This window comes from Muscardinus avellanarius, assembly GCF_963383645.1.
Source record: "Muscardinus avellanarius genome assembly, chromosome: 4".
Classification (NCBI taxonomy): Eukaryota; Metazoa; Chordata; class Mammalia; order Rodentia; family Gliridae; genus Muscardinus; species Muscardinus avellanarius.
The window spans coordinates 130,137,180-130,198,127 of NC_137789.1; the positions used below are offsets into that span (position 1 = coordinate 130,137,180).

At 48.4% G+C, this 60,948-nt stretch overlaps 1 protein-coding gene across 1 annotated transcript; it reads right to left on the reverse strand.

Annotated features, from left to right (window-relative positions):
- Nucleotides 1-12,519: 12,519 nt before the first annotated feature.
- Nucleotides 12,520-59,621, reverse strand: RRP12 (ribosomal RNA processing 12 homolog; the record flags this gene model as incomplete). Its single annotated transcript, XM_080694281.1, has 34 exons — nucleotides 12,520-12,622; nucleotides 15,066-15,148; nucleotides 15,427-15,494; nucleotides 17,738-17,804; nucleotides 20,878-20,927; nucleotides 23,462-23,587; nucleotides 23,766-23,941; nucleotides 24,020-24,175; nucleotides 24,308-24,399; nucleotides 25,990-26,147; nucleotides 26,641-26,748; nucleotides 27,509-27,614; nucleotides 28,025-28,105; nucleotides 28,213-28,371; nucleotides 29,191-29,284; nucleotides 29,777-29,844; nucleotides 30,046-30,200; nucleotides 30,604-30,766; nucleotides 30,853-30,917; nucleotides 38,066-38,187; nucleotides 38,337-38,479; nucleotides 42,477-42,591; nucleotides 44,368-44,465; nucleotides 44,653-44,764; nucleotides 46,046-46,137; nucleotides 46,661-46,759; nucleotides 49,485-49,612; nucleotides 49,695-49,833; nucleotides 50,523-50,639; nucleotides 50,827-50,932; nucleotides 52,881-52,957; nucleotides 55,657-55,740; nucleotides 57,828-58,057; nucleotides 59,483-59,621. 34 exons carry the CDS (start codon nucleotides 59,619-59,621, stop codon nucleotides 12,520-12,522), a joined length of 3,879 nt encoding a protein of 1,292 aa, XP_080550407.1.
- Nucleotides 59,622-60,948: the final 1,327 nt, after the last annotated feature.

A 60,948-nucleotide genomic window follows, 5' to 3' on the forward strand; every position in this document is an offset into this window, starting at 1 on the left:
AGCAGCTCCCCCTGGGCCACAGGCTTCCTTGTGTGCTCACACAAACTGAAAACCCACGGCTAGTCGGGCTCTGGGGTGCTGGCTCAGCAAGAGCGCTGTGGAGTCCAGGCCCAGCACTTCTAGCCTCTCCCCAGGGTCCTCCCACAGCTGACCCGGACAAAGCTGACAGGAGGACTGGGGCACTTCCCTTACTTCTTCCTGTTTCCTCCTCTACAAAATGGATATATTAAAAACACCTGACAACGCCCAAGCTGTTCTGATGGGGGAGGAAGAGTCTGCTGGCCCTAGCCCCAAGGAAGCTATGCCCCTGTCTTGCCTTCTGAAGGCACACTTCTCAAACTTGTCAGCCTTGATTTACGTCCATTCTTCTCTAGTGTGTGTGTGTGTGTGTGTGTGTGTGTGTGTGTGTGTGTGTGTGTGTGTGTATGCGCACGCACACTCATGCATACACTGGGGCATCCTACCTCCAAACTACACCCCCAGCCTTTTTTTGTGTGTGTGTGTGGTACTGGGGTTCCTGGAAGCCCTTCTACCTCCAGGCTACACTCCCAGACCTATTTTATATTTTTATTTGGAAACAGGGTCTCTTAAGCCAGCGCGGCTGGCTTCGAACCTGCGAGATCCTCCTGTTTCCGCCTCCCGAGCGCGGGGATTACAAGCGTGCGCCACCACGCCCGGCCACCTCCAGCCTTTTATTTATTTTGAAACACAGTCTCTCTGAGTTGCTAAGATCTCACTTAAGTTGCTGGTCTTGAACCTGCAGTCCTCCAACTATGGGAATTGCAGGCATGCAACGGGACACTCAAGTTTTGTTTTTATATTTCCCAGTGCTAGGGATTGAGTCCAGGTCTTTGGGCATGCCAGGCAAATGCTCTGCCATTGAGCTACATCCCTAGCCTGTATTTTTTGTTGTTGTTGTTTGGTTTTTTTACGGTACTAGAGATGGAACCCAGGGGCTTTCTACCTCTGAGATATAGCCCCAGCCCTATTTTTTTAAATTCTTTTATTTTTTTTTTTAATTTTTGGGTCTGGGGATGAAACCCAGGGGCATTTGACCTCCAAGTTACACCCCCTGCACTGCTTTTTATTCTTTTATTTTAAAACAGGGTCTAAGTTACAGAGGGTCTCACTGTCCGTGAACCGCGATCCTCTGGTCTCAGCCTCCCAAATGTTGGGATTACAAGCGTGTGCCACCATGCCTGGCTTATTTTTTTACTCTTTATTTTGAAACAGGGTCTCACTGAGTTGCAAAGGGCCTCACTAAGTAGCTGAGGCTGCTCAGGAACCGTGATCCTCCTGTGTTAGCCTTCTGAATGCTGTGATTACAAGCGTGCACCACCACGCCCAGCTTGTATGATTTTAATAATTTGTTTCTAGCAATTTTGCTGCATACTATATTTATTATATAAATCTGTGGATAAAATGGAGTATATGTTTAAATAGAAATAACTACTGTCTTCTGAAGGGAACATCCCTCACAAGGCTGAACTAGATAAGAATTTAGACAATAATACCTAATGCTTATTTGTCTTTATTATGTACCACACACTGAGCTTAGTGCCTTGTGCATATGTTCCATTTTAATCTCAAAACCAATGTATGAGCTGGGCATGGTGGCGCACACTTGTAATCCCCGCGCTTGGGAGGCTGAGACCGGAGGATCGCACGGGTTCGAAGCCAGCCTCAGCTACTTAGTGAGGCTCTCAGCAACTTAGTGAGACCCTATTTCCAAATAAAATATAAAATGGGTCTGGGAGTATAGCCCGGAAGTAGAAAGCCTCTGGGTTCCACCCCCAGTACCACCATAAAAAACAAAAAACAAAAAACAAAAAACAACAACAAAAAAAACCAATGTATGAGCTGGGCCCAGTGGTGCCGGCCTATAATCCCAGGAGGCTAAGGCAGGAGGATCACAAGTCCAGTCCAGCCTGGGCAATTTAGCAAGACCCTGCTTCAAATAAAATCGGGCTGAGATGTACATCAGTATTTGCCTAGCATGTGTGAGACTGGGTTCAATGCAAGTAGTACTGAAAAACAAAACAAATGAAATGTGTTAGATCTCATGATCTCTGGAGAGATTCTCCATAAGGAGGCATGGGGGAGTACGGTGACCAGCCCACGCTCACACAGCCAGCAGGTAGGAGCCTAGTCCGGGTGACCACCCATCCCCACTTGCCCGCACTCTTCTAGTGTTAGCACTGAGCGCCCCAGGGCATCTGATCACCCTAACTCAGTGGTTCTGAACTGGAGCAATTCTGGAAAAGGTAGTTATTATAATAATGACAGTTACTATTATTTATGTTACTACCATGTAATTTTCTTTTACTTTTCTTCTTCTCTCATTACCACCACAGTGTCCTTCAGTAGCCTTAGTCCATTTTCTGGTGTTATGACCAGATGATTTATGAACAACAGAGGTTCATTAGCTCCTGGTCTGGAGGCCGAGAAGTGCCCCAGCGTTGGTGAGCCATTTGCAGGGCCTCTGGTGAGGGCCGGCCTGCTGGCTTGCTGCATCCTGATATGGTGGAGGCCAGCCCATAATATGGCAAGACAGAGCGGCTTGCCAGAGAGAACTTCTCTGTGACAAGGCCACGCCCTCAGCCATTCTCCTGACCCAGCCACCTCCCTGAGGCCGGACCTTTCAACACTGCTGCATTGGGGACCACATTTCTAGCACATGAAACTGTGGTCATTAAACCAGGCGTGGTGGTGCACGCTTGCAATCCCAGCATTCGGGAGGCTGAGACAGGAGGATGGCGGTTTGCGGCCAGCCTCAGTTTAGCGAGGCCCCTTGCAACTCAGTGAGGCCCTGTTTCAAAATAAAGAATAAAAAAAAAATAGGGCCGGGAGTGTTGCTTGGAGGTAGAATGCCCCTGGGTTCCATCCCCAGTTCTGTAAATAAATAAATAAATAAATAAATAAATAAATAAATAAATAAAAGTAAAATAGGGAGCTGAGCATGGTGGCACATGCCTGTAATCTCAGTACTTGGGAGACTGAAACAGAAGGATTGTAGTAGGTTCAAAGTCAGTTGAGGCCCTCAGCAACTTAGCAAGACATGGTTTCCAAATAAAAAATAAAATCAGTCTGCAGTTATAGCTTGGAGGTACAATGTTCCTGGATTCAATTCCCACCATCACCACCAAAAAAAAAAAAAAAAAAAAAAAAAATGACTGGGGTTATGTATGGCTCAGAGGTAGAATGCCCCTAGGTTCAATCCTCAGTTCCCCTTCCTCCCAAAAAAGAGATAGGAAAGCTGTTGGCACACACCTGTAATCCTAGTATTTGGGAGAAAGAAACAGGAGGATCGTGGGTTCAAGACCATTCCCAGCAATTTAAGAAAATTCTCAACAACCTAATGAGAACCTGTTTCAAAACAAAAACCAGAAAGGGTTGGAGATGTAGCTCAGAGGTATGGTACTTGGGATTTTTTTTTTTTTTTTTTTTTTGTACTGAGGATGGAACCTAGGGGCATTGTACCTCTGAGCTACACTCCCATCCCTATTTTTTAGTCTCTTTTTCTTTTGTTTTTCTGTGGATCTGGGGATGGAACCCAGGGGCATCTGACCTCTGAGCTACACCCCCTACCCTGTTTTTTATTCTTTATTTTGAAACAGGGTCTCACTGAGTTGCGGTGAGCCTCACTGGGTAGCTACGAACTGCAATCTTCCGGTCTCAGCCTCCCAAATGCTGGGATTACAAGTGTGCGCCACCACGCCCGGCTATCTCTTTATTTTTGAAACAGGGTCTCACTGATTTGCGAAGGGCCTTGCCAAGTAGCTGAGGCTGTCTGTAAACTGCAACTGCGATCCTCTGGTCTCTGCCTCCTGAATGCTGGGATTACAAACGTGTGCCACCACGACTGGCCAGTACTTGGGATTTTGAAACAGGGTGTAAGTTAGGCCTCACTAAATTACTGAGGCTGTCCATCAACCTGCAATCCTCCTGTCTCAGTCTCCCAGTAATGGGATTACAAGTGTGTACCACTACACCTGGCTATTTTTTTATATTTTGCTGTACTGGCGATTGAACCTAGGGACATTCTACCTTTGAGCTACACCTATTTTATTCTTTATTTTGAAACAGAGTCTCAGTTGTGGAGGGCCTCACAATTGCTGAGGTTGACCACGAACTTGTGATCCTCCTGTCTCAAGCCTCCCAAATACCGAGATTACAAGTGTGTGCCACCACCCAAGTGATATGGGGCACAGTAGCCCATGCTGGTAATCCCAGTTACTCTGGAGACTGAGGTGGGTTGAGGACAAGTTTAAGGTCAGCATGGGCAATTCAGCAAGACCCTGTCTCAAAAACTAAACCAGGCACAGTGGTGTACACCAGTAATCCCAGCTATTTGGGAGATTCAGGCAGGATGATCAAAGCCAGCCTGGGCAACTTAACAAGATCCTGTCTCAAAATAAAAAATAAAAAGGATTGGGAATATAACTCAGTGGTTGAGAACCACTGAGTTCAGTCTCCAGTACAGGAGCGGGGATTCATACTAGAGCAGGTCAGTTTCCGATGCATCTCCCTCTAGTTCAACCTGGGATAATCCTGGCACTGTGAGAACCAGCATCAGTGGCCTCTCCAGCCCCGGCCGCCCTCTCTCCTCCTTGGTCCCTGGTTGGGCAGCCCTGGCCTCTCATCACTTATTGGAAGAGGCTAAACTCTTTCCTGCTCTGGGCCTCTGCACATTGTTATTCTTTAGTCTGGAACACTTTTTCCCTACTTGCCTATAGCAGTGTGACTGCAAAGGGGCATACTCCACCCCCAGCCACACACTAAGGACAACAGAGAGCCTGACGTCAAGGGAGCTTCCAGACAGGTCCAGCAACCACTTTGCTTCCCTTAGGCTCTGGTGTCTGCAAAGTTTGGACCCTTGGCTATTTGGCTTCCTAATGCCTACCCATCCTTCAGGTCTTTACCAGTAAGCTCCTCTTCGATGTCCCCTTCATCCAAATGAAGTCTTCTGGGCCGGGCGTGGTGGCGCACGCTTGTAATCCCCGCGCTTGGGAGGCTGAGATAGGAGGATCGCACGGGATCGAAGCCAGCCTCAGCTACTCAGTGAGGCTTCCAGCAACTTAGTGAGACTCTGTTTCCAAAAAAAAAAAAAAAAAAAAAAAAAAAAAAATATATATATATATATATATATATATATATATATATATATATATATATATATAGGTCTGGGAGTATAGCCCGGAGGTAGAAAGCCTCTGGGTTCCACCCCCAGTAGCACCAAATGAAGTCTTCTCAGCCAGCCCTTCACAGCACTGTTCCGATGTGTTATAGTATTGAGTTGGTTTCTGTCTTCCTCATGGACTTTGTGAAGAGCCATCTCGTCTACATTGCTTACGGCTCTACCTCACACCCACACATAAATTTCTTTGTAGTACTGGGGAGTGAGCCCTGGGGCATTCTACCTCTGAGCTATACCCCCAGCACTATTTCCTTTTATTTTGAAACAGGTCTCACTAGGTTGAAGAGTCTCACTACTTGCTGAGGCTGTTCTCAAACCTGTGATCCTCCTGTCTTGGCCTCCCAAGTACTGTGATCACAGGTGTGGGCCACCATACTCAGCTACAAAATCATTTTTTATGGGAGGAAATCCTTTGCTCTAAATAATAAATTAGTATGAACAATAAAGTTGTATGTGTATGTGTATGAAAGAGAAAGAGCAGGGACATGTATGTGTATGAAAGAGAAAGGGAGAGCTGGGCATGGTGGCGCATGCTTGTAACCCCAGCAATTCAGGAGGCTGAGACAGGAGGATTGCGGTTCACAAACAGCCTCAGCTACTTAGTGAGGCCCTTTGCAACTCAGTGAGACCCTGTTTCAAAATAAAGAATAAATAATATTGCTCCGAGGTAGAATACCCCTGGGATCCATCACTAGTACCGCAAGAAAAAAAAAAGATAAAAGGTACAGCAAGGAATATGGAAGAGGAAAATGATGGAAAGAATGGAAGGACTTGCAGGCCAACTCTGTCTCCCTCTCTGAAGGCAGAAGAGGAAGGAACATCCAGCCCAGCCCTGCCTGTTAAAAGTTAGCCCTGGCACGACTCCACCCTCCTCTCCTCTAGTACAGAGCCCTGTTCTGTAACTGGTTTTCACCCTAGCGATGCAGGGCTTCGGGGGCACACCCTGCAAGGTAGTAAGTGGGAAAAATAGACACTGGTGTCCTGACCGCATAGCATTTGGGGAAAATCCTTTTTTCAGCAACACTGTGTTCTCCCCAGGGGTCAGTTCAGCAGGTATGAGAGTGTAGGCTTGAACTTCCCAGGTCTGGGTTCCACCTTAGGGCACCCATGTAACTTCCCAAACCCCACATGCCTTTGGTTTCCTGGCTGAAAGGTGGGAATCGTAAGGATAACCAGGATCAGATGTGACTATTGCTGGTGAACAGAGATGGCGGTGGGAATGCCTTTGGAAAACTGATGAGCTCCGCAGCAGCTCAGGCTGAAGTTGCCACTGTACCTGAGCAGGGATTTGGATCTGGTGTGACAGACTATGCGCGTAGCAGAAACCAGGCCTGTGTGAAGTCCCAAGGTAGGGGATGCATGTGACCCATGAGATAGTCCTCACGAGGGTGGGGAGAAACTGATTATGAGTGTTTGCTTTGGAGGTGCACCCCACCTGCTTGCAAGGAGTTGAACTTGCTGCTGGAATGATTAAGAAAACATTTTTAGATAAGAATTATGGGACAATGATCCAATCAATATATATGACCACGTAAAGACTTCTTGGGACAATACTGAGCCTTGCCATCTTTATGAACATATTCATAACTAAGGGTTGGTCTCAAGTTATCTACTGTGTATATAGTACAGGCTCCGTGGCCTCAAGTCCAAAATCTATTGTAGCAACAGTTCTGGGTAAAGGCAAAGCTTCCCAGAGCTTGCAGAACTTGCCAAGGAGCCATGAGGCTGCACAGCCTATTCCCCACACCATTCCCAGCCCCATCTGCCTGCCAGGTGAGCTGCAGCTCCTCTCGGATTGTGACTAAGTGATCAGCTCTGTAATCGGTACCTAAGGTCCTCAGGGTGACATCCCTGGAATTTGGAAACCATACTGCCCTCTGTAAGTTAAACCCTTCAAATGCACACGATGGATGGGATTAGTTCTCTGTAGGAGGCTCCAGAGGGAACAGGATGTCTCCCTGATGAGAGCTGGAAGAGCTGTGCTTGGAAATTCAATCCAGGAATGCCTGCATGTGTAGGAAGCTGGGGCCTAATTAAACATCAGGAAAGCGCCTCAGCAGCAGGAAAGTGGCTGCAGAGGAGACATCAGAGATCTGTCCCACTCTATACCACTGACCACAGCAGAGGAAGACAGCCCCACCAGGCTGCTGGAACGGGTGTGATGTGCAGGCATTTTCCCATGGAGACGAACCTGTCCCTCTTCAATGACAATACTAATATATTACCCACAGGATTTCCTTCACCTTGCTTTTCACTCACTAAAACTGACTTCTAATGCAAGGTAGAATGTTTCTTTTCTTTCTTTTTTATGCTACTGGGGATTGAACCCAGGGGCATTCTACCTCTGAGCAACACCCCAGCCCTATTTTTTATTCTTTATTTTGAAACAGAGTCTCACTGAGTTCCAAAGGTCCTAAGTGGCTGAGGCTGTCTGCAAACCATGATCCTCCTATCTCAACCTTCCGAATGCTGGGATTACAAGCATGCGCCACCATGCCTGGCCCATTTCTCATTATTTTGAAACAGGGTCTAAGTAGCTGAGGTTGGCAATGGTAGCAGTCATTAGCAATCCTGTCTCAGCCTCCCCAAGTACTGGGATGACAAGTGTGTACCACCATTTCCAGCAAGAATGTTTCTTGAAGTCACCCTATTTTGTAGTTATTACAATTTAAGAAATTACAATTTTGACTGGACCTCATGAGTCTGTTTTCCTCTGAATTTGACCAATCCTGACTTTTTTTTTGTAGTACAGGGGATGGAACCCAGGGGCACTCTACCTCTGAGATACACCCTCAGCCCCACTTTTTGTTATTTTGAAACAGGGTCTTACTGAGTTGCAAAGGGCCTCCTCATTAAGCATCAGAGGTTGTCCACAAACTGTGATCCTCCCATCTCAGCCTCCTGAATACTGGGATTACAAGCGTGCAAAACCATGCCTGGCTCCAATCCTGACTTCAGACTTGCAGAGCTATCTCCAAACCCCAACTCTGGACTGAGTAAGCCATGGCAGGGCACCGCGCGTTCACCCATGTTCTTAGTTTGCTGATGACTGACCACAGCCTCAAAATCCTGTCTTGCTCATTTCTATTACCCATTGGTCACGATGGGAAGAGGATATCTGCCTCTGCGGATCTGGCGTTGGATGACTGTTCTCTAACAGCTTACTAACCGTTTCTATGGCAGGAGCTACATTACTCATTTCAGGAAATGGCAAGCCAGCTTACATTGTCCCAAATCAGGGTTATTTTCTGGAGTAGTCATCTGTCCATAATAATGTATATCAAAATTAGAGCATTCACGTCATCTTCTAAATATTGCTTTGCACACTAACTGGCTTTAAATTCCTGCGTAAGCAAGGAACAACATACTCATGAACTCAAGAGATCCTTTATAAATAAGCAGCTGTGTCCACTGGGCATATTTTTTTTTATTTATTTTATTTTATTTTTGGTGGTACTGGGGTTCCTGGAAGCCCTTCTACCTCCAGGCTACACTCCCAGACCTATTTTATATTTTTGAAACAGGGTCTCTTACGCCAGCGGCTGGCTTCGAACCTGCGTGATCCTGATCCTCCTGTCTCCGCCTCCCAACCGTGGGGATTACAAGCGTGCGCCACCACGCCCGGCCCTGAGCATATGTTTTAAACTGGGCCACTGAAAATGGTATTTACGAAGTGTTTACATGGTAGGGTAAAAACTGTCATAGTCAAATGCAAATTTGGAATATAAGCCTCTACTTAAAAGACTATATTTTTGCTGGGTGTAGTGGCATTTACCTGTTACTCTAGGACTTGGGAGGTTGAGACAGAAGGATCCCAGGCTTGGGGCTTGCCTCAGCAATTTAATGAAGCCCTCAGCAACATAATAGTGAGACCTGTCTCAAAATCAAAAATTAAAAATAGGGCTGGGAGCCGAGCATGGTGGTACATGCTTGTAATCCCAGTACTTGGGAGGCTGATATAGGAGGATCACAGGTTTGTGGTCAGCCTCAGCTACTTAACAAGGTCCTCCAAAACTTAGTAAGACCTTGTTTCAAAATAAAGAATAAAAAATAGGGCTGCAGGTATGTGGGGGGGAATAGCTCAAAGGTAGAATGACTCTGGGTTCAATCCCTGGTACCACAAAAAGAAAAAAATAGTAAAAAAGGGCTGGGAATGAAGCCCTGAGAGAACGTCCTTAAATTCAATCCCCAGTACAAGCCAAAATGCCACTGGGGGAGGGGGGCTGGGCGTGGTGGTGCATGCCTGAAATCTCAGTAATTGGGAGGCCGAGACAGGATTGCCAGTTCAAAGCCAGCCTCAGCAACATAGCAAGGCTGTTTCCAAATAAAAAATAGTTAGAAGGTAGAATACCTCTGTGTTCAACTCTCAGCACCACAAAATATAACAATAAATAAAAAAATAATAGGCTGGGGTGTAGCTCGGGGTTGGAATGTTTCTGGATTCAACCCCCTGCACCACCAAAAACAAAAAGGAAAAAAGGTACTGTGTAGCAAAACAAATAGAAATGAGATACACCAGGGCTGAGTGATAATTTGGCAGGATTCTAAACCCTGCTTTTCCTTTGTTTTTTTTTCTCCTTTTTAGTGTGTGTGTGTGTGTCTGTGTGTTTGAGAGAGAGAGAAGAGAGGCACGTAGTTATAGATATTGGGATTGAAACCAAGGGCATTCTGCCTCTGAGCTGCATCTCAGCTCTATTTTATTATTTAGGTAATGAGGGTTTAACCCAGGGGCATTCTACCTCTGATCTAATCCTCCAGTCCTATTTTTATTCTTTATTTTTGAAACAGGGTCTCACTAAGTTGCAGAGGGCCTCACTAAATAGCTGAGGCTGGCCATGAACTTGGGATCCTGTCTCAGCCTCCCAAATGCTGGGATTACAAACGTGTGCCACCATTTCCAGCTCCTATTTTATTTTTTAGGTACTAGGGATGGAACCCAGAGGCATTCTACCTCTGAGCAATACCCCCAGCTCTATTTTTTTTTTGGCGGGTCCAGGGATGGAACCCAGAGTCATTTGATCTCTGAGCTACAGCCCCTGCCCTATTTTTTATTCTTTATTTAGAAACAGGGTCTCACAAGTGGGGCATGATGGCGCATACTTGTAATCCCAGCATTTGGGAGGCTGAGGCAGGAGGATGATGGTTCATGGACAGCCTCAGCAACTTAGTGAGGCCCTTTGCTACTCAGTGACCCTGTTTCAAAATAAAGAATAAAAAACAGGAGCCAGGCATGGTGATGCACGTTTGTAATCCCAGCACTGAGGAGGCTGAGATAGGAAGATCCTGGTTCATGGCCAGCCTCAGCTACTAGTGAGGCCCTCCACAACTCAGTGAGACCCTGTTTCAAAATAAAGAATAAAAAATAGGGATGGGGGTATAGCTTGGAGGTAGAATGCCCTTGGGTTCCATCCCCAGTACTGAAAAAATAAAAATAAAAACAACAAAACAAAACAAAACAATAGCTGGGCTTTGGTGGTACACACTTGAAATCCCACATTTACTTGGGCAGCTGAGACAGGAAGACCACAGGTTCATGGTCAGCCTCAGCAGCTTAGTGAGGCCTCTAAAACTTAGAGACCTGTTTACAAATTAAAATAAAATAGGGCTCAAGGTATAGCTCAGAGGTAGAATGCCTGTTTCAATTCCCAATCTCTCTCTCTCTCTCTCCAGGGCACCTTACATGAAACTGCCTCATGTATCTGGGTACAACATGAAAGGGCCGGGACTGTCTTAAATTGACACAACTCATGTCCACAATGTAATAATGGGGGTCATAGACCACCTTAACAAATCACTTCTGACCAGTAGGAATTGAACCAGGAGCATTCTATCTTTGAGCTATATCCTTAGCCCTATTTTTTTTTTTTTAATCCTTTATTTGGAAACAGGGTCTCACTAAGTTGCAGAGGGCCTCACTAAGTAGCTGAGGCTGGCCACAAACCTGTGATCCTCCTGTCTCAGCCTCTAGTTACTGGGATTGCAAGCATGAGCCACACCTGGCTTCTGATCACCTGCTTAGCTGACTCCAATCCCAGATTACTGTGAACAAGACATGTGAACAGTGCCACCTCTAGGCCAAGTGTGGCTCCTCTCAGAATCTTAGCCCAAGACCATTCAGAGGAAATGCCCTAATTTGAGGGGCACTGGACCCGGTTAAGATTTGGGTTCCCTTGGACAATGAGTGGAAAAGTATCAAGGAATAGGCTGCCAAGAGATGTACAAAGCCTTTTGGGAGCATTATTAGAGCCAAGAAGAGTAAACCAGAAGGAAAACTATTGAATACACGGGTGTGGTTTCACCTCAAAGGAGATAATATGAACTGGAAAAACAGATCAAGTGCCAGGGGATAAAGCATATTCCTCAGACTAGGTATGGGGACAGCCCTGTGGTTCTTTGCTTTTGGATGCTTGTTGGGAAAGCATACCCAAGAGGGGCCCTGGACTGCAGGGACGAGTGGCCTCAGGCAGGAGCACAGGAGGTCTGCATCAGACCAACAAAGGCTGACCAGTGGGAATCACATTGTATCACAACTAGATCTAGAAAAAAGCAAGTATGGTAAGGAAGATGGCTGCATCGGGCTGTGCTGGGCACATGCAGGGCTCAGTAAACATACTGAATCAATGGACAAGATACTAGGACAGCCTTGTGCCCAAAGATAGCCAAAGCTGTAGCTGTAACAGCTCTCAGCCTCTTCCTCTGATCCAAGTCCCTGGTGCTCACCCACAGCTTCAGGAAGCAGCCATGAGCCCCTCCTGCCTCTTATGTCACCACATAAGTGGTGGCTTCTCCTGAGCAGGTTGCAAGGCCTGAGCTCTGAGCAAAGCATCATGCCATGCCCTGGACTGGATGCTGGGATTGGGCAGGGAGAGGTCAAGTCACTGTGGCCAACAACCAGATCCGCTCTTATCTGGAGCAGAGAAGGTTCTGAAACAGCTCCTAGGGCTAATGTGCAGTGATGCACATTTATTCCACACCTGGTCACAGCAGATCTCACACTGATCAGGGCCAGGCCGAGAGTGCCAGTAACTACAAGCAACTAGAGAAGATCTGCTGCTCATGACACTCTGGCGGGAATCACAGCCTCATGGCCAACTTAGAGGTAGCAAGGCCACAGTCCTATCCCCAGGCACCGAGGATGTCTCTGAAGGGCAGTTTCCATTGGAGCGTCCAGAGTCCTGGGCATCTCTGGAGCCAAGCCCTGCTTCCAAGTCATTCGGAATCCAGGTTCTGCCAGCCTCGGGCACCTGGAGCTCGTGTCTAGCAGCTTAAGGGCTGAAAGGGTCCTCGGGTGACACCCCAGGGCAGCCTGGGGGCCTGGGGCTTCAGAGCCGTCGATCCTTTCTGCGGAGTTTGTGTCCCACTTGGGACCCCCGCTGGGCAGCTTTCACCAGACCTTTGAACTGTCCCTGCAGCTTCACCTTCTTCCTGCAGGGACAAGAACAGAAGGGTCACACCTCACTGAGAATAGGTGGCCTCTCCTCATCCTGTTGAGTAATGGGCACCCCCAGCACTAGCAGGGACAGAGAGGAGGGGGCTGCCAGAGTGAGTGGCCGACTACGTGCAGCCGGCCTTCCTCACTGCCCCTCTGGGCACGCACAAAGAAAAAGCTCATGCTATCCACACATCCTTCAGCAGACTGAAATTTAGAACCCCATTTCTTTTTCTTTCTTTTTTTGCGGGTCTTGAGGATGGAACCCAGGGGCATTCAACTTCTGAGCTACACCCCCTGCCCTATTTCTTATTCTTTAATTTGAAACAGGGTCTCACTAAGTTGCAGAGGGCCTCAGTAGTTGAGGATGTCCACAAACCACAATCCTCCCGTCTCAGGCTCCTGAATGCTGGGATTACAAGCGTGCGCCACCGCGTCCGGCTTAGAACCCTATTTCTTTAGTAACATGAATTTTCAAAGCGCCCTACACAGCATCTCACATGGCCTTCACGCCTACCTTAAAGAACCCTGCTAAAGGCCAAAATGGAAACAACTCTAATTTTCCACCAACAAGAGGATTAAAAAAATCAAATTACACAAAGTTGTTACAAGTGATGATTGTGTAGAACACATACACACCAGAAAATCTTCATTTGACATAAAGCAATTCAGAGCCAGGCATGGTGGTACATGCCTATAATCCCATTACTTGGGAGGCTGAGACAGGAGGATCTAAGTGTGGAGAACAGCCTCAGCAACACAGCAGGAACCTTACCAACTTAGCGAGACCCTCTTCCAAAACAAAAATTAAAAAGGGATGTATGTGTAGCTCAAAAGTAGAACACCCCTGGATTTAATCACCAGTACCACACTCCAAAAAAAGAGAAGAAAAAAAAAAAAAAAGCAGCTCAGCAGGGTGTGATAGTATACACTTATAATTCTATTATTTGAGAGGCTGAGGATATAGGAGGATCACAGATTTAAGGCCAGCCTCAGCAACACTCTCAGCAACCGAGACCCTGTTTCCAAATAAAAACTAGCATAGGGCTGGGGTGTGGCTTGGAGGTAGAATGCCTTTGTGTTCAGTCCCCAGAAACACACACACGTACAAACACACACACGAAAAAAAGCAAAAGCAAAAGAAGGTCAGCCAGGAACAGTGGTGCACATCTGTAATTCCAGTACTTAGAAGGCTCAGATAATAGGACCACAGGTTTGAGGCCAGCCTCAGCAATAGTAAAACTCTATTTCGAAATTTAAAAAATGAGAAGGGCTGGGGGTATAGTTCAGAGGAAGAATGCTCCTGAGTTCAATCTCCAGTACCACAGAAAAAAGAAAAGGCAACTCAGATCAACAAAGGTGACCAAGTACCTGCGGGTGCATGCTGAGATAAAAAACAAAAAGCCGGAAGCCTGCCGGGCGTGGTGGCGCACTCTTGTCATTCCAGCGCTCAGGAGGCAGACAGGAGGACTGCGCAGGTTCAAAGCCAGCCTTGCTGGCTTAAGAGACCCATTTTTTTTTTTTTTGCGGGTCTGGGGATGGAACCCAGGGGCATTCGACCTCCAAGTTATAGCCCCTGCCCTATTTTTTATTCTTTATTTTGAAATCGGGTCTCACTGAGTTGCCAAGGACCTCACTAAGTAGCTGAGGCTGACTGCAAACCGCGACCCCCACGGACCGCGATCCTCCGGTCTCAGTCTCCCAAATGCTGGGATTACAAGCGTGCACCACCATACCTGTCTAAGAGACCCTGTTTCTAAATAAGAATATAAAATAGGTCTGGGAGTGTAGCCCAGAGGTAGAAGGGTTTCCAGGAACCCCAGTACCACCAAAAAACAAACAAACAAACAAACAAACAAAACTGGAAGCCGGGTGTGGTGGCGAATGCTTATAATCCCAGCATTCGGGAGGCTGAAAGCAGAGGATTGTGGTTCACGGTCAGCCTCAGCTACTTAGTGAGGCCCTCTGCACCTTAGTGAGACCCTGTTTTAAAATAAAGAATAAAAAATAGGGAAGGGGGTGTGGCTTGGAGGTCAAATGCCCCTGGGTTCCACCCCCAGACCTGCAAAAATAAACAAACAAACAAACAAACAAACAGCTGGAGCTAGGCATGGTGGTGGTTCACGCTTGTAATCTCAGTACTTGAGTGGCAGAGATAGGAGGATTCCAAGTTTGCGGCCAGTCTCAAGTACTTAGTTGAGACCCTCCACAATTTAGTGAGACCCTGTTTCAAAATAAAGAATAAAAACAGGGCTGGGGATATAGCTCAGTGGTAGAATGCCCTTGGGTTCAACCCCCAATTACACACATTACACACACACACACACACACACACACACACACACACACACACACATGGAAGGAAGACCTGAGCAGCTGAGTTGAGAGCTTAATGAGGCCCAGCCACTAGAGCACAAAGCCCCACGCCCCACAGCATACCTGCGGTTGAGCTTGGTTCTGTTGAGGGGGATGTAGGCATAGGGATCGTGCCGACCCTTCTTCTTCACATCACCCTTTGCTTTCTGTTCAGTCAGAAAAACAAGAGTCAGCTAGGACTGTGGAGTTCCTGGGCCTCCCAACCCCTGACCTGACAGGCCCCGTGCCCTCCTTTCCCTTCAATCTCTCTTTGGATGGTCCCAAAGAGCTCCTGTGGCCCTGGAAGGCCATTCATCAAGGCCCCAAGTTCAGACAGCAACAAGACCTAGTGAGCCTCTTCTTCGCTGGTCTCCACAAAGGGGCCTCTCAACCACCCTGGCACCCAAGTACCATGAGACCCCAAGACCCCACCTACAGCTCTTACCTTGGCCTTATATTCAGCCCCCGGTGTGGCCTTCTTGGCCATGGGGCGATGGATGCCTGAGCCTCCAGCTGTGGAGAGAACAGAGCTGTGAGTCAGGCTGAGCTGGAAGGACAAGGGCCCCTTCTCTCAGAGGACTGCTGAAGAATGAGGAACACAGGCCAGGAACTTGGCTCTGTCTCCTCCCTCCTGGAGGAGGGACTGACCAAAGACTTGTCAGAAGCCGGGCGTAGTGGCGCACTCTTGTAATCCCAGCGTTTGGGAGGCTGAGACCTGGAGGATTGCGGTTTGCGGACAGCCTCAGCTACTTAGTGAGGCCCTCTGCAACTCAGTGAGACCAGGTTTCAAAATAAAGAATAAAAAATAGGGCAGGGGGTGTAGCTCGGAGGTAGAATGCCCCTGGGTTCCACCAGACCCGAAAAAAACAAAAAAACAAAAACAAAAAAAAACAAAAAAAAAAAAACAAAACAACAAAGACTTGACAGATGACTGCACTCCCCAGACCGACTCATAATCCTCAGTGGGCTATTATATTGTGACCTCTAGGAATATACATATTCTCTACTACTACACTATGACCCACCTTCTCCAAAGTTATACATGCTCCATTTATTCTAAAAGAAAGAACATAGCCGGGCGTGGTGGTGCACGCTTGTAATCCCCGTGCTTGGGAGGCTGAGACAGGAGGATCGCACGGGTTCGAAGCCAGCCTCAGCTACTTAGTAAGGCTCTCAGCAACTTAGTGAGACCCTGTTTCCAAATAAAATACAAAATGGGTCTGGGAGTATAGCCCGGAGGTAGAAAGCCTCTGGGTTCCACCCCCAGTACCACCAAAAAAAACAAAACAAAACAACAACAACAACAACAACAACAAAAACATGGTATTTTTTTTTTAGCAATACTGGGGATTAAATCCAGGGTTTTAGGAGGCACACTAGCCAAGCGTTCTACCACTGAGCTACCTTCACAGCCTGAACTGGGGTTTACAGTCAGGTAGAAGCCAGGCATGGAGGTGCATGCCTGTAAGCTCAGTACTTGTGAGGTTGAGATAGGAAGGTCAGGGGTACAAGACCAGTCTTAACAACTTAATAAGAATCTTGGCAACCTAGCGAGACCCTGTTTCAAAAAATAAAAAATAATGAAATGGCTGTAGCATCAGAGGTAGAATTCCCCTGGATTCAATCCATAGTATATTAAAAAAAAAAAAAAAAAAGAAAGAAAAATCAAAAGAGACACACACAGATCCAAGTAGACCCAGGTTCTACCCCCCACCCCTGCCACTTACAACTGTAACCTCAGACAAGTTTCCTAATATTCTTGAGTCCTTAACCTCATCTGTAAGATAGAGTGTTTTAGGCTTTCCCACCCTGTTCTCATTTGGGCTTCACAGAGATACTGTGAGACCCAAATCAGCTATTCCCCACTATACAGAGATGAGAATTGCGGCTAAGTGAGATCAGGGTCCGTGCCCAAGATCAGATGTCCATCACCCTGGACTTGCAACACAATTATGGAATTCTGCAATGCCCACTCACAAGGACTTTCTGAGGTGACCAACATGAACCCCTTTCTTACAGATGAGAATGTGGAAGGTCAGAGAGAGAGAATAAGCGGACCAAGGTCACACAGCTAGGCAGCCACTGGGCAAGCTGTCCTGAACCTGAGCTTCCCGTTCCACTGACGTACACTGCTGCCTCTGCCTAGCACCAGGACACCTCAAGCAGAACAGGTGAGCTGGCCCCCAGCTTGTGGGGCCTGTGTGGGAGTTACAGGGCTACTCAGTAGGATTAGATGCTGTGGGGCTTGGAGGAAACACTTGTTCCTGGAATCAGAGACCTCCCACAGAGGTCTGAAGTCCAGATACATAGCAAAGGGTCTCCTTGCAAGGACTCTGGGGAGAGACACCTACAGGGGCACTCTGGAGGAAAAAGCTCAGAATCCACTTTGGTACTTTAGCAGCTGCGCTGGGAGTGACAGCCTGGGGACTCAGAGACAGTCAGGAACCCCTCTGGCCAGACCCGATACTAATCCTCCTGAGTCCCATCAGCACAGGCCAGGTGTTTCTCCAAACCCCACTTGACTGAGAATGAGGCAGGGGAGACAAATAGCTCCCAGGGCTCCCTGGAGGAAAGGGGATTCAGGAACAGACCTCTGACCCTCGGGCTCTGCACCTGCACATGCTCTTGGCCCCAGCTCAGCCTATCTGTGTTGGTGCAACTGAGTGCAGCCAGCGCTCTGCCGCCCTCCCTGAAACACCACAGCCCGAGGCAGGCGACAGAGCTCGGCACGTCCCGGAGGAGAGTGGACGCCTCACCTTGGTACTGCGGGGGCGTCTCCAGCTCTTCCTCCTCAGCCTCTCTCTGCTGCTTAAGCTTCTTCTTCTATAGAAAAGCGAGGTAATAAGCAGGGAGTCAGTGGAAAGGGACATGATCGTGCTCACTCACGACGTCAGTAAGAGCAGCAGCAACCAGCACTGAGCACGAAAACCCATCAATTCTCACTTACAGAAGAGGAGCCGAGGGCTGGAGACTGCAGGTAGCTACCTTGGTCCCAGTGAGGCAGCGGAAATAGAGCTCAGTCCCCATCCTGACCGCAGGGCCACCTCGCCACACCAAGCTCCATCCCAGGGTCTGATGCTCCGTCACCAACCCAGCCCCACCTTCCTCTCTCTACCCTCCCATTAGCATTAGGGTTCCCGGGGCTGCTAGGCTGGTGGGAGACCCCTGCACCACAGGCCCTCAACATTAGAGCCTTAGCAGTTAGGAGCCAACAACATGGACATGTGGAATCATTCAATTACACTCTATAGCAAGTGGTGAGCGCCTACTGCATGCCCAGCACTGCATTAGGGTTACATGGGAAGGCCAGCCTGCTGCAGACCTGGCCATTAAAACTTTATAGGGTGGTGTGTGTGTGTATGTATGTGTGTATGTGTTTTACTGGAGATTGAACCCATGGGCATTCTATCTCTGAGCTATAACCCAACCCTATTTTATTTATTTTCAAACACAGTCTTACTCTTGCTAAGTTGCTGAGGCTGGCCTCAAACCTGGAATCCTCCTGTCTCAGCCTCCTAAGTACTGGGATAATAGGCATGGGGCACTGCGCACTGTGGTCCACTGGAAAATTTTGACCTAGGTATGATTACTCGTACCAGACAGAGGCATGCTGTAGAGGCAGCAGAGTAATAAAGGGACAAGCCAGCTTGCAGGGCTGGCTCCTGTGCTGCGGTCTGGGCCACCAAGCCCTGAAAGCCTGGTGAAACTGCAGACTCCTGGGGCTCCAGAAGCAGGTGAGCTGAGTCAGGGTGCCAGGCAGAGGGAGGAGGAAGTGAACACAGGTGTATCTAGGAACAGGGGCGCCAGTCCCACTGGCTGCGGCCCAGCAGAGCACCTAGTGGAGAACAGAAACTGAAGGAAGCAGCCCAGGCAGCGTCTCTGCCTATAAGCCCAGCACCTGGGAGGCATAGATAGGAGAATTGAAGGTTGGAGGCTAGCCTCAGTAACTTAGTAAGACCCTATTTTAAAGTAAAAAACACGTTGGGAATGGGAGGCACACTTGTAATCCCAGTACTTGGCAAGCTGAGACAGGAGGATCGTAGGTTTGATACCAGCCTCAGCAACTGAGTGAGACCCTGTTTCAAAATAAAAAATAAAAAGCCAGTGTGGTGGTGCACGCTTGTAATCCCCGCACTTGGGAGGCTGAGACAAGAGGATCGCACAGGTTCGAAGCCAGCCTCAGCTACTGAGGCTTTTAGCAACTTAGTGAGACCCTGTTTCAAAAAAAAAAAAAAAAAAAGGTCTGGGAGTATAGCCCGGAGGTAGAAAGCCTCTGGGTTCCACCCCCAGTACCACCAAAATAAAAAATAAAAAAAGGCTATGAGTGTAGCTGGTAGAAGGTCCCTGGATTCACCCCCCAATACCACACTTACACAAAACATAAAACAGAATGAATGGGGGTATAGCTCAGAGGCAGAATATCCCTGGGTTCACCCCCAATCCCAAAAATAGAGGAAGCGTGACTTGGGCTGGGTTACAAGGATGATGACACGTGTTTCTGTGGTCCAGACAGCACGAGGCCAAAGGCCACCTAGCCCACGGGACTTCCACGGGGGCTGCCACTCGTGCCCGGCACTTCACACCCCACAGCTGTAGCAGAAAAGGAGGACTCAGCACCTGCACACAAGAAAGCCTCTGGGGTGCAGACCGCCCTGAGGTGGGCATGGGTGCAGCACCCTGGACGTCCCAGTCCTGCGGTGCTCTGAGGTGGGGGCCGTGGTCAGCTCCCTGGCCAGGAAGGAGTAGGCTGCTGAGGGTTCACAGAGCTGCATGGACATGCTCAATGAACTGGGGAGGTTCTGACTAGAAAAGTATTCCCAGGGATCTTGGTATCATCAAGGGCTAAGCACTTTACACAGAAGCCAGGACTGAGCACAAGCAGCCCACTACTCCCACCTGGACAGCGAGAGCAAACAGTGGCCAAAGGTGGCCCTATGGGGGCAGCTCTCACACCAGTGAGCAGCGCTCCAGTGGGAGGAGCGTGCCTCAGGAACAGGTCGCTGAGGAGCAGGGAGGCCTGTGGGTTTTCAGGCAGAAGCAACAAACTATTGCTCCGGCATCCCAGGGTGGGCCCTGCATCAAGGCCACCCTCTGACCCATTCCGCTTGTTTTTCACCCTGTTCTCCCAACATTCTGCACTATTCTACATTCTCACAAAGTAGCTCCTCAGGCTGAGCAGGCAGAGGGCACCTGGCAAGGAAAATGGGAACTTGGGGGACGTTCACTACACGGCAGGCCCAGTGTCAACGCACTTCACACGTCCAGTAATTCTTGGAGACAGTCTACTTACAACCCCAGTTTACAGATCAGGAACTGAGGCCAGGCTGGGACCTGAAACCGCATCTTTGCTACTAGTACTACTGCTTCACCCGTCTAGATGCCCAAGGATGGTGCCCAGGAAGGCTGGGTACCATCTGGAAGGAGAGGAAGGCAGATTTAGCTCTAGGCGCCCCCAGAGGTGTTGTCCCTGGGCTGTGGACACCAGCTCTCAGCTGGCACACTGCGCCTACTTCACCCTTGCTGGTTCAGGTGGCGGCAGCTGATGCTTGCCCTCCTGGGAGGTCAAGAGGGGACGAACTGCTGGGCTCAGAGACTGTGGTCTCAGGCAGAGGACTTACCTCTGTGCCCCTCCGGAAATGGATGACAAAGAGTCCCTATCTTGGATCAGGTGAGGATCAGGCAGAGCAGTGTGCACTCCTTAACAGGGGACCCCACGCCCAGGAGCCCTCACGCTGAGGCCGGCACAGCACATGCTCTCCCTGGAGACACAGGGGCATTTTTCTTCACCTGGACGACCATTCAGGACCCACTGGACACTCAGGGAGCGGGAGGGTGCGATGCCCTGGGGGGTGACAAGCTGTGGGGCCCTCAGCCCTCCAGCGCAGGAGCTACTCACACTCCGGACGCCTGCACCTTCCGTCAGATCAGCCATCTCCTCATCCTCGTCTGGGGACAAGACAGGCCTGTAAGCACGCAGAAGCCCCCACACCCACCCTCCCCTGCCTCCTGGCTTACCAAGATGATGGGCACCAATTCCAACCCCAGAAGGCTGCCTCCCTTAGATCTGACCCCTCCTTCCCATCCCAGGCCATGTGGATAAGGACCAGAGGCTTCCTGGGGAGCCAGCCAAGACTTACACACGCGCCACTCAGCTGGGACTGCTTCAGTCTCCTGCTGAAAATACTTATGTATTTATTTATTTTTGGCAGTACTGGGGAATGAATCCAGGAGTACTCTACCACTGAGCTACACCCCCCCAGCCTTTTATATGTGTATACTAAGGATTGAACCCAGAGACATCTGTCTGAGCAACACCCCCAGCCCTATTTTATTTTTTATTTTTTTATTTTTTTGGTAGTACTGGGGACAGAAGCCAGGGGCTTTTCTACCTCTGGGCTATACTCCCAGACCTATTATATACTTTATTTGGAAACAGGGTCTCACTAAGTTGCTGAGAGCCTAAATAGCAGAGGCTGGCTTTGAACCTGTGTGATCCTCCTGTCTCAGTCTCCCAAGCGCTGGGATTACAAATGTGTGCCATCACGCCTGGCTATTTTTTTATTTTTTAAACAGGACGTTACTAAGTTGTGGAGGGTCTCACTAAACTTCTTAGGCTGGCTATGAACCTGTGATCCTCCAGTCTAAGCCTCCCAAGTAGCCTTAGCCCTTTTTTTCCCGGTGATATTGGGGGTGGAACCCAGAGGCTTTCTACCTCTGGGCTATACTCCCAGACCTATTTTATACTTTATTTGGAAACAGAGTCTCACTAAGTTGCTGAGAGCCTCACTAAGTAGCTGAGGCTGGCTCAAACCTATATGATCCTACTGTCTCAGCCTTCCAAGCGCAGGGATTACAAGCGTGAGCCACCACACCTGGTAGTCTTAGTCCTTTTTACACTAAAGTTTTTTATTTTGAAACAAGGTCTTTCTAATTTCCTCAGGCTGACTCTGAACTTGTGATCTTCCTGCCTCAGTCTCTCATATAGCTGAAATTATTGGCATGTACCACCATGCCCAGCTTCCCCCCCAATATTGAGGATTGAACCAAGGGGCACTCTACCTCTGAGCTACACCCTCAGCCCTATTTTTTATTCTTTATTTTGAAACAAGGTCTCGCTAAATTGCAGAAGGTTTCACTAAATAGCTGAGGCTGGCTGCAAATCTGTGATCCTGTCTCAGCCTCCCAAGTACTGGGATTATAAACGTGCGCCACCACTCCCAGCTCATTAACCTTTTTGTCCCCTCTGGGTTAGGCACCATGTGAATATATCCTAGAAAGTTAGGAAGGTCTCAAAGTCTGATTCTTCCTGTCTATAAGTGAACTACAGGGGCTCAGCCATTCTACACTTAAAAATAAAAAATAGCCAGGTATGGGGGTGCATACCTGCAAGCCTCTGAGAGCCTGAGACAGGAGGATCGCAGGTTCAAGGCCAGGCTCAACAACTTAGTGAGACCTTGTTTCAAAACAAAAAATAAAAAGGGCTAGGAGTGTAGCTTGGAGGTAGGATACCTTGGTTCAATAGGCAGTACCAAAAAAAACAAAACAAAACAAAAACCCCAACAGGAATAAAGGAGAAGAAAAGTCTCACTACACCACACACAGTGAATAAAGGTACTACTTTTGAAAGTTTTGTTTGAATTCTATGTCTAATATACAAATAAGTAAATAGATATAAATATATAATATATGCCAAGTGTGGTGGCACACACCTCTTATCCTAGTACCTGGGTGATTGAGACAGTAAGATTGCAGGTTTACAGCAAGCCTTAGCTTTAGCGAGACCTGTTTAAGATAAGAAAAATAGAACTAGACATGGTGGCACATGCTTATAATCCCAGTACTAGGGAGGCCGAGAGACAGGAGGATTGTAGGTTGAAAGCCAGCTCTCAGCAAACTACTGAGACCCTATTTCCAAAAAGAAATAAAACCTGGCTGGAGGTATAGTTTGGAGTAGAATGCCTCTGGACTCAAATCTCAGGACAAAAAAAAAAAAAAAAAAAAGAGTATGGACGTAGCTCAGTGGTAGAATGCACCCCTGAGTTCAATCCCAAGTACCACACACACACCCCACACACAGATATAAGAAACATAATGTAAAAATATTTTTAAGGCAGGCATGGTGGCACATACTTGTAATCCCAGATTACTTGGGATGCTGAGACAGGAGAATCACAGGTTCATGGCCAGCCTTAGCAACTTTGTGAGAACCTGTTTAAAATAGGGCTGGGATATAGGTCAGAGGTAGAATGTCCCTGGGTTCAACCCTCAGTACTTTAAAAATAAATTAATGGAGTTAATCAAGTTTGAGAAGCACATAGTTCAAGCTGCCTTAGGTAGAAGCATCTCCTATCTACCTATGCTTCCTTAACAAATGACCACTGCACAGAAGGGCGAATGAACACACACGTGGCTGACTGAGCAAGAGCAGCCCGGACCCAGGAGGGAAGCAGCTGAGTCCCCAGAATGGCCTCGTGCCCCACCTTTAGTGGCGTCCTCTTCCTCCACCTTGTCGTCATATTCTTCCTCTCGTATGATCAGCCGGCCATCGGCGCTCACCTTGAAGCCATGGTCCTTCTTCTTGTTCCGGCCTGGCCCAGGCTGTGTGGCTGGTGTGACAAGGTTTGGTATGAGCACGTGGAAGGCTGGTCCTAACCCACTCACCCTCCTGGGAACCAGCAGGCCAGGGGTCCAAACGGGGACCTCTTAGCTCCTGCAACAGAAGGCACCCCACACCCAGGACCAAGTCTGCTTTCTGAGCTCACAGACCAGGTACTTCTTTCTTACCAAGGACTCGCTGGGCCACCTTGGGGTCCAGGAAGTTGAGGGGCTCATCCCCACCACCCTCCTTCAGCCACGCCCGGCTCTTCTGTCGCGCCAGCTTCCGCTGCTCCTTGCCCCAGCCTCTTTCCTCCTCCTCATAGTCCTCCTCGTCCTCTGAGTCAGCCAAAATCTCCTCGATGCTAAGGACACAGAAGCCCCAAGTCACAGTGCTCTCAGCTGGGGGAGACCACGTTCTCTGGACCTGCCCATGGCCTTACCTGTCACCTTTGCCCTGGGCAGGTTCTTCCTCCTCTTCCTCCTCCACAGCAGCCTGGCTCAGGGCTCGGTGCCTCTTGGCACGGGTCTCAGCTTTCCGAATGTTTACCAGGACTTTGTGGTACTCCTCAGGCAGCAGCCCCTTCACCAGCTCAAATCTGAGGGTGGCAAAGAAAGGAGTGGCAGTGAGAGGCACTGGCCGGAGACACTCCCAGGGACCAGGGATCCTTTCCTGCAGCCCCTGGGAAAATCCTCAACTCCAACCCACATCCATATTCAAGTGTACAGACCCAAACTTGCGGATGAACTTGGTGAAGAGGTTCCGGAGCTTCATTCGGAAGTGCCGCCGCATGTCATCTGAGAGTTTTCCAATGGCTTCCAACTGCCAACAGAGCACCATGGCGTCAGGAGGAGGGGTGCCTGCCCTCCTCTTGCTGCTGTCCAGACCCCAGGCACCGGGCAATCAGGTCCAGCTAAGAGTGTCTGAGCAGCCCCGTTCCCAGCCTACTCACTGGTTCAATCATGCTTCCAGAATCTGGTCAGCCCCTTCATTCCCCTAAGTCCCCCTTCACAACATAATCACTGACCACCCTTCCCAGATGACAGAGTTAGTCTTTTGAGACAGTCACACTAAATTGACAGGCTGGCCTTTAACTCGCAATCCTCCTGCCTTAGCCTCTCAAGCAGCTGGGATTACAGGCTAGCCTTAGCCTTCTGAGTAGTGCTCACGCTCTACATGCTCTCACTGAATGCTTGGAACGACTCAATGGGCCAGACAACATCATCCCCAATTTACAGATGGAGAGACGGAGGCATGGGGTTACATGGTTCCTGAGTGGCAGGAGTCTCTCCCATGGGCCCCATGGATCCTACCTACCTTGCCCCTAACACCACCAGGCTTCTCTTGGTTCCCAGTATCCCTGTCACACTGCACTGTTATCCAGCCTGGTTTAGGTAAAATGTGTGGGTAGCAGATCTTATTGTCTGCAGTGTCTCCCCAAAGGGACTGGGGAGTAGGACCCCCACCCATCCTTTGGAGGACATTTATATATTTATTTATTGGCACTGGGGATTGAACCCAAGGGCACTGTACCTCTGAGCTGCAGCCCCAGCCTTATTTTATTTTTTTACTTTGAAACAGGGTCTCACTAAGTTGTGGAAGGCCTCAGTTGCTAAGGCTGGCCACGAACCTGAGATCTTCCTGTCTCAGCCTCCCAAGTACTGGAATTACAAAGTGTGTGTCACCACACCTGGCTTGAAGGATTTTTATAACCCCCAAAGCCCCATGACAGATCCCTGCTTTGTCCCTTTCTCCACCCATGGTTCCCAGTTAGGCTGCAGGCTTTAGGAGACAAGATGCATCACTGCTTATCTGTCCCTTCCTGCCTTGACCGAGAAGTCTGATGTGACTCACTCCAGCTGGAAGTGGAACCTGAGGAGTGGGTACAACGCACAGAGAGTTATAGCACTGTCTCAGCTTACTGTAAGCCTGGGTTAAGCTCCCCCTGGGCAGGACAGGCAAAGGACCCAATACCAAAGAGTCCTTCAGACCCTTCTGCAGTCTAGCAGGGGCCCCAGGAGTGGTGTGCAGAGGAACTTTCCCTAACTGGGAAGGTCGAAATGCAAGATGGGGGGCAGGGAAGCAAAATGAGGGGTTCTGCAGAGGGAGAGCCCAGCGCCTGAGTCCCGAGACGCAGTGTGACCCTGGAGATCTCCTGCCTCTTTTCCCATCTGTATAATGAAGGGTGGATCAGCCTGTCAGTCTTTGCTCTGGGGAGCCCCGGGGAGTGGTAAGAGGTACCCTGGACACTGTGTTCCTTCCTACCTCTACCAGGCTGGCATTCCTATACAAGTACCCTTTTGCTGCACAAAGCAGCTGGGGCTCAAGAAGATGTTCAAAATTGCTTGGCCTTGAAGCCCACAGGGTCCCAAAGGCCACCACCACCCCTGCCCGAGAGAAAGGGGTCCTTACCACCAGCTGCGCATGCTTGGCCAAGTGCGTCACATCCATGACCACCACAGCCACTTTAATGAAGCCCAACGCGGACTTGACCACATCTCGGGTGCGGGAGGCCAGCAGCAGACACACATTCTCCAGCAGCTGCTCCACCGTGCTTGTCCCCATCATCCCTGTGGTGAGGGGGCCACTCTCAGAGATACCAGGACCCCACCCACACCACGACTGCCCTACGGGAAGAGAAGCTCTGCCTACTCTTGCCAGGTCAAATATAGAAGCCGACATCTGGAGACTCTGCGTGCCTAGCACAGTTTGAGTCTGTGATATTTCTCTCCCCAATTTTAGAGATAAGGCTCTAAGAGGTTAGCAAAACTGCTCAGGGTTTCACGTGGCTGGCCAGAGGCAGGAGCAAGACCTGGATGTGAGCACTGGCCTCCTTGCCCTCCTCCCTGCTGTAAGCAAGGCTGTGTGCTGGAGCAGGTGTGACCAAGTGGCCTGGGCATAGCCAGCAGGGGCAGGAGGCAGACTGCAGAAAGACAGAGGAGACAGGAAGGCAGGTGGGCTGCCACCTTCCTGCTTCTGGTAGGCACCTTTCCTGTTCTGGTAGCCATCCCGTCCTGATCTTAATTAAGGGCTTCCCAACTCTTCACGGAAGAAAACACTTACCTTTAAACTCGAAAAGGAGGTGGGTCAGAGCCAGGATGCTGCAGCTGACTGTGGTCACGGCGCCCACAAGACCAGGGTAGATCAGGACGAGGTATCGCTGCAGGGCCTCTGGGGGTAGAGACCAGGATGGGTCACATAAGGACAGAGTCCCAGGATATGGGGACTGCAGGCTAGAAAGAAGCAGCCTGCCCAGGGCCAGTACAGGGCACTGTCTCTGCCTTTTTTCTTTCCTTCCTTCCCTTTTTTCTTTCTTCTTGCAGTAGGTATCAAAACCAAGGGTGTTCTACATCTGAGCTATAACTCTAGCCTTTTTGCAGTGCTGAGGATTGAACCCAGGGACATTCTACCACCGTGCTACTATTTTATTCTTTTTTTGTGTGGGTCTGGGGATGGAACCCAGGGGCATTCGACCTCCAAGCTATAACCTCTGCCCTACATTTTATACTTTATTTTGAAACAGGGTCTCACTAAATTGCAGAGGGCCTCACTAAATATCTGAGGCTGTCCGCGAACCGTGATCCTCTGGTCTCAGCCTCCCAAATGCTGGGATTACAAGCATGTGTCACCATATCTGCTTATTTTATTCTTTATTTTGAAACAGGGTCTCATTAAGTTGCAAAGGGTCTCACTAAGAGGCTGAGGCTGGCCTTGAACCTGCAATCCTCCTGTCTCAGTCTCCCATGTACTGGGATTACAAGCGTGCACCACCATGCCCGGCTCACTCCCAGCCTTTTTATCTGTTTTGAAACAGGACCTTGCTAAGTTGCTGAGGCTAGCTTCAAACCTTCGATTCTCCTGTTTTAGCCTTGCAAGTGTGGAGATGACAGGGGTGTGCCACCACACCCAACCTGTATCACCTGGGCCTCACCTTCCTTGTTGGAGCCAAACCGCAGGAATGCACGGCCCATCTCCACCAGCAGCGCAAAGGCATTCTTCCGAGCACCCACCGACACCTCTTTGGTGCACAGGATCACCTGGCCCAGGCAGACCAATCAGCATGTGCTCCCCAAGCCAGCAGCCCTGTGTGGTGCCCATGTGCCCGCGCTGCAAGCTGAGCCCGCCCCCAGCACTAGCACTGCCTTCCCCAAGTTACTGTTTATTTGTGTGTATGTGTGGTACTAGGTTCAAAACCCAGAGACATTCTAGATCCAGGCTACATCCCAGGCCTTTATTTTTTTGTTTGGAAAGAGGGTCCCCTTAGATTGATCAAAGTCTCACTGCTTGCTGAGTCTATCTTCAAACCTGCCATCCTCCTGTCTCAGCCCCCAAGTACTGGCATCACAGGAGTGAGCCACTATGCCCGACGCCTCCCAAGACTGACAGGCTCTGGGGAACCATACTCCAGAAAACTCCCCAAACACACAGACCTTCCCACTTGCCTCACCTCTGGGATAAGGGCGGCGATAAACTCCTCGTGCTCAGCCGACAACTTCTTCACAATATGGATGAGGCATTTCAAACGGGGCTGTGGACAGGGCACAGCAGCGGGGACCCTTCAGTGCTAGCCCCTCACCCAGGGGCTCCTCTCAGAAGCACCGGTCCCCTGCAGAACAGGTGCCCTGGAACCCTTACCCTCTTGGCAGGCGAGGATGTGCTCCGCAGTGAGTCCAGCAGTGTCTTCTTCAGGTCATCCAGGTGGGTCTGCACAAAGCGGGCCCCGGGGCCCTGGGAACTGGCACACACCTCCTCTAGTATGCGGTAGGCCTTCTTCTGCACCCCGTGGGCCTTGCTCTGGGCGGGGGGGGATGGGAGACAGGAACAGGTGAGGAAGGGGCTGAGATCCACTCCCATCCAGTGACAGTCCAGAGCATCCACTGTGGCCAGCTCTAGAGTTCAGAAGCAGCAGGCCTTGCCCAGTGCCCCGGAGCTCATGAGGTCTGACGGGGCTGGCGGAGTATGGACAGCAAGAGGGCAGTCCTGTGCCATTCGTGGGAGGCACCAGGACATGGGCAGAGAGCCATTCCCCTGCCACTTGTAAATAGTTCACACTCCGGAAGCACAGGCTGGCAGCCCCTCTAGCTGCAGCAGTGCTCTCCTCCCACTGGTTCCTGGGACTCCAAAGGAGCCACCTGTCACTCTTCCTGGGACACCATCCTGAGGCGAGGAGGCCCTGATGTCCACCCCAGAGCGCTTCCCATCTGCTGCTGCTAGGCCTTCAGGAGGCAATGCTCACTGAGCTCTGCACAGCTGTTGGTCACAGGGCGGACAACTTAGACAGAGGCCCCAGCACACGCACAGGCGCACGTGGCACCTACAGCACCTGGACCCTTAACAGCCTAGTGAAGCTGCAGGGGGCCAGGGAAGGGAGGGTGGGCCGGGAGGACAGATGGTCAGATCAGGCTGGGCCTAGTGAGCAGCGAGCGAGTGGGCAGGCAAAGGACACCTCGGCAGAGCATGGCACCTACAGGACAGACGGCAGGACGGGGTACAAGGAAGACAGCACAGGTGAGGAAGGGAAGCGGATCTGGCCGCGTTGGGAAGGATGAGCTCCTGCAGACAGACCCACCTCACAGGAGCCCCTTCTCCCCAGGGAGCTGGTGTGGGGCTCACCTCTAGGTAGGGCCGGATGGTGGAATACAGCTTGCTGATGGCGGCTTCGTCAGCATGAGGGGCCAGTGCCACGACCAGGTCCAGGACAGACAACCTGCTCAGGGCAGGAGGCCAAGGAGGGGATGAGGGGGCTGGAGATGGGCACAGACTATTAGGATTCTTATGTCTAGGGGCTACCAGAATGTGGGCAAGTCAGGTTAGGACGAGGGGTATGGAAGGAGCTTGAGAACAGTAGTTACAGCGCGCGTGGACAGAGCCTGGGTGCACCAAGCACTGCTCCCGGTGCTTCACACCAGTTCCTTTCAGCCTCCACGAGCCCTGCTGCAGGTACTATTATCAAGAATTCAGAAGCAGAGTGGTAAGTACCCTGCCAAGGTCACATAGACTGTAAGTGATGGAGCTAGGATTTGAAACCAGGCAGTGATTCTGGGGTCCTTATTTCTCCCTAGCAAGCTAAAAGGCCTCTCAGGGCTAAGATATTCAATGTCTCAAACTTCCCCAAATAATTCCAGAGTAAATCCACAGGGCTCTACACGACATGCCCCAGCTCCTGGACTGCCACCCAGGGACGGCCTGAACACATTACCTGGTGAGGTCAGAGCTGGTAGGGTCGAGCACTTTCTCAGTGGCTTTCTCTAGGAAACCATTCACCAACTGGCAGCCCCAGAGGAGAAAAGAACAGAGTAGCTGCAGCAGCAGGCCTCAGAGCCGCTTCTCCACCCTTTAGGAGCCTCTGGTGTGGCCCCAGCCAAAGGCGCATGTGCGGTCTGTTCTCCAGGTGGCAGAGGCCCACGTGAGCCCAGGAGGAGGGTTCTCAGCCTTCCCAGTATGCCCCCCCGCCCCCCCGCAGCTCACCTGGCACTCCGTTATGGTGAGGTACGTTTTGATGGTTTCCAGCACAGCTCGGCGAGGGGCTGGTGTGTCCCCTTCTGCGACAGGCTGTCCATACAGGTTGAAGAGGATTGGCAGAAAGTTCTTGGCAAAGCGGCTCACTTCCGCACGGTCAGCCTCTGGCGGGAGAACCAAAGTTTGCACTGAATAGACAGGAGCGGACCCTGCCTCTGTGGCCAGAAGCTGTCACCCACGAGCATCCTTTTAGGGGACCCTGTGGCAGAACTCAGAACCCAGGATCTGAGGCTCCTCTGCCAGGAGGGCCTGAGGCCAGGGCCCAGCAACAAGGCATGTGTGGTGTGGGCTCCACAGCTCCTGTCCTGGGGCGCTAACATTGCACAAGCCACAGTGGCTGTCAGGACAGTGGGAGCAGAGGCGAGAGAGGCAGCCGTTTCCAGCCACCCGTAGCTCTGTAGGCACCAGCAGCACAGGATGGGCTGCATGGGCGCGTTTTTGTGGCCCTGCCTGGCAGCAAGCCACAGCAGACCAGAGCAGGGGCCAGGGACCTGGGCCCACACATACCTGCCTCACAGCCCTTGGTGATGAGGGTGCGCAGGGCCTGGCACACAGTGACCCTCAGGTCCGGGCGCTCGCTGATGGCTGTGCCCAATGTCCGGGCCAGACCTTTGAAGGACACAGCCACGTCTGTGGGCCTGGTACAGAAGCCAGGCAGGAGGGTCCAGATCTGTGGGAGAAGGGCAGGGTAAAGCAGAGTGACAGCAGCAGCTCAGGCCCGAGCTCTCTTGCCCACACCTCCCTGGCTGACCGTACCTGCCACTGGAGCGTCTCATAGATCTTGGACTCCACAGTGCTGCCCACCTGGGCCAGGTCCATTGCTGGAGCGTATGACAAAGACATGGTGTGACCCGGGGAACCCTCCTGGCCAACGGGCCTCATTTCACCAAAAGCAAAAGCCCAACGATGAGGAGGAAAATACAGGTGACTCCCCCTCCCCATAAATTAGATCATAGTAGTTGTTTTTTTCTATGACATTAAAATAGACTCACAGAAGACAGAAAATGGATGTCTCTCTATAGTCTTACTTCCCTAGGTAAGGTCTGTTTCTCACGACAGTTTTTGTGTGTCTATGTGTGGATATGTGTATACACTGCTGGGGATGGAGCCCAGGGGAATTCTAGCTTTGAGCTACACTCCCAAGCCCTATTTTATTTTTTATTTGGAAGTAGGGTCTCATAAAGTTACTGAGGGACCTAAGTTGCTGAGGATGGCCTTGAACCTGTGATCCTCCTCTTTCAGCCTCCCAAGTACTGGGATTATAGGCATAACCAGCCTTTTGTTTTTTATTTTGAAACAGGATCTCACTATGTTGCTGAGGGTCTCACTAAGCTGGTGAGGCTGGCCTCAAATCTATGATCCTCCTGTCTTAGTGGGCTACCATGTCTGGCTTCTCATGACTTTCACCTTCTTTTTTTTTTTTTCGGGTCTGGGGATGGAACCCAGGGGCATTTGACCTCTGAGCTACACCCCCTGCCCTATTTTTTATCCTTTATTTTGAAACCGGGTCTCACTGAGTTGCAGAGGGCCTCACTAAGTAGCTGAAGCTGTCCGCGAACCGAGATCCTCCAGATCTCAGCCTCCCGAATGCTGGGATTACAAGCGTGCCCACCACGCCCGACTCACCTTTTTTTTTTTTTTGGTGGTACTGGGGTTCCTGGAAGCCCTTCTACCTCCGGGCTACACTCCCAAACCTATTTTTACATTTTTTTGAAACAGGGTCTCCTAAGCCAGCGTACGCGGCTGGCTTCGAACCTGCGCGATCCTTCTGTCTCTGCCTCCTGAATGCTGGGATTACAAGCGTGCCCACCACACCCGGCTCACCTACTTCTTTAAACACATGCATAGTTTTTGTTTGTTTGTGGTACTAGGGATTGAACCCAGGGGCATTCTACCTCTCAGCTATACTCCTCAGCTCTGGGTTCCATCCCCAGTACCACAAAAAAGAAAAAGAAAAAAGACATAAATGGGTCTATGCAGTACATATAGTTTTGTATTGGTACTGGGGATTGAACCCAGGGGTATTCTATCTGATCTACACCCCCAGCCCCATTTTAATTTTGAAACAAGGTCTCACTAGGTTGGGGAAAGTCTTACTACTTGCTGAGGCTATCCTTGAACTCACAATCCTCTTGTCTCAGTCTCCCGAGTATGAGAATTACAGGCATGCACCACCACACCTGGATTACATTTATTGTTTTATAACCTTGTTTTAATTTTTTGCAGTGGGGCAAAGGGTGCTGAAGATTAAACCCAGGGGTATTCTACCTCCAAGCTATACCACAGACAGCCTTAGTTTTTAAAATTTTGATTTGGAAACTGAATCTCATTAAGTTGCTGAGGCTGGCTTCGAACCTACCTGTGATCCTCCTGACTCAGCCTCCCAAGTACTGGGATTACAGGTGTGCACTACCACACTCAGTTTCTCTCTCTTTTTTTTTCGATACTGGGGATTGAACCGAGGGGCATTCTACCTCTGATCTCTACCCCCAGCCCTATTTTTTATTCTTTATAAAAATATCTCACTGGGTCTCACTGAGTTGCAAAGGGCCTCACTAAATAGTAGCTGAGGCTGTCCATGAACCACGATCCTCCTGTCTCAGCCTCCCAAATGCAGGATTATAAGCATGTGTCACCACGCCCAGTTCTTTTTTAATAATAATAATATCTCAAAGTTGTACCAAAACTAACATAACTAGAACCTGCTAAGGGACCTGCAGGTTATGTCAGATTCTTTGCTAGTAGAAACTACATAGCTAGGAACATATTTGCATGCATATTAATGGGTGTGTAAGTCTGTCCTAAGGAAATACATGAGTACATATCCATTTTATATATATGCAAAGAACACTGCCAGAGAGCTGGGTGGGGCTCAGTGGTACAGCATGTGCCTAACACATATAAGTCCGTGGGTTCATGCCCCAAAACAAAAATAAAATAAAAATAAAAACTGCCAGCTGGGTGTGCTGGCGCATGCTTGTAATCCTAACATCTGGGAGGCTGAGGCAGGAGGACTGTGGTTCATGAACAGCCTCAGCTACTTAGTGAGGCCTTTTGCAACTCAGTGAGACCCTGTTTCAAAATAAAAAATAAAAAATAGGGTTGGGGTGTAGCTCAGAGGTAGAATGCCCCTAAATTCCATCCCCAGTACTGAAGAAACAAACAAACAAACAAACAAAAACTGCTTATATTCCTTGTTTTTACAGATAGAAATAATGAAAATAAGCTGGGCGTGGTGGCACATGCTTGTAACCCCAGCATTCAGGAGGCTGAGACCAGAGGACCGCAGTTCGCGGACAGCCTCAGCTACTTAGTGAGGTCCTCTGCAACTTAGTGAGACCCTGTTTAAAAATAAAGAACAAAAAATATAGTCGGGTGTGGTGGCGCATGCTTGTAATCCCAGCATTTGGGAGGCTGAGACAGGAGGATCATGGTTCACAGACAGCCTTAGCTACTTAGTGAGGCCCTTTGTAACTCAGTGAGACCCTGTTTCAAAATAAAGAATAAAAAATAGGGCAGGGGTATAGCTCAGAGGTTAAATGCCCCTGGGTTCCATCCCCAGACTCAAATAAAAAATAGCGCAGGCGGAGGTCAAATGCCTCTGAGTTCCATCCCCAGACCCGCAAAAAAAAAAAAAAAAAAGACATTACCATTTATTTTAGTAATCCTCTCTGGGAGGGGGTGTTGAACAGTTTCTATTTTCCTCTTTAAATACTTCCTATTCTTTTTATAAGACATTATTTATCTTTTTTTTTTTTTTTGTAAGTCTGGGGATTGAACCCAAGGCATTCTATCTCCAAGCTACACCCCCAGCCCTATTTTTTATTCTTTCTTTCTTTCTTTCTTTCTTTCTTTCTTTCTTTCTTTCTTTCTCTTTTTTTCTTTATTTTTGTGGTACTGGGAATGAAACCCATGGGCTTTCTACCTCTGGAAGATACTCCCAGACCTATTTTATATTTTATTTGGAAACAGGGTCTCACTAAGTTGCCAAGAGCCTAAGTAAGCAGCTGAGGCTGGCTTCAAACTTGTGCGATCCTCCTGTCTCAGCCTCCCAAGTGCTGGGATTACAAGCGTAATAGTGCCCAGCTTATTCTTTATTTTGAAACAGGGTCTATGTTGCAGAGGGCCTAAGTAGCTGAGGCTGGCTGTGAACCTGGACTCTCCTGTCTCAACCTCCCACATACTGGGATTATTTGTTTGCTAGTTTTGGGTACTGGAGGTTGATTCCTGGGAGCATTCTATCTCCAAGTTCTACCTCCAGCCCCCTTTAATTTTTTATTTTGAAACAGGGTCTCACAAAGTTGCCAAGGCTGGCCTCGAACCTGTGATCCTCCTGTGTCAGCCTCCCAAGTACTGGGATTACAGGTATGGACCAACATGCCTAGGCCTATAAGATATTTAAAATCAGAAACCCTGCCCTAGGATGGGGTTCCTCAACACTGACACCGATATTTTTGGTCAGATAATTCTTTTGTGTGTTTTGTTAGTGGGGACTCAACCCAAGGGCACTCTACCACTGGGACATACCTAATCCCTCTCCATTTTAGTGGTATTGCAGATTGTACTCCAGCCCTATTTTATTTTAATTAATTAATTATTTTTTTTGCAGGTCTAGGGATGGAACCAAGGGGCATTTGACCTCCACGCTACACCCCTGCCCAAATTTTCTTATCTTTTTTTTTTTTTTTTTGCGTGTGTCTGGGGATGGAACCCAGAGGCATTTGACCTTCTAGCTACACCCCCTGCCCAATTTTTTATTCTTTATTTTGAAACAGGGTCTCACTGAGTTGCAAAGAGCCTCACTAAGTAGCTGAGGCTGTCCGCGAACTGCGATCCCCCAGTCTCAGCCTCCCAAATGCTGGGATTACAAGCGTGAGCCACCACGCCCAGCTTTATCCTTTATTTTGAAACAGGGTCTAAGTTGTGGAGGGCCTCACTGAGATTGCCTCCTGAATGCTGGGATTACAAGTGTGTGGCTCCTATTTTATTTTGAAACAGTCTTACAAATTTACCATGCTCTGCCTTGAGCCTGTGATTATACTAGGATTGCAGCCTGAGCCATTGTACCTGGCACATTCAGCACATCTGGGATGGGCTTGCTAAGGTGTGCAGACTGGCCTTGAGCTTGTGACCCTCCTGTCTCAGCTACCCAAGTTGCTGGGATCACAGATGTGTACCACTGCACATGGGTTGGCCAGGCAATTCTTAGTTGCGGAGATGTCCTGTGCACTGTAGGATGTTTAACAGCATCCTTGGCCTCTGTCCCCTAGATGCCAGAGCGCTTGCCTCCCCGTGATGACAATGAAAAATGTCTCTGGACACGGCCACATAATCCGAGAGCAGCAAAACTAGCCCCACTGAGAACCACTGCCCTAAGCCGGGCGTGGTGGTGCATGCTTGTAATCTCAGTACTTGGGAGGCTGAAACAGGAGGATCCCACAGGTTCAAAACCAGCCTTAGCTACTTAGTGAGGTTCTCAGCAATTTAGTGAGACCCTGTTTCAAAATAAAATATAAAATAGGTTGGGGGTTGGGGGGTAGCCCAGAGGTAGAGGCCCCAGGGTTCCATTCCCAGGACCACACACACACACAAAAAAAAAAAAAAAGAGAACCACTGTCCTAGATCAGGTGCCAGCAAACTTTTGCAGTAAGGGCCCATTTTCAGACTTTGCAGGTCATATGATTTCTCTTCCAACTACTTAACTCTGCCACTTTAAAAAGCAGTGTGGAGAGCTAGGTGTAGCGGTGCATCTTGTGACCCCAGTACTACTTGGGAGCCTGAGACAGGAGGATCCAGGGTTTATGGTGAGCCTGACCCACTTAGTGAGGCCCTATTCAACTTACTGGGACCGTTTTAAAATAAAATGTAAAATAGGGCTGGGATAGAGCTCAGAGATAGAATGCCCTTGGGTTCAAATCTCCAGGAACACACACACACACACGCACGCACGTGCGCTATCACCAGGGCAAAAATGCATCTAGCACTCTGCTTGACCCTCATCCAAGTATCTGTCTGCTTAACACAGTTCGAGTAAGCTAGAGGGTGCGTGGAGAAAGAAGACCAAGGACGGGATGAAACAAAAACCTATGTCTCAAAGGAGAGAGAAGGGCCAGGCGTGGTGGTGCACACCTGTAATCTCAGTTCTTGGGAGGCTGAGACAGGAGGATCGTGCAGGTTCGAAGCCAGCCACAGCTACTTAGTGAGGATCTCAGCAACTTAGTGAGACCCTGTTTCAAATAAAATATAAAAAATAGGTCTGGGAGTATAGCTCGGAGTAGGAAGCCCCCAAGTTCCATCCCCCGTACCATAAAAAAAAAAAAACAAAGAGAGGGGAGGAACCGAGGATAACAGCCAGAAGAACCATCTCAGGAAATAACCATCAGTTTTAAATACTTAAGATTCTACTGTTGATTTAAAAATATGTAATACAGATAAATACATACATATGTAAATACATCTACAGGTATATCAAAGTAAATATAGCTGTCCCTCAATATCCACGTGGGATTGGTCCTAGGCCCCCTGTTGATAACAAAATCTGCAGATGCTCATGTCCTTTCTATAAAACAGTGTAGTACTTACATATAACCTACACACATCCTCAGATGTACTTTCATACCTTGACTTCTCGATTACTTACAATGCCTAACAGGATGTCAATGCTATATAAAGTTTTTATACTGTATTGTGTAGTAACAAGACAAAGAAGTTGACAGGTGTTTAGTACAGATAGAGTTTTTTTCTTCTAAATATTTGTGTGTGTGGTGGGGGAAGTACTGGGGATTAAACGGCATTCTACCTCTGAGATACACTCCCAGCCTACTTTATTTTTATTCTGCAACAGGGTCTTGCTAGGTTGCTGAGAGACTCCCTATTTGCCAAGGCTGTCCTCAAACCTGAAATCCTATCTCAGCCTCCCAAATACTCGAACTATTGGCATGTGCCACCACACCTAGCTTTCCTGAATATTTTTTATCTTTAGTTGACTAAATATGGAGACACAGAATGCAAGGATAGAGAGTGCCAACTCTATACACATAAACAAACATAATTTTTTTTTTTTTTTGGTGGTACTGGGGTTCCTGAAAACCCTTAACCTCTGGGCTACACTCCCAGACCTATTTTTTATATTTTTATTTGGAAACAGGGTCTCTTAAGCTAGCGAGGTTGACTTTGAACCAGCAATATACTCTTGTCTCTGCCTCCCAAGCGCAGGGATTATTTTGTTTTTTGGGGTTTTTTTTTGGTGGTACTGGAGATGGAACCCAGGGGCTTTTCTACCCCCAGGCTACACTCCCAGACCTATTTCATATTTTATTTGGAAACAAGGTCTCACTAAGTTGCTGAGAGCTTCACTAAGTAGGTGAGGCTGACTTTGAACCAGCGCGATCCTCCTGTCTCTGCCTCCCAAGCGCGGGGATTATTTTGTTTTTTGCTTTTTTTTGGTGGTACTGGGGGTGGAACCCAGAGGCTTTCTACCTCCGGACTATACTCCCAGACCTATTTTATATATTTGATTTGGAGATAGGGTCTCACTAAGTTGCTGAGAGCCTCACTAAGTAGCTGAGGCTGACTTTGAACCAGCGCGATCCTCCTGCCTCTGCCTCCCAAGCGCGGGGATTACAAGCACGTGCCACCATGCCCGGCCCACATTATAAATTTTTAAGTCTCTCTCAAGGGCTCTGATGAGGAAGAGGGACAGAAATGTTCCTGGCAATCCAAGGGAAAAAACAAGCCCCAGGGTGGAGGCTCCGACCCAGGGAGGGATACCTGCCTATGACCCAAAGCAGAGCAAAGGGCAAGGTCGGCTAACAATGGGACTCAGCCACTGGCCAGCCACCTGCTTGGCAGAGGGATGCTGTCAAATGTCCTGAAGTTTGGATGTACTGGACTTAGAGCCCTTTCTGACCTCTTTGGATAAGCCCCTAGACAGTAGGCCTTGGGCTATACACAGGTATGGGCTCTGTACCTTTGCTCTTCAGAGTGGTAGCCAGGGGCAAGAAGTAAGTAGTGAAGAAGCCAAGTCTCGTTTCCCGGACATGGTCTCGGATGACAGGCAGCAGCCAGCTCCGTGGGAAATCCAGAGTCTCTCTGGGAGAAGGAAGAGAAGGACCAAGTAAAGAAGAGGTGACAGCCTGAACAGCCCACTGCACAGACACTTCAGTGCACATGCTTCCCCAGGAGAATGAGCTGCCTGACTCTCCTGGGGCTCAGACTAAGCTGACCAGGGTCACACTTACTCAGAGCCATCAATTTCCAAAGGCACAGCCTGCAACACCACCTCTGGTCCCATGCTGGTCACAGCAGCCCCCACTGCCTGGTCCAGGGCGGCCGTGTGGGGGAAGTGAGGGGAGAGGCGCAGGTCGCACAGAGACTGGAGGCACTGCAGAGAGTTCAAATGTTACACAGCGAAACACACTCCCAGAGCTACAGGTGTGGCTCAGTGGTAGTTTTTTTACGTAGCATGCACAAAGCCCTAGGTTTGAGCCATAGCAGCCCCCCAAAACTAAATAAAATAAAATGGTAAAGGGCTAGTTTCACATGTGCAAGGCCGATTTCAAGCCCTAGTACTATAAAAATAAATTAGTTTAAAAAAAATGGTGTTTTTCAACTTCCAGCCAAAAATTTCCTACCCAGCAAAACTTTCTGTCAAATTAGATGGGGAAATAAGAAGCTTCCATGACAAACAGAAACTGAAGGAATTTATGTCTTCAAAACCAGCGCTAGAGAAAATACTCAAAGAGATTAACTACAAAGAAAAAACAGGTAACACACCAGAACCAGAGAAACAAGAGTTTCCATCCAACAGTCAACTAAGATTGGTTATCTGTGGAGATTCATTACTTATGTTAGTCTTTTACCTATCTCTAAATGGTATTGTTTGCCTTTATTGTTGTTAATTTTTAGGATTTCTAGTTGGAATATTAATATACCTTCAGATAGAGCATTTGGAAATATTTTATCCCATTCTATTAGTAACTGTTAACTCTGTTTACATTGTCTTTGGATATACAATATTTTCTTTTATTTTTTAGGGAGTTTGTATACTCTTCTGTTGCCTGTGCCATTGAAATCATATCCAAGAAATCACTGCCAATTTCAATGCTGTGAGGTTTTATGACCCAGATTTTTCTCCTTAAAGTTTATAGTCTTAAGATTTATATTTAGGTCTTTTATCTATTTTGAGTTAATATTTGTATATGGGATTAGGTAAGGGTCCAACTTTATTCTTTTCCATGTAATTATTATGTTTCAACAATATTTAGTTAAAAGATTATTATTTCCACCACCAAATGTTCGTGGAAACCTTGTCAAAAATAACTTGACAATATAGGGAAGAATTTAGCTCTAGGCTTTTATTTAACTCCAATGGTTTATATATCTGCCTTTAGAACAGTACTACACTGTTTCAATTATTGTAGCTTTATATGGTTTGAAATCAGAAAATATATATCTTCTAGCTTTGTTCTTTTTCAAGATCGTTTTGGGTATCTAGAGTCCATATTCCATATTAGGATAGATTTTTTTTCTGAAAAATAAATATATAAATATATGATAGTTTCACCTAAAAAAATAGAAAAAAAATATTCTCTGGTAAGAAAGAAAGTAAAAAGAAATATTGAAATGTTATCTTTAAGTCATCAAAAGCTTGGTATCAGACAAATGAAACTGTTATGTGAGATTATCATTTTTAATTTTGGATAAATTGCTATAATACTAGATGTCAACCACTAAGCCAAGCATGGGAGGGAGGGATGGGGAGAGAATGGGGTGGGGATCGGGTGGGGGCTGACTGGGCAATGTGTGCATGTATGTCTACAAAAGTTTGTATCCCACTATGATGTATAAATACAGTGCACCAATAAAAAATAAAAATAAAAAATAAAAAATAAAAAATAAATGGTGTTTTTATGTTGACAAGGTAAATCAGCTACAATAGCTAATTAGCAAAAAGGTTCCTTTTTCTCTTACTTGACCTCATAACAGATACACATGATGAGCAGAGACCCATGACCCATATCAGGCCAGTCTCCAAAAGTGTTATGGATTTGGATTTGGGATTATGGGTCCAGGTTAAGCTCCACAGTAGAAGACATACACTAATAATCCAAATTGAAGCTGGGCGTGGTGGCACAAGACTATAATCCCAGTACTTTGGAGGCTGACACAGGAGAATTAGAGGTTTGAGGACAGCCTCAGAAAATAATGAAACTATTATCAATCTAGTGAGACCTTTCTTCAAAAAAAAAAAAAAAAAAGATAAAGATAGGGCTGGGGGTATAGCTTAGAAATAGAATGTCCCTGGGTTCAATCCTCAGTAGCAAAAAGAATCCTGAAATAATCTAACTGACCCACCACTGATGCATATGATCCTGCCAAAGCCCAGGATTTTTATTTTATTTTTGTGTGGTACTGGGGGTGGAACTCAGGGGCTTTTCTACCTCCAGGCTACACTCCTGACCTATTTTATACTTTATTTGGAAACAGGGTCTCACTAAGTTGCTGAGAGCCTCACTAAGTAGCTGAGGCTGGCTTCAAACCTGTGCAATCCTCTTGTCTCAGCCTCACAAATTCTGGGATTACAAGCACGCACCACCACGCCTGGCGAGGACAGGATTTTTTTTTTTTTTTTTTTTTTGGTGGGTCTGAGGATGGAATCCAGGGGCATTCAACCTCCAAGCTACACCCCTACCCTATTTTTTTTATTCTTTATTTTGAAACAGGGTCTCACTAAGTTGAAAAGGATCTCACTAAGTAGCTGAGGCTGTCCGCAAACCATGATCCTCCTGTCTCAGCCTCCAGAATGCCAGGATTACAAGTGTACACCACCATGCCCAACAAGACCCAGGATTTTTAATAATTTGTTTCACTTAACACATAAGAAGCTAAGTGAAGTGGTGCATGCTTGTAATCCCAGTACTTGAGAGGAAGATACAGGAGGATCACAGCTTTGAGGACAGTCTCAGCAAGTACTGAGACTCTCATCAACCTAGCAAGGCCCTGTTTCCAAATAAAAATAAGTCAGGCCGCCAGGTGTGGTAGCACAGGTTTGTAATCCCATTTCTGGGAGGCTGAGAAAGGAAGATTGCAGGTTTGCAGCCAGGCTCAGCTATTAATTGAGTCTCTCTGCAACTTAGTGAGATCCTGTTTCAAAATAAGGAATTAAAAATAGCCAGGCACGGTGGCGCACACTTGTAATCCCAGGATTCGGGAGGTGGAGACCAGAGGATTGCGATTCACGGACAGCCTCAGCTACTATTTAGTGAGGCCCTCTGCAACTCAGTGAGACCATGTTTCCAAATAAAGAATAAAAAGTAAGGCTGGGGGTGTAGCTAGGAGGTAGAATGCTCCTGGAATCCATCCACAGTACTGCAAAATAGAAAATAAATAAAACTAGGATGGGGGTATAGCTGAGAGGTAGATGACTCTGGAAAACAAAAAACACCAGGTTTCGCATACAAATGTAACTTTCCAATTTATGGGGTTTTTTTGTTTTTGTTTTTTTTTGTAACTGGAGAATGAACTCAGAGGCATTCTACCTCTGAGCTACACCCCCAGCAATATTTATTTTTTACTTTGAAACAGGGTCTAATTAAGTTGTGGAGGGCCTCAATGAAGTAGCTGAGGCTGGCTGTTACCTTTGATCCTCCTTTCTCAGACTACCAGTTCTGGGATTACACATTTGTGCCACTACCCCCACTTCCAATTTATCTTAAAGAAATGGTGGTGTCTGGCAAAGGCAAGTCCACACAGCAGTTAGTGAGTGAATCAGCAGCACTGAGGAGACAAGGCTGAGCCCTCCTGTCGCCAACCCCTCAGCCTGGCCTCTCAGGGACCTTGCAAGCCTCTTGTAGGAAGTCAGCTTTGCCAACTCAGCAATTAGGGCCCAGGCCACGCTGTTGGAGGGAGAAGCACTCTCCCTCCCTCCCAAAGTGGCTTCTTTTTCCCAGCCAATAGTGGAAGGGAGTCAATAAGGAAGGCCCAGCCCGAGGAGGTTAGCAGGGGTCTGGGCCCCACACTCTCCTGGAGCTGGAGCCTTGTCGGCTCCTGGGTCATCCAGTCCTTAAATGGCTGACTCTGGACTGGAGTAACCTCCCTGGGACCTAAGGCTGTTTAAAACATTAACACCATATTCACTCATTATACAACATTCAGAAAACTGAAAGGGCTGGAAATCACACTGGCTCCCTACATGTGAAAACCATAAACTTCAGCAAAGCCTAGTGAGCAGGCGTGGAAAGTGCCTGTGTCCCTACCTGCCTCTCCCTTGTTGGCCCAGTCACCCCCGGGACATGGCACTGGGCACCTGCTGCGTGCAGTCAGGGGAAGGGGTAGAGTACGTGCCCCGAGGGCCCAGCCCCCCGCAGTCCCCAGCTCACCTTCTTCATCACTGGATGCGCATGCCTCCCACATGCCTCAAAGAAGACACACAGTAGCTGCAGCACAGAGTTCCAGGCCGCGTGGAATTTGTACGTCAGGCCCTCTTCCACTGCCCTGCCAGGACACAGGTGCAGTCAGAGCCACGCTCATGCCACCCCTGCCCAACCATGAAAAGTCAAGGCTGGCGCCATGAGCTAGACCCGGCCTGTGAGGAAGGGCCCAGGAAAGGCAAGAGGGACTGCGAATTCGCAGTGCCACACTGCTCCCCAGATCGGGTTAATTTACATACTCCTGGGGCTTAAAGGAAAGCCTATGAGGTAGTAATCTGTCCCGTCTGCAGGTGAGAAAACTGAGGGACAGAGATTAAGAGATTAAATGACCTGGTAGTGACGACAATGCCCCCCCCCCCCCCCAATCTGAGGTCTGTCACTGTCCTGTGCTCTTTCTGACCCGGGGAGGAAGAATGGGCTAGGAACAGTGGTCTGGGCAGAGGGAAAGCCTCTGGCCCCTTCTAGCCTGTGCATACCTTGTTCTGTCATCTCCCCTGTGTCTGGTTCCCTGTAGATTTTAGGCAGGATCTATGGGGGTCAGTGTGGCAAGAAGTGTAGCTGGGTGGCATAGTTCTACTCGAGATTTCCTGAAACTTCATCCCAGGTATGCAGGAAACAGGCCTCTGTCCCTTTGCCCCATGAGGAACCACCACAACACCAGGCCATGGGGCTGAGCAGGCAGACCCCCAGGAGCTGACCGGAGCCAGCAAGCCTGCCCTGGGTTACTCAGGGGCGCTTGGCACTCCGAGCTTCTACGCTGCCCTGCTCGGAGGTAGGGTGGCCCCTAGCCGTGTCTGTGAATGGCTCTTCCCACAGGTATAGTGGGCACCATAGCGTGTCAATAAGAAAGAGGACTGTGGTCAGCCTGCCACTGGCTGGGTGACCTCAGTTTTCTCAACCGTAAGATGGGAAAAGTACTGATCTCCTAGCACCACATGGGTCACTAGTAGTTTGTAGTTACTGAATGCCGAACTGTGTGCCAGGTACTGACCTGAAAGCCTTGAAAGTGCTCCCTCGCTCAGTCCTCAATATCATTCCCCTACTTTTTTTGGTGGTACTGGGGGTAGAACCCAGGGACTTTTCTACCTCTGGGCTATGTTCCCTGACCCATTTTATACCTTATTTGGAAACAGTCTCACTAAGTTGCTGAGAGCCTCACTAAGTAGCTAAGGCTGGCTTCGAACCTGTGCGATTCTCCTGTCTCAGCCTCCCAAGCACTGGGATTACAAGTGTGCACCACCACGCCTGGCTGTCATTCCCCTTTAAAGACAATCGTGAGATTTAGAGAGGTGGAGAAGTTTGCTCCAGGTACCTGGGCCTTGTAATCACTGGAGCTGGATTTTGTGTGTGTGTGCATGGTTCTGGGGATTGAACCCAAAGGCATTCTACCTCCAAGCTATACTCCCAGCCCTATTTTATTTTTATTTTGAAACAGGTTGATGAGAGTCTTTCTACTTGCCGAGGTTGTTCTTGAACCTGTGATCTTCCTGTCTCATCTTCGCAAGTACTGAGATTACAAGCATGAACCACCAGGCCCAGCTTAGAGCTGGATTTAATACAGCTCCAGGGTCCAGGAGCCCCAGGGACCCTAGGGAGCCAGCACCCGCCTTCTCATGCCCACACTTTGGCATCTCTCCCAGTGCTGGCGCACCTTACATATGGCAGTGCTCCAACTGGCAGGAGCGGCTCTGGCTAAGGTTTGTGAGGCAGACTGAAATCCCAATGAGAGCCTGATGCATAGCTGAGTGCATGGCCCACAGTAAGTGGAGTGCTGCTCATCAGACAGGACTTTATACATGGTGCCCCTCGTGCCCCCTTAACACAGACACCATGAGCTCACCTGAACATCTTCGCGATGCACTGGGGCGGACCGGAGGCCGAGGAGGTCACAGAGCCCAAGTCGGCCATGTGCGGAGCTACACATTCCTTCACCATCTCCTGCAAAGAGACCACAGGCTGTGGGCCCCGGGCAGCCCCGTAGCACCCACCCTCCCAGGTGACTGCTGCCTGAAGCTTCAGAGAAGCCTGGCTCCTACTTGGGACCAAGTTAGAGGAAAGAGCAGGAGGCAAGGAGAACGTCTATGCCCCTGCATCCTCAGCCAAGCTGGAGCTGGAGCTTCGGTACCTTGAGGCTCTCAGTTGCAGCTGCCACCACCTGCGAGTGAGGGGACAGGAGACAGGTCATGGCAGTTCCAAAAAAGCGAGGGAGGTGGCCCAGTCCTAGGTCCCGCTGCAACCTGTCAAGAGAGAAGTTTTCTGTAGGGCTTGAACTTGAGCCTGAGAGACCTACATCCCCAGTCTACAACCTCCATTTTTTTTTTTAGTACTAGGGATTAAACCCAGGAGCATTCTACCTCTGAGCTACAGACCCAGCCCTATTTTATTTCTCATTTTGAAACAAAAAAAAAAGGGTCTGACAGTCAGGCATGGTGGCACATGCTTGTAATCCCAGCATTTGGGAGGCTGAGACAGGAAGATCATGATTCGCAGACAGCCTCAGCTACTTAATGAGGCCCTTTGCAACTCAGTGAGACCTTGTTTCAAAATAAAGAATAAAAAATAGGGCTGGGGGTGTAGCTCAGAGGTAGAATGTTCCTGGGTTCCATCCCCAGTACTGGAAAAAAAAAAAAAGTCTGATAAAGTACCTGAGGGCCTAAGTTGTTCAGGCTGTCTTTGAAACTATGATCCTATCTCAGCCTCCCAAATACTGGGATTACAGGTATTCACCACCATGCCTGGCTGTGTACGTGTGTGTGTGTGTGGGGGGGGGGTACTGGGGATGGAATCCAGGGAAATTTGACCTCCGAGCTACACCTCCTACTCTATATTTTATTGTTTATTTTGAAACATGGTCTCACTGAGTTGCAGAGGGCCTCACTAAGTAGCTGAGGCTGTCCGCAAACCATGATCCTCGGGTCTCAGCTTTCCAAATGCTGGGATTACAAGCGTGCGCCGCCACACCTGGACATCTACTCTGTTTCTGATGGCTACAGAGCCTGGTGGAGCGTCAGGGCTGAGGTCATGCTATGCAAAGTGTCTCCAACTGATTACTATACACACATTTTCTTCCTAATCTTATTCAAGAAAGTGAATTATTAAGTAGTCAGGGCCGAACCTGGACCAAACCTGAATGAATGTAGAGACAGAACCAGGGGAACCCAGAAACTGGGTTCATAGGACTGTGAAACCCAGAGGAGGGAACCATTGTCCTGGGTGGGCTTGCTATCCTGACAATGACACTGCATGCCTAGGCTGGCCAAGCAGGGAGGGAAAAGACTCTGATGGAACTCAGCCCCGAGCCGCAAGGCCATGCTGGCTGTAATCGCGGTGGCAGTAGAACAGCCAGGTCCAGCTAGAATGGCTGTGCCAGGCTGGTCTGCAGGACACTGACAAGGAGATGCTACCAATCCCCAGGAAGCAGCAGGGCCTCTCCAGCTCCCAGCCCATGTACCTCCCAACTGTGTGGCAGCAGCATAGACTCTGGGAGGCCTGGGCATCCTCTTCTACCTTGCTCCTACCTGACCAGGTTGATGTGGGCTTTCTCCATGACCTTAAGCCAGGCCAGCAGGGGCTGCAAGTCATTCTCACTAGGAACATAGTCGTACAAGGCCTAGAGGTGAGATGGGGTAAGCAGGGGACCAAGCAAGAATGGTCAGCAGCAGCTCAAATGATGATGACCCCTTCTATCCCCAGGGCACCAGCATGTCCTGGTGAGAAGCCAGAACTCAGTCCCCTTGGCTTTTCCCACCCACGAAGCCCTCCCAGTCCCAACGTTCCAGTAGCACAGCCCCTGGGGGCTCCCACACCCCCATGAGTCTGACAAAAGCCAGAGCCCTTCTCTGGGGAAATACGTGCAAGTACATCCGTGCATTTGGCAAATGATTTGGGAGGGTTTATGCCATCCACAAATCTCAGGGTGAGGGCCCTGCTCAAGGTATCTGTGAACACAGACCACGCTGAGACAGCTTTTGAGGTTAAGAGACAGAGCTGAGCTCCCGTGGACCCTCACGTGACTGACGGCTGGTCCGTCTCCTGCAGCGCAGCCCATTTCACCCTGACTCTGCAGATAAGCAGCAGGGCAGTACCCCAGCAGAGCCTGCTGAGGGACCCAGCCAGCAAGCCCCAGGCCTCACCGTGATGATCTGGGCGTTGAGCTCCGCTGACAGGGTCCCCGGACCGGGCTTGGCATGGAAGAGGTTGTGGAAGGCCTGCATGGCACAGGCTGTCACCAGCTGGAGGAGACACGCAGGCTGAGAGGAGTGTGAAGCTCAGGCCTGCCCTGAACCCTTCAACACCCCCTTCCACCCAGTGGGCTAGGAGGGAAGCACAGGTCCCCTGAACCTCTGACAGCCCCACACTCAGACTCTAAGACTGGTAATTTAGTAAAGACATGGTAGCCGCTGAAAAAAACTATAAACAATGTAGGGAGTAGTACTGTAAATCAATGGTAAACCGTGCTTAGCAAGCACAAGGCCCTATGTTTGATCCCTAGCACGACACACACACAATAGCAATGAAATAGACCATAGGTCTTTTTTTTTTTTTTTTTTTGCAGGTCTAGGAATGGAACCCAGGGGTATTTGACCTCCAAGCCACACCCCCTGCCCTATTTTTTTTTTTTTTTATTCTTTATTTTGAAACCAGTTTCACTGAGTTGCAGAGGGCCTCACTAAGTAGCTGAAGCTGTCCACGAACCGCGATCCTCTGGTCTCAGCCTCCCGAATACTGGGATTACAGGCGTGCACCACCACACCCGGCTCGATCATAGGTCTTTTTCTTTTTTCTTTTTGTGGCACTGGGGACTGAACCCAGGGAAATTCTACCTTTGAGCTACACCCCTAGCCCTATTTTATTATTTGGAAACAGGGTCTCACTAAGTTGCTGAGGCTGGCCACAAATCTGTAATCTTGTCTTGGCCTCCCAAGTATTGGGATTACAGGTGTGTGATACCACACCCAACTTCTCTACATATTTTAAATGTATGTTTCTTTACTAAAGAAAGAATATACAGCCGGGTGTGGTGATGCACACTTGTAATCCCAGCATTCAGGAGGCAGAGATTGAAGGATTGCCGTTCCGCAGATAGCCTCAGCTACTTAGCGAGGCCCTTTGAAACTCAGTGAGACCCTGTTTTAAAAAATAAAAAGACTAGGGTGTATTCATTTCGAGTCACCCCCCTATGCCATTTTGGCATGGGGCTGTATTTCTATTTTCTGTATTTCTATCTTTCTAATAAACTTCTTTAAATCTTCAAAAATAAATAAATAAATAAATAAAAATAAAAAGATTAGCCCAACGTGGTGGCCCAAGCTTGTAATCCCAGTGCTTGGGAGGCTGAGACAGGAGGATCGACAGGTTCAAAGCCAGCCTCAGCTACTTAGTGAGGCTCTCAGCAACTTAGTGAGACCCTGTTTCCAAATAAAATAGAAAATAGGGCTGGGAGTATAGCCCAGAGGTAAAAAGCCCCTGGGTTCCAACCCCAATACCACCAAAATAAATAAATAAATAAATTAAATAAAATAAAACAATAAAAAGACCAAAAAATTGGGCTAGGGGTATAGCTGGGATCCACCCCCAAAACCACAAAAAAAAAAAGAAAAGAAAAACAAAAAGGGGATATGCAGCCAAGTTATCTTGTACTGCTTACTTTGGAAATGAGATTTGGTAAAAATAAGCTTTTTTTTTTTTTTTTACTTTATATACCCCTGGATGATTTTTCCCCTATAAACAATGACCATGTAATAATATAAAACTTAAATAAATATATAAATAATGTAAGAGAACATTCAAAGATTTACAGAATTGTGCTAAAACAGTAGAAATACAGAGAACTGATTTGGGTGTGTGAGAGGGGTCCTGGGGACTGAACCCAGGGGCATTCTACTTGAGTCTAGACTACCTCTGAGCTATACTCCCAGCCCTATTTTATTTTTTACTTTTATTTATTTATTTTTGCAGTACTGGAGAGGGGTATTCTACCTCCAAGATGTGCCCCCAGCCCTATTTTGATTTATTTATTTTGAAAAAGGGTCTCACTGAGTTGCAAAGGGCCTCACTAAGTAGTAGCTGAGGCTATCCATGAACCATGATCCTCCTGTCTCAACCTCCCAAATGCTGGGATTACAAGTGTGCACCACCACGCCCAACCTATTTTTTATTTTTCTAAACCGAGTCTCAGCTGGGTGTGGTGCTGACACAGGAGAATCACAGGTTTGTGGCCAGCCTCAGCTACTTAATGAGGCCCTCTGCAACTTAGTGAGACCTTCAAAATAAAGACTAAAAAATAGGGCTGGGGTTGTAGCTCACAGGTAGAATGCCCCTGGGTTCAGTCCCCAGTACCACAAAAACAAAAACAAAAAACAAAAAAAAAACAAAACAAAAACCCCAGGGTCTCACTAAATTACTGAGGCTGAACATAAACCCGTGATCCTCCTGTCTTAGCCTCCCGTGTACTGGTATTACAAGCATGCATCACCACGCTCAGTTCAGGGAATCCTTTTTAACCTGTCTCTAAAGCTATTATATTCAAGTGTTACAAAAGGTATAAGGTAGAAATAGCTGTGGCTCTGGCTGTAGAGCCGAGGGGAGGGGAAGGTGATGCTCATTCTGACCTCACCTCTAAGGTTAGCCTCCAAGTGAAGCAGGATGCTGAGATGGCCCAACCTATCCCAACACCACAAATGACACAGTGTCCTTGGTTTTAGTCTAAGAGCAGGGTCAGAAAAAAAAGGCTCCAGGTCTCACTTTCTGTCTTGAGCAGGGTCACACTATACCCAGGCTGGCTTGGAACTCCCAGACTCAATCAATCCTCCTGCCTCTGCCTCCCGAGTAGCTGGGACTCATGAGCACACGTCACCATACCTGGGTCCAGGTCCTGCCTTTGGCCTGACCAGTGAGTTCCCCAATTGCCCCAGTCGTGTCTCCCACCCTGCCCGCCTTCCCGCGGCCTGAGCTCACCACATGGCTCAAGGTCATGACGCGGAGGAGGGTCTCGCTGCAGCTCTTCACCAGGCCTTCCGGGAAGCAAGGCAGCGTGTCCTTGAGCAGCGTCAGCATGTGCAGGGTGGTGGTGGCCTCCTTGGAGCCTGAAAGACAAAGGGGACTTTACTATTATTCCTCCACCAGCCACCACTTCCCACCCACCTGCCCTGGGCCCGGCTTCCCCACCTCCAGACTTCTCAATCTCCTGGATGCAGAACTTGGCGGTAGAAACAGAAGCAGGGTGGTGGGCGTGGGCCTTTTCACCAAACATGAAGTCACTGCCTTTGAGGACCGAGCACACTCCATGCTGGGCAGCCTTCCGGATCTGAGGAGCAAGGAAAAGCGAGGCCATATCAGTACTCCACCAATATTTTGGGTACTCAGTACAACTACCAACAGCAAATCTGTTTTTTTTTTTTGCTGTGCTGGGGACTGAAGTCATAGCCTTGCACATGCTAGCCAAGTGCTTTACCACTGAGCTACGTCCCTGGGCTTTATTTTTTATTTTGAGGAAACTTGCTAAGCTGCCCAGGCTGATCTTGAACTTGCGATCCCCGTGCCTCAGCTTCCCAAGTCACTGGAATTACAGGCATGTGCAATGTGCCCCACTCAGACTTATCCCTATTCTACAGTTAGGAAGCCAAGGTTTAGAAACATTAAGTAACTTATCGAAGGTGACACCGCAGTGGTGAATCCAGTATTCATCTCAGGTCTGTGTGACTCCAGAACTCCCTCCAGCCCCACGATGCCACCCTCCCCGCCAAGAGAGAGACATGTTGAGACAGATGTGTTGACAGGACACGGACTGAAGAGGCACTAGGGAGACTCTGAAGGGCCTGGCAGTGAGCCTCCTGCTGGAGAGACTGCCCCTCACCTTCTAGCTCTAAGTGCCGAGGCCACAGAAGCTGGAGACAGAGCCTCAGGCATAAGCCTAGTCCTCAGGGCCACCTCCCCAGCCCCACTCCTACAGGCCAGCCTCCCCATCCCATTTTCTGGAGGGCCTGGCAGTCTCACCTTGGGTTTAGCATGCACAGTGAAACTCAGCAGCCCATGGTACACCTGAAGGGTCACAGGGTAGCCCCAGGCCTGCAGATCTTGCTTCCGTAAAAGGGTGGCCAGGCAGGAGAGCACCTTAAAGAAGAAAGTTAGAGTCCTTCAGCTCCAGCAGCCTTGCCCAGGAAGGGAGAACCCAGGTTCTCATCAACTCCACAAAATCCCAGAAGGATCTGCCTCAGGATCCATGGAGTAGCTAAATCCCTCTCAGGAGCGTCAATGCTTGAATTAAATCAGATAGGCTCTAGAAGACAAAGACACTTACCCATCGGAGAGCAGAGGTGGAGCCGCTGCTGGCCTGGGCTGACATGATATCCATGAAGGCTTTGGAAGTATCAGAGAACTTCTTAATAAGCACAGGGCTGGGAACACTGCAGGGAGGATAGAGATGGTTATCCCAGAGGGGACTCTGAAGAGCAGGTGGGGCAGGCCCCAGTGGCACAAAGGAGAAAGCTGGACCAAAACCCAGCTTGGTGAACTGGCAACAGGACAGCTCACTCTCCTGACTGAGGTCAGAATGCTTTCCATGATGCCCTAGCTCCCAGCTTCCCTCACCGTCCCCACCACCCATTCTCTTGTATCCACATATAGCCTGGTGCCAACATTCCAGCCCACTGCTCCTCTACCACGCCCTGCTCCAGGGATGCCCGTCCCAGGCGCCAAAATTCACTCAGTCCAAGCCACCCTCAGAGCCCAGTGTCGCAGAATGCTACAGACACCCAAGTATCTTCTTTAAAAATTTGTATTTTATTTTTAAATTTCTAACTGTGGCGCCGTGCATGTGGGGCATGCTTGTAATCCCAGTACTCGAGAGGCTGAGACATGAGGATCACAGGTTTGTGACACCAGCTTCAGAAACTTAGTGAAGCCTGCTGTATTTCAGTGAGATCCTGTTTCAAAATAAAGAATAAATAAAGTAGGGCTGGGGGTATAGTTCAGAGGTAGAATATCCTTGGGTTCAATCCCCAGTGCCACACACACACACACACAAAATCACCTTAGCTGGGTGTCATGGCGCACACTTGTAATCCCAATACTTGGGGAGGCTAAGATAGGAGGATCGCGGTTTGCTGCCAGCCTCAGTTACTTAAAGAGGCCCTCTGCAACTTAGACCCTGTTTCAAATAAAAAATAAAAAGTAGGGGTGGGGGGGTAGCTTGGAAGTAAAATGCCACTGGGTTCAATTCCAGGTTCTTAAAAAAAAATTTACTTCTTTAACCATTTTGAAGTGTACAGTTCAGTAGTATCGAATATAAGCACATTATAATACACCCAATCTCTAGAATTTCAAAAGAAAGTCATCCTTAGCCAGGTGTAGTTGTATACCTTTGTATTCCAGAACTTGGGAAGCTAAGACAGGAGGATCACAGGTTTGTGGCTAGCCTCAGCTACTTAGTGAGGCCATTGCAATTTAGTGAGACACTGTTTCTAAATTAAGAATAAAGCCAGGCTGGTGGAGTACACTTGTAATCCCAGTGTTTGGGAGGCTAAGACAAAGGGATCTCACAGGTTCGAAGCCAGCCTCAGCTACTTAGTGAGGCTCTCAGCAACTTAGTAAGACCATGTTTCCAAATAAAGTATTAAAAAAAAATAGATCTGGGAGTATAACCCAGAGGTAGAAAAGCTCCTGGGTTCCCCAGTACAAAAAAAAAAAAAAAAAAAAAAAATTAAGAATAAAAAACAGGGTTAGGGTGTAACTCGAAGATAGAATGCTCCTGGAAAAAAAAAATTATATATATATATATATATATATATATATATATATATATATATATATATATATATATATATATATATATATATGAGATTCGGGGTATAGCTAGGAGGTAGAATGACCCTGAGTTCCAACCCCAGACCTGCCAAAAAAAAAAAAAAAAAAAATCAAGTCATCTTGTTAAAAATAACAATTCCCCTGAATGCCTCTAAGTCAGAATCCTGCCCAGGTGGAACGATACGGCAGCACATAAGGAGCCTCAGTTGGTCCCAGACAGCCAGTCCCTATCATCCCTGCCAGCCAGGGTCCGCCTCTCACCCGTCACGCAGCACACGTTTATGGGGAAGCTGGCGCTAAACCGCTAAACCACTCATAGACAACCTGCTTCTGGGTTGGGGGTTTCGTATGTAGCAGAGCAGCTCCTTTGCTGCCATCTATTGAGTCAGCCCTCAACACAAGGGCTTACAAAAAAAAAAAAAGGTAAAAATAAAAAAATACAAAAAGCAAAACAACAACAACAAAAATCCCCTGATCCTGTTCCTCCTGTCCACATTCCCTTCCCCCTCCACAGACCTGGCATCCAGGCAGGAATCGGGCACGACTCACCGCTTCAGGACAAGGTTCAGTAAGTAAGCTACAGCAGCCAGCGACTCTGGGGTCTCCACTGCCTCCACTGTCGTCATCTGAGGGCAGATCAAGGGAGTGCACCTGGATAAAATGTCCCACTTCCAAACAGCAAAGGGAGAGGGGAATCATGTGCCCTGCAGACGGGCTATGGCCAAGAACCATGGTGTCAGAGCTTCAAATCCTGGCTTTGCGAATTTATGACTTGGCCTAGTAACTTAATATCTGTGACTCAGTTGCTTCATTTGTAAAACAAAGATAAACCAGGGATGGTGGTGCATGCTTATAAGCTCAAGGTGAAACAGGAGGATCTCAGGTTCAATGATAGCCTCAAAAAAGCAAAAAACAACGTTAAGCAAGACATTACAGCAAGACGTTAAGCAACCTAGTGAGACCCTGTTTCCAAATAAAAAGTATAAAAAGCTGGAGGTATAGCTCAAAGGTAGAGTGTCCCCCCCGGGTTCAAGCCCTAGTACCTCCCACACACATAAGGATAAAATCAATGACACACCAAACATAGGGCGGTGGTCCTGAAAGATGGTACCACACAGTGATGCTCCAGCAGCTTGGTCTGCACACACTATGTAAGGTTCACAATGATGAAACTGCTAAACAGCGCCCAGAAGATATCTCTGTTAAGTGACACTGACTATGCTACATGCCTTAGAAGTTGCTTGAGGGTTAACTCAGTATGTGTAAAATACTAAGAATACTGCCTGTCACAGGAAAAAAGGCCAATATTGCCATCTAATTTACTTCTCTGTACATATGAGGACAAAGTGTTACTGAGGACTGAACCTAAGGACAGTCTACCTCTGAACTAAACCCCAGTCCTTTTTATTTTTTATTTATTTTTTGGTGGTACTGGGGGTGGAAGCCAGAGGTTTTCTACCTCCAGGCTATACTCCCAGACCTATTTTCTATTTTATTTGGAAACGGTCTCACTAAGTTGCTGAGAGCCTCACTAAGTAGCTGAGGCTGGCTTTGAACCTGTGCGATCCTCCTGTCTCAGCCTCCCAAGCATGGGGATTATAAGCGTGCGTCACCACGCCCGGCTTTTATTTTTTATTTTGAAAAAGAGTCTCAGCCAGGTGTGGTAGCACACACTTGTAATTCCAGTACGTGAGAGGCTGAGACAGGAGGACCACAAGTTTGAAGCCGGCCTCAGCAATTTAATGAGGCTCTCAGCAACTTAATGAGACCCTGTTTCCAAATTTTGGGAAAAAAAAAAAAAAATAGCCAGACGTGGTGGCGCACACTTGTAATCCCAGGACTTGGGAGGCTGAGACAGGAGGATCGCACAGGTTTGAAGCCAGCCTCAAGTACTTAGTGAGGCTCTCAGCAACTTAATGAGACCCTGTTTCCAAGTAAATTATAAAATAGGGCTGGGGGTGTAGCCCAGAGGTAGAAAGCCCTGGGTTCCACCCCCCCAATACCACACACACACAAAAGCCCCCAAAAAATAGGTGTAGGGGTGTACCCAGAAGGTAGAAAGCTCCTGGGTTCTATCCCGAATATAAAACACACACACACACACACACACACACACAGAAACAAGGCTTTGCTAGGTAACTAAGAGTCTCATTATGTGACTGAGGCTTGTCCTGAACCTGAAATCCTCCTGTTTTAGCCTCCCAAGTACTAGGATTACAGGCTTGTGCCACCACACTCGGCTTACTTTGATTGGAGCAAAGGTCAGCAAATCGTTTCTATAAAGGGCCAGATAATAAATAGTTTAAGCCAGCTATAGTGGCTCACACTTGCAATCACAGTACTTGGGAGGCTGAGACAAGAGGATTGTGGGTTTGAGACTGGCCTCAGTAACTTAGCGAGGCCCTTTGCAACTTAGTGAGACTCTGTTTCAAAATTAAAATAAGGCGCAGGCTTCTAATACCAGCATTTGGGAGGCTGAGATAGGAGGATCATGGTTCAAGTACAGCCTCAGCTACTTAGTGAGGCCCTTTGAAACTCAGTGAGACCAAGTTTCAAAATAAAGAATAAAAAATAGGGCTGGGGATGTAGTTCAGAGGTAGAATGCCTCTGGGTTCCATCTCCAGTACCACAATAAATAAATGCATACATAAATAAATAATTGGGCTGGGGGTATAGCTAGGAGAATGCCCCTGGGTTCAATCCCCAGTACCACACACAAAAATAAATATAAAAATAAAATAGAAGCTGAGTGTGGTGGCGCACAATTGTAATCCCAGCATTTGGGAAGCTGAGACAGGATCGCAGTTCAAGGACAGCCTCAGCTACTACTTAGTGAGGCCCTTTGCAACTTAGTGAGAACCTGTTTCAAAATAAAGAATAAAAAATAGGGCTGGGGGTAAAGCTTGGAGGTAGAATGCCCCTGAGTTCCAACCCCAATACCACCCCCCCAAAAAAAAAGAAAAGAAAAAGAACAGGCTATGGACGAAATTCTCAGCAACTTAGTAAGACTCCCAAGCAACCTTGCAAGACCCTGTTTTAAAATAAAAAAATAAAATATACTGGTGGTAGAACACCCCTCGGTTTAATTCTTATTAACAGAGAGAGAGAAAGGAAGGGAGGGAGGGAGGGAAAAATAAAAGGAGGAAACACAGAGGAGTAGACTTCTGTTTTAGGAGGAGAATACCATCAGCCTTATCTAGACACCTGAGAAAGAAAGAACCATCGTTCTTCTCTGTCCCACAGGCCAGGGGCACCTGTCTCTCTCTCTCTACAGCCGGAGTAACCTGCTATTCTGAACATCCACCCCCAAAGCACACCCACTTACCAGAGCAGCAAAGTACTCCGTCTCTGTCTCCTTCCCTCCCTGGGAGCGTATGACCTCAGTAACAGCAGCCAGAACAGCGCAGATCTGCAGAGGAAGAATACGCATGAGACGAACCCTCAACCTAACCCCAACCCAACTAGTCTCCTTTCTTTTTCCTTCACAGATTAATCTCCTCATAAATCACAGAGACAGACAAGATGAAAGCATGATTCAGAGTTAGGGCATACACCACAGGGCCTAGCACACAGAAAACTCCAAACATGGCTGCTAAGATTCCATGTCAAGGGCTCTGTTTCTTATGGAAATATCTGCATTAGTGTGTAAAGATTTATGCACAACTGTGTTCACTGCAGCAATATGCTGAAACAGCCGAGCAGCCATTAACAGGGGCTTAATAACATGCAATTACTTAACAGTAATAGAGTTGGGTTTTTTTGGGTGGTACTGGGGTTCCTGGAAGCCCTTCTACCTCCGGGCTACACTCCCAGACCTACTTCATACTTTTTTTTTTAATTATTTTTTTATTTTATTTATTTATTTATTTATTTTTTGGTGGTACAGGGGGTGGAACCCAGAGGCTTTCTACTTTCGAGCTATACTCCCAGACCCACTTTATATTTTATTTGGAAACAGGGTCTCACTAAGTTGCTGAGACCCTCAAAAAGTAGCTGAGGCTGGCTTCGAACCTGTGTGATCCTCCCCATCTCAGCCTCCCAAGTACTGGGATTACAAATGTGCACAACCACGCCCGGCCAGTGATAGATTTAAGCCAGGCATGGTGGCACCTGCCTGTGATCCCAGTACTTGGGAGGCTGAGACAGGAGGATAGCAGGTTCTTCTTCTTCTTCTTCTTTTTTTTTTTTTTTTTGCAATGCTGGGATGGAACCCAGGGGGATTCTGCCTTCGGGCTACATTCCCAGTCCTAATTTTTTAAAGTCTTTTTATTTTTATTTTATTTTGCGGGTCTGGGGATGAAACCCAGGGGCTTTCTACCTCCAGGCTATATTCCCAAACCTGCTTTCTATTTTTTTTTTTTTTGGTGGTACTGGGGGTGGAACCCAAAGGCTTTCTACCTCCGGGCTATACTCCCAGACCTTTTTAATATTTTATTTGGAAACAGGGTCTCAGTAAGTTGCTGGAAGCCTCACTGAGTAGCTGAGGCTGGCTTTGAACCCATGCGATGCTCCTGTCTCAGCCTCCCAAGTGCGGGGATTACAAGCGTGCGCCACCACGCCCGGCTCTGCTTTCTATTTTATTTGGAAACAGAGGCTCACTAACTTGCTAAGAGCCTAAGTAGCTGAGGCTGGCTTCGAACTTGCAGGATCCTGGGATTACAAGCATGTGCCACCATGCCCAGCGTTATTCTTTATTTTGAAACAGGGTCTCACTGAGTTGTAGAGGGCCTCACTAAAGAAGCTGAGGCTGTCCGCAAGCCACGATCCTCTGGTCTCAGCCTCCCAAATGCTGGGATTACAAGCGTGCATCACCACACCTGGTTGTCTTTTTATTTTTGAAATAGGGTCTTACTGAGTTGCAAATGGCCTCACTATGTAGCAGAGGCTGTCCGTGAACCATGATCCTCTGGTCTCTGCCTCCCAAATGTGGGGATTACAAGTGTGCAACACCACACCCGGCTGGATCGCAGGTTCTTGGCCAGCCTCAGCTACTTAGTAAGACCCTTTACAACTTAGTGAGATCCTGTTTTAAAATAATAGCTGGGCATGGTGGTGCACACTTGTAATCGCAGCATTTGGGAGGAAGGAGAATCGCAGTTCACGGACAGCCTCAGCTACTTAGTGAGGCCCTTTGCAACTCAGTAAGACCCTGTTTCAAAATAAAGAATAAAAAAATAGGACTGGGGGTATAGCTCAGAGGTAGAATGCTCCTGGGATCCATCCCTAGTACTGCAGAAAAATAAAAATCAAAAATAAAGAATAAAAAATAGGGCTGGGGTATAGCTCAGAAATGTCCTGGGTTCAATCCCCAGTACCAAAAAAAGAAAGAACCTGCCCTAGAAAGGTACTATATGCAAGGGACATAAGGGTAGTAGTGATGATACATCTTCCAGAAATACAAAAATACCAGCTGCTGTCACCAGAGCTAGAAGAAAATAAAAGGCACAAGTCTGGCCCCTCCTCGCTACCCCACATGCTGCTCAACCTCCCAGCTACCTCCTTGTGGGCAGCAGAGTTCGACTCCCAAAAGCGCTGCACTTTGCTGAAGGTGATGTTTGTACAGTCTGAAAGGCCACTCAGGAAGGTGCCTGAAGACTTCTGAGAGAGAGGCAGCTCTTCATCTTCTTCCATGGCCCCCTCAGAGGCTTCGCTTTTGCCCAGGCGCAGGGATCCTGACTGCAGCTCATTATGCAATTTCACAGCGTCGATTGTCAGGTCACTCTTTCCTGAGAATCAGAGGCACAAGATGAGGTCCCCAGCTTGTACCCAAACTTCTTTTGTTGATTGTGTGTGTGTGTGGGGGGGGGGGGTGCACACGCCTGTGTATTACTGGGGATTGAACCTAAGGGCATTCCACCTCTGACTTACACTCAGCCCTACTTTACATTTTTATTGTGAAACAGGTTTTCACTAATTGTGGAGGGCCTCCCTAAACTGCTAGGGCTGGCCACAAGCCTGTATTTGTCCTGTCTCAGCCTCCCAAGTACTGGGATTACAAGTGTGCGCTACCACACCTGACTCCAAACCTTTTTGTGTGTGTGTGGTATTAGGAGTCAAACACAGGGGCCTTCTACCCTCCAGGCTATACCCCCCAGCCCTATTTACCCTATCTTATTTTGTGTGTGTGTGTGTGTGTGTGGTACTGAGGATGGAACCCAGGGGCTTGCTACCTCCATGCTATAATTCCAGACCTATATTATATTTTATTTGGAAACAGGGTCTCACTAAGTTGCTGAGAGCCTTACTAGTAGCTGAGGCTGGCTTTGAACCTGCGGAATCCTCCTGTCTCAGCCTCCCAACAAGCCACCACGCCTGGCTTCCCTTTTTTTTTTTAGGGTCTGGGAATGGAACCCACCCAGGGGCATTTGACCTCCAAGCTACATCCCCTGCCCTATTTTTAATTCTTTATTTTGAAACAGGGTCTCACTAAGTTGCGGAGGGCCTCACTAAATAGCAGAGGCTGTCAGTGAACCGGGATCCTCCGGTCTCAGCCTCCCGAATGCTGGGATTGCAGGTGTGTGACACCATGCCCGGCCTGGCTTCCTATTTTATTTTTATTTGAAAACAGGGTCTTGCTAAGTTACTGAATGCCTAAATTGCTTAGGCTGACTTCAAGCCTGTGAACCTCTCGTCTCACACCTCAAACAGCTTCAAAACTCCTTTTGACCCACAGAACAACCCTGTGAAACAAACCAGCCTCGTCCAGATCCCCAAACCACCAGAATGAATTCTGAACACAGCCTGCCTCGTCAGACTATGTCTAAAACTTAGAAAACCAAAGAAAAGGAATCCTTCAAGCGAAAGTTTGTTTGTACCAATGGCACAAGCACTGGTGGGAATCACCTCGGAGCTACATTCAGGGGTCCGGGGAAATACACAAAGATGAAAACTTCTATAAAAAGCCACGAAAGCTAATTATAGCCATGCGCCTCAACTCGGACATTTGTGATAGCATAGACAAGTCATTTCCCCCGCGGTGGCGGGTTTCTGCATCTGTCAAATCGGAAAGCAAGACCTTTACAGTTAACTCCCGGTCCGACATTTTAAAAGATGAAAGCCCCAAAGCCTGGGCCCCCGACTCTCGAAGGCCCCAGACTGTCCCGGCCAGAGCAGGCCCACTGCCGGCCGGCTCGGGTGGGGTTCCAACCTACCAGAGGGCCGGGTGAAGAAGCGGCTGCGGGCAGCCTGACGGTGGCGGGTGATGGTGGGGTTGCTGTCGCTGCTGTGGCCTTTCTTCCAGCGCTTCAACTTAGCCGAGACGCCAGAGGGCAACTTCCCCGAGCGACCCATGTCGACTGCACCCCGGCCGGCAGTGAGCTTAGAGAACCGGCTTCCAGTTACGCAAACACAAGCAGAGAGCGCACGTGGGTCTCCAGCCGGCTTTACTTCCTCTTCCTCTGGCGTCACTTCCGGTTCGCGGCCGTTGCTATGGCAAAACAAGCAACATCCGGTTTTACCTTTCAGGTCTGTCTGAGTCTGAAGGCGCTCTGAGATCTGTTGCTAGGGATGGAGTTCTGTTGCTAGGGATCCTCTGGTCTTCTTCTGCAGGGAATGTTCTCTGCCTTAAGAGTGTAATTTATAAAACTCGAATTCCAAGCGGAGCGTCATGGTGCACGCCTGTAATCCCAGTACTTAGAAGGCTGAGACAGGAGGATACCTGGGTTCATGGCCAGCCTCAGCATTTTAGTGACACCCTGTTTCAAAATAAAAAATAAAGCCGAAACCGGGCATAGTGGCGCACGCTTGTAATCCCAGCATTTGCGAGGCTGAGACAGGAGGATAACGGTTCGCGGACAGCCTCAGCTACTTAGCGAGGCCCTCCGCAATTTAGTGAGCCTGTTCCAAAATAAAGAATAAAAAATAAGGCAGAGGGTGTAGCACGGAGGTCTAATGCTCCTGGGTTCCATCCCCAGACCCACAAAAAAGTAAATTAATAAATAAAAATTAAAAAAATAAACGTGGGCGTGGTGACTCACGCGTGTGGTCCCAGATTCGGGAAACTGAGACAGGATCACGGTTTGCAGACAGCCTCAGTTATTTAGGTCCCTTGCAACTCAGTGAGACCCTGTTTCAAAATAAGGAATAAAAAATAGGGCTAGGGGTATAGCTTGGAGGTAGAATGCCCCTGGGTTCCATCCCCAGTATCGCGATAAATAAATAAATTGAATTAAAAATAAAATAGAAGCTAATCGTGGTGGCCCACGCTTGTACTCCCAGTACTTGAGAGGCTGAGAAAGGAGGTTCAGGGATTTGCGGACAGCCTCAGCTTCTTAGTGAGGTCCTCTGCAACTTAGTGAGACCCTGTTTCAAAAATAAAGAACAAAAAAAATAGGGCTGGCGGTATAGCTCGGAAATAGAATGCTCCTGGGTTCCATCCCCAGTACCGCAAATAAATAAATAAAAATAAGTAAATAATATAGAGCTGAATGTAGCTACGAGATAAAATGTCCTTGGGTTCAATCCCTAGTGCCATAAAAATTAATTAGCTAAATATTAATTAATATAAATGGGTCTAGAGCCAGGTATGGTGGGGCACACTTGTAATTCCAGCACTTGGGAGGCTCAGCCAGGAAGATCGCAGGTTTGGGGCCAGCTTCAGCTACTTAGTGAGGCCCTC